The sequence below is a fragment of the Salmo trutta genome, chromosome 24, assembly GCF_901001165.1.
Source record: "Salmo trutta chromosome 24, fSalTru1.1, whole genome shotgun sequence".
NCBI lineage: Eukaryota > Metazoa > Chordata > Actinopteri > Salmoniformes > Salmonidae > Salmo > Salmo trutta.
The window spans coordinates 22483436-22553281 of NC_042980.1; the positions used below are offsets into that span (position 1 = coordinate 22483436).

Below are 69846 nucleotides of genomic sequence, written 5' to 3' on the forward strand. Positions count from 1 at the left end.
TTTGTTTTCCTGAACAATTGAAACTGTCTGCATCATTGTCCTATCGCTCTCTCTCTGACAATATAACATGGAGGCTCCTGCATCCACGCTTACTACACTACAGTATAAATACTATTCTTGCCTTTTGCACTGATGCAATGAACTGCAATCCAACTACCCTAAAAGCTAAATAATTGTGTGTTTGACTGAGGCCCTCTCTATTCCCATAGAGCCGGGGTTCCAAACTGTTTTGCTTCATGACCCACCAACTGAGGTGTCTGATTCGCGACCCACCCTAATGGTTGAGCAGTGAAAAAACATACACAAAGCAAAGAATAAGTAAAACACATTTGCAGGTTCAAAGCTAAACTCCTGCAATTCCACACATCCTGTCATGGAGCTGAAAGAAAATGTTGCAGTTTTAAAGCCAATTTCCTGTAATTATACGCATTTTGCCATAGAACTTGAGAGAAAATATTGCAGATTTGAAGCTAATTTCATCCAATTCTACACATTTTTACATGGCTAATGCTGTGTTCTTATGCTCAAAATCAATGGGGCCTTGACTACAATCAACAAAATAAAAGCTTGACAAATTCTCTAAGACTATAGGCTATTATTGAAAAATATAGAGGTCCATTATCTTTTCTACATATTTTTTACTTGGTTTTAGTCATTTAAGTCTACACTGAAAGCGTTTTTCTATCCCTAAAATTTATTTCTAAAAACATTTGGGCAATGTCACCCCGCGACCCACCTGGACACCTGCCACGATCCCCAAGTGGGCCCCGACCCACAGTTTGGGAACCACTGCCACAGAGGACTGTTGCATTCCAGTTCACCCCCTGGGTCATGAGCACTGTGTATTGCGTGTTCTGATCCAGGCTGAGGCACACCATGATGCAGAGTGCTGTGCTGCACCATAGCCTGGTCTCAGATCTGTTTGTGCTGTCTTGCCAACTCTTATGGTCTTTGTCACAAGAAGTTGGCAAGACAGCACAAACAGAACTGGGACCAGGCTATCCAGATCTGGGACATCCAGCTTCCCAGTAGCTGCTCTCTCTTGTCTTTGAGAACATCTTGCACTCAACTCCAACACCTGACAGAGGACGGGTTAGGAGAGAGATCAATCAGACAAACACACACCTATGGGTCAGATAACACATCTCTCCATTGAGGAGAGAGAAACATGAGCGAGAGAGAAAGATAGAATCTCTGCAACTAAAATCAATCATAGCATCTAGTGTATCCAGAGAGCCAGTGAGTCAGAATGAGCCAGAGCAGGTCACCTCCCTTTGCATGCATGGGGACCCTAGAGTCCAATATTCAGCCCTGATCATAGCATACATATGACTTCATGCACAGCTGGGAGAGGGTCTTGTGTGTGTCTTCTAGAGGGAATAGGCGTCTTCATGGACTTTACACTAGTGAGGTCATATATGTTGATCTTCATTTGTTTCATTAACTGGAAATGGGGTAATGAGTGCTGATATTTCCTGGAAGAAAAGAAGATGAAATGTCCTGCAGTTTTTTGTACTTTTACACTTGGTCTACATTTGCATTCATTGTGAAATAGAAAATGAAGGGGAGGAAAAGAGTGGATGATGGAGGAGAAGAGAAGGGTGGGTATACTGTATTTCAAAATGTATTTTTAATAAGCTGCTTAAAATCTTACATACATTTGTTTTTGTTTTCACAGGACAATAACATCTATACCCCCAAAATACATGATAAGCAGGAACGAGTTTCACTACTGTACACATGCTGACTACCTCATCATCACAGAGTGGGTGGAGAGGACAGAATGCACAGGTCACAGGGAATTAAGGCAACATGTCACAAGGTTTTGAAGGTAAAGAGTATAAAGACAAAACAAAGTGTTCTATCACAGGGTCGATCCACGAAGAGTACCTTTGTCTCCCTTTGATATTTTAAGTAGAAATTGTGCATCAATATTGAATTTTAAAAGCCTGTTATATTAAATGAAATGCCCTTTAACATAGACCACGTGTAGAATTTAAAGTGTAAAGTCTTGATTAAGTGCCAAAATTCAACATATTGACATGTCCCTCCGTCTACCCTCTGTGACTTCTAGGAAGATTTTTAACCCACTTAATCCACACAAGTTCTCACCATCATTGTAAAGCCCTAGTTATTTTGTTGCTTTGACAAAGTGATTCATTCTCGTTCTAAAGTGATTCATTCTCGTTCTTGTCCCTCGTTCTAAAGGTCAACCCTGTTTGGTGAACTGAACTCTCATTGTAACATGGTGAAACTCTTCCTTCTAAATATTGTTTTCAAAAGAAACATTAAACATCTAATAGCCAAATCACAGTGTAAAAGCAGGTGAGATGGTTCTACTCTGAGCGGATTAAACATGTCAACCCTATTACCAATACATAGACATGCTAGAAATATATTTTTTATTTTACCTATTGAGATGGGAAAATGTGTTTTTATGAACTGTACATGTGCTCTGACAGAATGTTAAAATTAGGTGAAATTCCTTTTTTTTTTTTTTTTTTACAGTTCTCAAAAGGCACTGAATTGGTGGAACGACCCAACGAGGCAAAGAGAAAAACCATTACTTTACAAGGTGAGTTAAAAAATTAACAAGGAGAAAGGAAAAGACAAGCGCCACTCAGAACATACAGTTGAAGTCGGAAGTTTACATACACTTAGGTTGGAGTCATTAAAACTTGTTTTTCAACCACTCCACACATTTCTTGTTAACAAACTATAGCTTCGGCAAGTCGGTTAGGACATCTAATTTGTGTGTGACAAGTCATTTTTCCAACAATTGTTTACAGACAGATTATTTCACTTATAATTCACTGTATCACAATTCCAGTGGGTCAGAAGTTTACATACACTAAGTTGACTGTGCATTTAAACAGCTTGGAAAATTCCAGAAAATTATGTCATGGCTTTAGAAGCTTCTGGTAGGCTAATTGACATAATATGAGTCAATTGGAGGTGTACCTGTGGATGTATTCAAGGCCTACCTTCAAACTCAGTGCCTCTTTACATGACATCATGGGAAAATGAAAATAAATGAGCCAAGACCGCAGAAAAAAAACTGGAGACCTCCACAAGTCTGGTTCATCCTTGGGAGCAATTTCCAAATGCCTGAAGGTACCATGTTCATCTGTATAAACAATAGTACGATAGAATAAACACCATGGGACCACATAGCCGTCATACCGCTCAGGAAGGAGACGCGTTCTGTCTCCTAGACATGAACGTACTTTGGTGCGAAAAGTGCAAATCAATCCCAGAACAACAGCAAAGGACCTTATGAAGATGCTGGAGGAAATAGGTACAAAAGTATCTATAACCATGGTAAAATGAGTCCTATATCGACATAACCTGAAAGGTCGCTCAGCAAGGAAGAAGCCACTACTCCAAAACCGCCATAAAAAAGCCAGACTATGGTATCAACTGCACATGGGGACAAAGATCGTACCTTTTGGAGAAATGTCCTCTGGTCTGACGAAACAAAAATAGAACTGTTTGGCCACAATGACCATCATTATGTTAGGAGGAAAAAGGGGAAAGCTTGCAAGCCGAAGAACACCATCCCAACCGTGAAGCACGGGGGTGGCAGCATCATGTTGTGGGGGTGCTTTGCTGCAGGAGGGGCTGGTGCACTTCACAAAATTGATGGCATCATGTGGGAGGAAAATTAGGTGGATATATTGAAGCAACATCTCAAGACATCAGTCAGGAAGTTAAAGCTTGGTCGCAAATGTGCCTTCCAAACGGACAATGACCCCAAGCAAACTTCCAAAGTTGTGGCAAAATGGCTTAAGGACAACAAAGTCAAGGTATTGGAGTGGCCATCACAAAGCCCTGACCTCAATCCCATAGATAATTTGTGGCAGAACTGAAAAGTGTGTGCGAGCAAGGAGGCCTACAAACCTAACTCAGTTACAGCAGCTCTGTCAGGATGAACGGGCCAAAATTCACCCAATTTATTGTGGGAAGCTTGTGGAAGGCTAACCAAAACATTTGACTCAAGTTAAACAATTTAAAGGCAATGCTACCAAATACTAATTGAGTGTATGTAAACTTCTGACCCACTGGGAATGTGATGAAAGAAATAAAAGCTCAAATAAATCATTCTCTCTACTATTATTCTGACATTTCACATTCTTAAAATAAAAAGTGGTGATCCTAACTGACCTAAGACAGGGAATTTTTACTAGGATTAAATGTCAGGAATTGTGAAAAACTGAGTTGAAATATATTTGGTTAAGGTGTATGTAAACTTCCGACTTCAACTGTACATACTATATACAGTATCACCCAGGAAAAACATATGTTCTGTGGTTTGTCTGTGGCACAGCCTAGTAATGGGAGTTGGTGAGTGGTTTTGGGGAGTACCCCCACTTGTGCATGGGCAGGGGGCATGTTGAAAAAATAAGTTCCCAGTTAAAGTCTCTTGTAGATTAGTGTCTTTCAGGACCAGTCACTCCACAATCTGGGCAAAGGTGGTTCTTTCCTGTTCCCCTCTTTTTCATGTTGAACATCAGTTCAATATCTGTGTTATTTCTCTGTGGGAAGGTAAGCATCCTCTCCAAGTTCATCCCTGACCGTCCAGGCAAGGAGGTGCTTACCGAACCACTACCTGCCTCTTGTTGTCAGTGTCCTCAGCACAGCGACTACTGCTGGTGAACGTTGTGCGTTGGATGTAGAGCAGCTTTGTGGCGACTTAATAAGTGACTTAATAGTTTGTGGTTTCCACAGAATCAGCCAGTCTCAGCTGTACTCACATATTTCATTACAGAGTCTTTGTATTTGTCTCTGTGTCTACTGTGTTAGTATTCTGATCCCTCAATAAATACATATCTGTAATAATAATGGACATTTCTGAGAAATATTTCATGTTAAAACCATTTAAAAAAAACATGCCTTTCTCACTGAAACAAGTTTAGTTCAAAATTCAAAAATCTCCTATATAGTATAACAAACTGTAAAACAGCAACAACAAAAAACATTTGACAATTATGAAATGTTCGTCTGCATATTAACCAACTCCAAACCAAAATGGCTGACTCCTGTTGTCAGCTGAAAGGTCAGAATGACACGGGTAAACTGCTACTTCCAACGTCCTTATTCTGAACGGCTCATTAAAACGGATTGTGTGGTAACACAATGAGACCCACGCAGCAGAGCCTCGACACACACAGAGATGAGATTTTAAAGCAGTGACTTTGCATGCCAAGAGAGGCGCTCTCTGGGGCTCATCCAATCATATCCCAAGACACTAGCGTGTACCAGGGTGGTGTCCAATCATAGCCGACGACATAGGCAGGAACCTGCACGGCCTCCAATCAATTCAATCCCATAGGGAGAAAAAATGTCTTGCATAAGTCTTGAGAGAGGGGGTTATAGTAAAAAAGGCGACCATATGTCACTATTAAAATACATGTAATATCACAGGTAATTTACAGAACAGCTTAGTTTGACAGTTTTACCCCCCTGCAATTCATAACCAGCAGTTATGAGTGACACTAAAATGCTATACGGTCCCTTGTTAGCACAGACTGACACGGTGGGGCTTGCTGATTGGCTGCTAGAGCTACTCAGCCAATCAGGCCTCTCTTTTCTCATTAAGATCAGAGGACAACCAGGCCACGGGGAAACCACCTGCCACAGAGTGCATCTTTAGACAACAACAGTCCCTCATCATGCCATGATCAGGTCCCACTGTAGTTTACATTAGAAAAAAAGACAAGACAATGCTGCATCAGAGGACCAACAGGCCAAACCGACACTTATAAAGAGTTAACATTAATGACTAATTGTCTGAGGCCCTTGGCTGGCACTTCTCATTGGCTACAAGGAAATCACAATGAATCACCTCCATATTACACATATACAACTACAGTTATACTTAAAACGTAAAAGAGTGCAAGGTTGCACTTCTGAAATCTATTTTTTCTTCCTCTTCTTCTTTGTGCAGTGTGTTTCAAATGTTCCTGTCTTTGTTCTCCTCTTGTTCCAGTCTTTTTGTGTGTGTCAGACTGAGACAAAGACGTCTAGGTAGAGGCGGTCGTAGGATTCCCTGAAGAAGAGGATGAGGACGAGGCTGAAGGCACAGGAGCCTGTCAAACACCAGTTTAGCCACGACAACTCTGAGGAGAGATGGAAAAGGTTAATTAGATCACTGAAGGTTACTCATTACATCTGTACCTCTATGCTCACTGCAGGCAAGTCATCACCGGTACACTATCGTACATCAGCATCACAATGACCTTTATAACAGACGACAAGAACAACCAATCATATAGTTAAAGTATTGACTTCATGACTGTGTAGAAACCCAACTGACGACATGCAATAGTAGTAGTATAACGTGTTCTAATAGTTTCATGTGTGGAAGTTATTCATGTCCGTTAACTCAAAACAAGCCCTAATCATGCAATGTAAAGCCTAGAGGGTGACATCGTTCAGAAATTGGCTGAACTTTGTGTCATGCATCTAAATAATGTCAGTAATGGCCGGTTTTCCCTTTCAGCACTGAACTAAACTTGAACCCCAATGTTTTTCCTTTTCGCTCCTGTTTTGCTGTTTAAGCTCCAGTGGCCCTAGCTAGCCTGTAATGAAGAGGTAATGGAAAGCCACGTGTAGAGTGGGACTAATTGGTGTGAGCCATGATTCTACCTCAACACACACACACACACACACACACACACACACACACACACACACACACACACACACACACACACACACGTAGAGCAACATATACCTTGACAGACACATTACTTCCTGTTACTGCCCCAGAAAGAAATCGATAGGTCTCCTTTCAGCTGCACAGCACTAGGCATGCCCTCTCAACATGATGCAGAGGTGTGGGTGGGGGGAGAGAGAGAACTAGAAAGAGAGAGGGAGAGAGACGGAATACAGAGAAAAAGAGTCACTAGAGAGAGCGAGGGAGACCAGAGAGTGAGAGAGAGAAACAGAGACAGAAAGAGAGAGAGAGAGCAGAGAGAGAAACAGAGAGACAGAAAGAGAGAGACATCAGAGAGAGAGAGACAGAGAGAGAGACTAAACGAGAGAGAGAGAGAAACTGAGCGGGGTGCCCAGCACCCCTACCACTAAGACAGGAACCACACGGCCTGATAAGGTAGAAGATGACAGCCCTCCAGCAGCTGGCAGGGCCCTGATAAAGAACCAGCAGGACTAAATATAGAGAAATGAGGTCAAAACACACCAAACTGAGTAGAGCATGCATCTTAATTCCCCCTGCAGGGCATTTCAATTTCAGTTGCCCGGTCCTATAATGCAGTTGATCAATTGCCCCTGAAGTGAGCGGCTCAATCGATGGGTGAGAAGTGAGACTCAAGCTAGGTCAGCCGTTTGGCCTATTTGGGTAAATTATATGATTTGGCCCTCTGGCACATCTCAGAGTGAGTCAGCCAGAATAGATCCACAAGGGTGCATTGCACACAGGAGAAGACAAATAGGCCTTTTTGGCTTACTCTTTCACTTATTGTTGCTGCCTATACCTACACAGAAAACATTCATAGTGTCCAGAGGGGAAGGGGACATAAGGAGGAGAGTAAGAGGCTCCTCCTCAGGACAATGTGAAGGAAAATAAGATTTTTTCTTGCTTATCCTTTCATTTGTGTCTCCACTAGGGTACAAAAAGAGCCTCTTCCTGAAGCCAGAAAGAGAGAACATCTGTGGGTCCAGAGCACAGTGGACACACAGGGAGAGAACATCTGTGGATCCAGAGCACAGTGGACACACAGGGAGAGAACATCTGTGGATCCAGAGCACAGTGGACAGAGAGAGAGAACATCTGTGGGTCCAGAGCACAGTAGACACACAGATAGAGAACATCTGTGGATCCAGAGCACAGTGGACAGAGAGATAGAACATCTGTGGATCCAGAACACAGTGGACAGAGAGAGAACATCTGTGGATCCAAAACACAGTGGACAGAGAGAGAACATCTGTGGATCCAGAACACAGTGGACAGAGAGAGAACATCTGTGGATCCAGAACACAGTGGACAGAGAGAGAACATCTGTGGATCCAGAGCACAGTGGACAGAGAGAGAACATCTGTGGATCCAGAACACAGTGGACAGAGAGAGAACATCTGTGGATCCAGAACACAGTGGACAGAGAGAGAACATCTGTGGATCCAGAACACAGTTGAAGACAGAAGAAGTGAAAAGGTGAAGGATGTTCCATTGTGCAGTAGCACAGTCATTAATCAAGTTAGCTCAGTAACCTGTTGGTGTGGCAGTGGTGTGGAGGCCCGTTAACGGAGTTGTGTTTCTCTGACTGTGTTGTCACCACAGCCCGCCTGCCCCTGATTAATCCATTTAGATTGGAGATTAAGGGAGGAGAGATATGTGAACGGGTGTGGAGTCTGAATGAATGCTAATGTGTCTTTGTATGCTTACCAACAGGTATTTGGTGGTAAAGAAGTGGCTTGTGCGGTCATGGTCCCACTGACATCGTCAGTGAGGAGTGGTGGGGCTGTAGTGTGTAGAATGTTGCTTGAACAGCAATACACAGGGGAATAGAAGTGGACTGAATCTATTTCCCTTTCTGTACATTAATAATGAAAGAGCCTCTGGGGAGAGATGCGCTGATGCAGGCTATCATAGCTCCAGTAGCTCAGTGATAATACCCAACTGACAGTTAGAAAGGACAATTGAAATTATGTTTTCACTTCTCCCTCTGGCTATATTTTGACGCCTCACCCTGCGCCCTGGGACATCAGCCAAAGCCGCTTATCATACTGGAATTATTCCTAATTGTGGCCGATAATGCTGCGTTTTAAAATGGATGTAGCTTTTCAGAGCTGTTTTTTAGGGGAATGGAGCTGGCTGACTGGCTGACATTAGCCAGAAATAAATGAAATGAAATCATAAAACGTTCAATGAAACAAAATGAGAATAATTATTTTCAATTACTGTCAGAATGTTCCGACTGGGTGGGTAGACATTAAGACTGTTTAATATGACTGTGTGTTTCTAATAGGGTGTGTTTGATTATACTGTCAGCTGTTCCCACGATGATCATTCAAAAACATCCCAGAAATAAAAGTGCAACTGCAAAACAAAAGGCTTGTTATGGATCAACGTGGAGCTACAGTCTCCGACGCCTCCATAACATTCACAAAAGGTTAGGAATTCCACAACATGATATTAATCTGATAGTTTTGTACTTCAGACAAATACAGCAAAGTTTGACAAAAACTAAGTTTAAAATAAAAAGAAAAGTGGCAATTATTTTCGGTCTGTTTCCCTTGTAGAAGTCTTGGCAACAAACCCAACGATATAGCTGCCTATCCCACACAACCTCTAACTCCTCCACATAGACGAGGAATCTTTGACGCTACACTTCACAATAAGGCTCCCTACTTTGTATTCCACCCACCACTCCATAGCTAAATCACAAACACAGAGACGATGAAATCTAAAGTACCAACAGCTGTAGCTATATGCATTCATATGGCCAATGTTGTCTCCATTCATGTTTTCAGACAGATTCAGTCCTATATTGAGAAAAGGGTGCCATTTGGGAGGCACCCTGAAATACTCTGCTGGAATAGAAGGAAGTTGGGACCCGCTGAGCCGAGACCCTTGCAACCCTTCAATATTAAAACAATACGTATAAAAACATTTTTTTTTAAGAAGTTAAACCATTGATACTTCAGAATTTGTTCTTTTGGCAGTGAGCAGCGAATGGAAATTTTAAATCAACTGTAACCAAAAAATAAATGAACATCTTTGAGGCTGAGATTGCCAATTTAAAATGAAGGATGGAGCGGGGTTGATTTTGAAAAGGCAAAGATTTATATGGAATTCTTCTGCTTTTAATTCCACACCACCGCATATGCCACATCGATTACTGTATAAGGCTGAAATGAATGAAGGATGAATTAGAGGTAAAAAAGAAAATATTGTAGCCCTATCATACAGTGGAGGCTGCTGAGGGGAGGATGGCTCAGAGCAAATGGAATGGCATCAAACCATGTGTTTGATGCATTTGATACCATTCTGCTCAAACCATTACCACAAGCCCATCCTCCCCAATTAAGGTGCGACCAACCTCCTGTGCTATCATACTGTAATTTTCCTTACAAATCTCTGTTTTGTGGTGGTTGAATGTTATCCTCAGTTCATCCACATTAGTTGATAAACAGGACAGAGACAACAGGAACTGGATTTAGTCGTAGTTGTCCCCCACAATGAAATCGAGGAAGGGACTGTGGATACGTCTCCGTCCATTAGTACGTTTGTCCGTTCGTCACACACGATATCTCAGACAGCACTGGCCCGATTTTGACGAAACTTGGGTGAATGATGCATCTTGCCATAGAGAGCCAATATTGACAAAATTGCATAATTCGTGGGGGACAACATGTTTACTGTTACCTTTTAATAAGTTGTCTCAAATACATGTAAACCAATGGTCTAAATTCCTATAGGGACATGTACATGTCATATTAATTGTTCCTAACACTGATCCCTGAGGAACACCAACTGCTCTACTTTTATAGGGCCGAGCTACTGGCAGTCATCAAGAGTGTCCAGTCCTCACAGGAATACCACAAGAGTCTGAACTCGAGATCTCAGACCAGTCTCAGCTGGGTATAGTCTCTGAGCATCACTCCGTGCAGAAGAGATGGAGCGAGAGACCCAGGGGTAACATAAACCACATTACTGTCTGTGACCACAGCAGGGTTATATTTTAAAAGCTAAAGCTTCACCAAAGCACTCTCATCTCAGTTTAATCTCCTGGGTGTCAGAGGGAAAGAGGGTAGGAAGCTGCCAACACTGTTCCCACCAAATGGGCAGCATCCAGCACACATCTGTACACATCCACCAAGATGTCATCAACTACCACCACCAACTAGAAGAGGAAAATGTATACTTTGAGGCCTGTGTCCGTTTGCTGATCCTACAGTACAGACATCTCCATCTGACACAGCCTGGCCATTGATAGTCGACACTGTGTCTACCTCCCAAATAGCACCCTATTACAGTGCACGACTCCAGGGGACCAGCCAGACTGTACACCCCCTGTACTCTGGGGGACCAGCCAGACTGTACACCCCCTGTACTCTGGGGGACCAGCCAGACTGTACACCCCCTGTACTCTGGGGGACCAGCCAGACTGTACACCCCCTGTACTCTGGGGGACCAGCCAGACTGTACACCCCCTGTACTCTGGGGGACCAGCCAGACTGTACACCCCCTGTACTCTGGGGGACCAGCCAGACTGTACACCCCCTGTACTCTGGGGGACCAGCCAGACTGTACACCCCCTGTACTCTGGGGGACCAGCCAGACTGTACACCCCCTGTACTCTGGGGGACCAGCCAGACTGTACACCCCCTGTACTCTGGGGGACCAGCCAGACTGTACTCCCCCTGTACTCTGGGGGACCAGCCAGACTGTACACCCCTTGTACTCTGGGGGACCAGCCAGACTACACCCCTTGTACTCTGGGGGACCAGCCAGACTGTACACCCCCTGTACTCTGGGGGACCAGCCAGACTGTACACCCCCTGTACTCTGGGGGACCAGCCAGACTGTACACCCCCTGTACTCTGGGGGACCCAGTGAATCTCATGAATAGTAATGCAGTTCGCACAAATATGTGTATGTATATATTCTATCTATTTACTCAAAAGGGTTTGAGGGGGGAATGCTGTCAAGTTTTCGAAGCATTATTCATCATTGCACCGAAGTGGCTTTGTGATTAGCCTTTACTGGAAGGTTAGACAATCAGACAAAGAGCTCTGCAAACAGAATGTAGCTCAGCTAACAGAGGAGAGAAACAGAGGTTTCTTCCCAAGTGACACCCTAGTCCCTTCATAGTGCACTACTTTTGACCATGGCCTGGTCAAAAGCAGTACACTATGAAGAAAATTGGGTGCAATTTGGGATGCACCCACAGAGAGGAGGCCTGATACTTCAGGTCCACTGACTTTATATTTCTACAGGCTCCAGACCTGCTCCTGTTCAAACCAGGAAAATGATGGAGAAATAGAGGTAGAGATAGTCTATCCTCTGTAATGTGCTCTGCTTACAAATGATACATGAACCTCCCAGGCTGGGAGAGAGAAAACATTTATTTTTATTTTTTATTATAATCAAAATAAATATTATATCTTAAAAAGTCTGGGAATCTAATTATTATAATACATCTTAAAAAGTCTGGGAATCTAATTCTTATATCTATTTGTTAAGATTGAAAGTTATCCTTAGGGATATGTAGGCACATCTGACCTCTTGACCTGGATGTAAATCTAACCCACTGCTCTAGAGCTCTCTCCTATCCACTTCTTTCTCTTCCGTCTTGTGCTGTAGCTGTACTCTACCCGTCAGTCTTACCTGTGCTGTAGAAGGTGAGGAAGAAGAGGAGGCAACCGGTGACCAGGTTGCCGAGGAAGGTGACCACGCCACAGGTGATGCCCTCTGGCACGGGGTACACGGTCTCGATGAAGAGCTCAAAGAATATGGGCACACTACTGTTGATGAAGATGCCCACCAGGATACAGGAGGTGTACAGGGTGGCTGAGGGGAAGAGGGGAGGGGGGTTAATCAATCAATCAATCATCACATTTTATAAAGCAGAGGACACGGATTCATGGGTTAACCAATCAAATGTGACTTATAAAGCCCTTTTTACATATGGCACTTTAACTAGTATGAGATGACACTAGTCTAGTGTGACCATAAGAACAGTGTCACCATGAGAAGGCTTCCAAGTTCTCATTGTTACATATCAAAGCTTACTCATAATGTCATTCCAGCCAAGACAATGGTGGTTTAACAGTGGGTGGTGGATGGGGGGAAAAACAGGCAAACCACCTGCTGTGCAGCTTGTGTTTTCATGAGATTGACTACAGTTAGTTATTCTCAGGGCACAGGCAAATTGCGTTGGTAAGTGCCATATGCTGCTGGCTGATTCCCCCAGTGTGTGTGTGTGTTTGTATGTGTGTGCGGGTGCCCATGTGTGTGCATCTCATCTAGTGTGCGTGCGCATGTGTGTGTATGTGTCCCCAATTTGTTTGCACGCGTTTGTGTGTGTGTGTGTATGTGTGCGCACAGCGTCTGTGCGTGTGTCCATGCTTGTGTGCCTGTGTGTCTTGGCCACCACTGATCGAGGTCTCAGCTGCTCTGAGGCCGAGCCCCGGGGCCCTGGGCTGGGGGAGGAGATTAAGCCATCACTGTGGAGCAGAGCATTGCTACATCCCAAATGGCACCCTATTCCCTATAAAGGGCACTACTTTTGACCAGAGTACTATGGTAGTGCACTATATAAGGAATAGGGTACCATTTGGGACAGAACATGGCTCAGCCTCCTTCGTCTCCTTTATCACTGCAGATTGGGCCAAATCAACTCCTCATTAGCCAGCACCGCTCTAAATCACACTGCTGCCTCAGAGGACCCAGCCTGCCTGCCGCTGTCACAGAGGAACTGAGGCGATGCCACTGCACCGACGACATAGTCATCAAATGAATATCCCCTCTTCCCTCTCATCATCCCTTTGTTCAACCACCCCCGTCCCGCTCTAAGACAGGCTAGTATCAAACACAGACAACCTCTAGTGTCCCACGGCTGCTCTGTTCCTCCCAATATGCCTCAGTCTCTCCCAGGTTGTAGCTAGTTGATCCCCAGGGGATGGTGCTGCTTCATCGCAACATGTGAGACTTTTCATTAGAGGAAGTATGGTAGTAGGACCATGGAGAATGTGTTCAAGGGAAGACCCCAGGCTGTCAGCGAATACCTTAAAAAAATAAATTTGACCCCCTTTTTTTCCTCCCAATTTTAATTAATCTTTTCTGATCGCTGCAACTCCCCAACGAGCTCGGGAGAGGCGAAGGTGGAGTCATGCGTCCTCTGAAACATGACCCACCTAACTGCGCTCTTTAAACACCCGCCAGCTTAACCCAGAAGCCAGCTGCACCAATGTGTCGGAGGAAACACCGTTCAACTGGCTACCGGGGTCAGCCTGCAGACACCCGGCCCGCCACAAGGAGTCGCTAGGGCGCATTGAGCGAAGTAAAGCCCCCTCTGCCAAACCCTCCCATAACCCGGACGATGCATGTGCGCCGCCATATGGGACTCCCGGCCACGGCCGGTTGTGGCACAGCCCAGGAATGAACCCTGGTCTGTAATAAGTCTCTAGCACTGCGATGCAGTGCCTTAGACTGCCGCGCCATTCGGGAGGCCAGCGAATCACTATTACATGAATGATAATAGACGTCGTTGAAGAACAAAACCAGTGAAGAAGTTGTGTAAAAAACAGACACATTATTATTAATTTAATAAGTGCTCAAGCTGAGGATTTCAAAAAAAGGGATAACAAAGAGAGGTGTGTAATTTGGAAGAGGCTCCTACCAGAGCTACGTATAAAAGCACCCATACACAGTACACCAGGTGGATGGGCAATCCTGGGGTCTGTTAGCTTGGCATTGTCAGCCAGTAGCGCGAGGACTGAAAAGAATACTAATGACAAGCATGAAAATGATGATGGATGAGAATGCTAGAGCTGGTGAATGTGAAGTTCATATGTTTGTTTGTTTCAAGGGAAACTGCTAATGTGCTACTGCATCGCAGTCCATATCTTCCCTGAGATTGGAGGGTTGGGAGTTCCATCCCCCGCCGAGTCATACCAAAAACTGTACAAATGGGATCGATGCTTGGCCCTGAGAAAGACAAGCGTCCTGTCCAGGCGGTGTACTTGTACATCAATCTGCCTCACGCTACAGAAACAGGAGATGTACTTGCTTTTCTAAGTCCATGCGTCCCTTCCTAAATCTAAAGGACAAGTCTGCTATTGAAGTATCCATTGTGCCTCTATAGAAGTATCCATTGTGCCTCTATTGAAGTATCCATTGTGGCTCTATTGAAGTATCCATTGTGCCTCTATTGAAGTATCCATTGTGCCTCTATTGAAGTATCCATTGTGCCTCTATTGAAGTATCCATTGTGCCTCTATTGAAGTATCCATTGTGCCTCTATTGAAGTATCCATTGTGCCTCTATTGAAGTATCCATTGTGCCTCTATTGAAGTATCCATTGTGCCTCTATTGAAGTATCCATTGTGCCTCTATTGAAGTATCCATTGTGCTTCTATTGAAGTATCCATTGTGCCTCTATTGAAGTATCCATTGTGCCTCTATTGAAGTATCCATTGTGCCTCTATTGAAGTATCCATTGTGGCTCTAGGATTCTCTGGAAACCATGCCCTACTATGCCTACCTGCAGTGGAGGGTAGGTGTGTGAGCCTGGTCAGGCAGGTTAATGTGAACCAGGTGGAGGCCAGGGAAGCACCAGCCATCATCAGGACCAGGATGAGCTTCAGCATGCCCCGGATAGAGTCTGCAAACCTGGGGAGAGACAGAGATGGAGGTAATAAACCTGGGGAGAGACAGAGATGGAGGTAGTTAACCTGGGGAGAGACAGAGATGGAGGTAGTAAACCTGGGGAGAGACAGAGATGGAGGTAATAAACCTGGGGAGAGACAGAGATGGAGGTAGTAAACCTGGGGAGAGACAGAGATGGAGGTAGTAAACCTGGGGAGAGACAGAGATGGAGGTAGTAAACCTGGGGAGAGACAGAGATGGAGGTAGTAAACCTGGAGCACACAGATAAAAACAATCCTGTTTCTAAACAACAACTGAAAAGCGTACAACATTGCCTAATTTGGTATGCTTCAAAAATAGCTTAAAGGAAAACTCTACTTAAAAACTATATTTTGGTATTTTCTTCCATTAGTCCACTGTTGATACGGTCCCAAAATGTTTTGCATGTCAGGAGTCAAGTTTTCAAGATATTGGACTTTCAAGAAGCAATGTGTCACCCGCCACATCCTCATGATGATGCAAATTATGACATGCTTCAAACCACAACAAAGAGTGTAAACAAGTCTCAGGGTGACTTATGTGCCTCCATGTCACCATCGATAAAAGGGAAGCAGTCATGGTGTCAGGAGAATGTAGCTGTCCCTGGGTCACAACTGGTGACAGCTTACAGCGATACACCATGATATGAGTTGATGTAATTTAGATAACCAGTGACTGTGAAGCAAGCAGGCAGATATTTGATGTCTGCTACTCCCTATCCATCCAGACACGCTTTCTAAACAAAGCCTTGTGTTTTAGCGTTCAAAATCAAATAACATTTTATTTGTCACATGCACCGAATACAAATGGTAGACCTTACAGTGAAATACTTACTTACAAGCCCTAACCAACAACGCAGTTTAAAAAAATAAAAAATACCCCCCCCCCCAAAAAAAAATAAGAATAACAAATAAAAGAAACAGGTAATTAAAGAGCAGCAGCAGTAAAATAACAATAGCGAGGCTATATACAGGGGGTAGCGGTACAGAGTCAATATGCGGGGGGCACCGGTTAGTCGAGATAATCGAGGTAATACAGTGGATATAAAAAGTCTACACACCCCTGTTAAAATGCCAGGTTTTTGTGATGTAAAAGAATGAGACAAAGATAAATCATGTCAGAACTTTTTCTACTGTTAATGTGACCTATAATGTGAACAATTCAATTGAAAAACAAACTGAAATCTTCGAGGGGGAAAATGAAAAATAAAAACCTTACAATAACCTGGTTGCATAAGTGTGCACACCCTCTTATAACTGGGGATGTGGCTGTGTTCAGAATTAACCAATCACATTCAAACTCATGTTAAATAGAAGTCATTACACACCTGCCATCATTTAAAGTGACTCTGATTAATCACAAATAAAGTTCAGTTGTTCTAGTAGGATTTTCCTGACATTTTCTTAGTTGTATCTCAGAGCAAAAGCCATGGTCCGCAGAGAGCTTCCAAAGCATCAGAGGGATCTCATTGTTGAAAGATATCAGTCAGGAGAAGGGTACAAAAGAATTTCCAAAGCATTACATTTACCATGGAACACAGTGAAGACAGTCATCATCAAGTGGAGAAAATATGGCACCACATTACCAAGAACTGGACGTCCCTTCAAAATGTATGAAAAGACGAGAAGAAAACTGGTCAGGGAGGCTTCAAGAGGCCTACAGCAACATTAAAGGAACTGCAGGGATTTCTGGCAAGTACTGGCTGTGTGCTACATGTGACAACAATCTCCCGTATTCTTCATATGAATGGGCTATGGGGTAGGGTGGCAAGACGGAAGCCTTTTCTTACAATGAAAAACGTCCAAGCCCGGCTGAAGTTTGCAAAAACAAACATCAAGTCCCCCAAAAGCACAAATATTGCCACGTCAAGTTGTGCCATGCTAATAGACTCCTACCCAAAAAGACTGAGTGCTATAATAAATTCAAAAGGTGCTTCAACAAAGTATTAGTTTAAGGGTGTGCACACTTATGCAACCAGGTTATTGTGAGTTTATTTTTTATTTTTCCCCCTCAAAGATTTGTTTGTTTTTCAATTGAATTGTTCACGTTATAGGTCACATTAAAGGTGGAAAAAGTTCTGACATGATTTATCTTTGTCTCATTATTTTACATCTCAAAAACCTGGCATTTTAACAGGGGTGTGTAGACTTTTTATATCCACTGTATGTACATGTATACTACCGTTCAAAAGTTTGGGGTCACTTAGAAATGTCCTTGTTTTTGAAAGAAATGCAGTTTTTTTGTCCATTAAAATAACATCAAATTCATCAGAAATACAGTGTAGACATTGTTAAATGTTGTAAATGACTAGCATCCTGGAGTCGTCTCTTCACTATTGACGTTGAGACTGGTGTTTTGCGGGTACTATTTAATGAAGCTGCCAGTTGAGGTCTTGTGAGGCGTCTGTTTCTCTAACTAGACACTCTAATATACTTGTCTTCTTGCTCAGTTGTGCACCGGGGCCACCCACTCTTTCTATTCTGGTTAGAGCCAGTTTGCGCAGACCTGTGAAGGGCGTTGTACGAGATCTTCAGTTTCTTGGCAATTTCTCGCACGGAATAGCCTTCATTTCTCAGGACAAGAATAGACTGACGAGTTTCAGAAGAAAGTTATTTTATTCTAGCCATTTTGAGCCTGTAATCGAACCCACAAATGCTGATGCTCCATATACTCAACTAGTCTAAAGAAGGCCAGTTTTATTGCTTCTTCAACCAGGACAGTTTTGATCTGTGCTAACATAATTGCAAAAGGGTTTTCTAATGATCAATTAGACTTTTAAAATGATACACTTGAATTAGCTAACACAACGTGCCATTGGAACACAGGAGTGATGGTTGCTGATAATGAACCTCTGTACACCTATGTAGATATTCCATAAAAAAATCTGTAGTTTCCAGCTACAATAGTCATTTACAACATTAACAATGTCTACACTGTATTTCTGATCAATTTGATGTCATTTTAAATGGACCAAAAGGTGCATTTCTTTCAAAAACAAGGACATTTCTAAGTGACCCCAAAGTTTTGAACAGTAGTGTAGGTAGAGTTATTAAAGTGACTATGTATAGATAATAACAGAGAGTAGCAGCAGTGTAAAGGGGAGGAGGGGCAATTAGTCTGGCTAGCCATTTGATTAGATGTTCCTCTCTGACCATGTGTTGAGCTATCCCTCCTGACAAGTAGGCTTGGGCAATATATCGTTTATACCATATACAGGGGTATTTTGAAATATCGATGGTATGATTTTCAATACCGTAAACACATTGTTTTATTGTAAATTGTTTTGGGGTTGAGAGCAACCCCACATCGCGAGGGCTGCGTGCTACGCCACTGATTAACTATAAGTTAAGTATAACTATAAGAAATGTAAGATGTGTCAAATAAATGATATCAAACTCAGGGCTCTAGCTGTGCATTTGGTTTGCTATGGAAGTGGCTAGATGTCAATATCAAGCTTCTTGGTTACAGCAGAGATTTTTAAATCCCCTCTTGGATCAAGATCCCTGTTGACAATATTATTCTTTTTTTAAATAGTGTTAGTAAGTTTTAGAAATAGTGTTTGCCCCGTGTACTGTATGCACTTCTGGTAACACGGTATACCCTGGTATGGTACAGAAATGGTCTGAAAATATGGATACTGCCCAACCCTACTGACAAGGTTTACTCCTGGACTGACAAGGTTTACTCCTAACTGTCCGACATCGCACATATTGAAGCTCGTAGTGGAAAGACACTAATTGCCTTTGTTTTGTTGTGCTCAGACAAGATGCTTCAGAAACATTGTTCAACCCAACAAAGAACTATTTGTGAAAAAACACCCGCAGGAAATGTTGAATTTGTCAAACAGTCTCTCAGAGTTCAATAAAACTGTAGCAGGGGAACATAAGGGAAATCCGTTTTGGACAGCCTCACAAACAACAAAACTATTTCGCTTCAAACCATTTATTTTTGCACTGTCTGTGTGTGGCTAGTAATCATATGTCACTCAGACTGTCTGTGTGTGGCTAGGAATCATATGTCACTCAGACTGTCTGTGTGTGGCTAGGAATCATATGTCACTCAGACTGTCTGATAGTATGACCCCCATAGTGTTCTGTCCGAGTGAAGAAAACATCTAGGATCAACTTTCTATTCATGAATGGACAGAGCAGTCTGCCTAACATACTATTATGTACCTTTTGGAAGAAAACACTACAGGGATGCTGGTCCATGGAAGGAGGTGCTTTGGTAGGGACAGGCAAGCACTGCCCAGCCCAGTCTGCTCTCTCATTAGCCAGCCAAAGCCAGCCTCTGCTCCTACCCATCTGCCACTAGCTCCCCTCAACTCCAACTCTCCCCTGGCTGTGCCAGAGACTACAGCCCTGCACCTACCCAGTCAACCCCTCTCCTCTCTGGGTAGAGGACCACAGCTAAGTCTTCTACCCAACCAGCACCAGTATCATATTCTATACGCCACCTACACCCAGCCAAACCCTTGTCTCACTGGGTAGAGTAGCACAGTTAATGGACCCCTACACCAGTGGTTCCCAAACCTCTCCTCAGGGACCCGCAGTCATTCCATATATTTGAACTATTCCAGAGCTAGCACACTTGATTCAACTTGTCAACTATCATCAAGCCATTGAATAGGTAAGCCAGGTGAGTTAGTTCGGGGATATTACAAAATAGTGAAATGTCTGGAGTCCCCGAGGAGAGGTTTGAGAACCACTACCCTACACCACCACCACCATAATTACTATCACCCCTCTCACATCTAATTTGTTTACTGACACCTGCAATAAATGCAGCATGCATCTAAGTAGTATATTTCAAGACTCCTTTATGCCCTACAATGTCAGCTGACAAGACTGGAGCATACTGTACGCCTGTCTTTCTGTGAGGTAATGTCTAAATTAAAAGCACATCAATAACAGTTGAGTCAGATTTATTGGCTAGAAGATAGTGACGCTTAAATCTCTGGCATCACATTTCATTTTGTGCATTCTCCTCTGGCTAACTGCAGGAATAATTCAATTCTGATTCCATTTGATATTATCATTATTAGGTCTATTTGTCTCCATTCTGTGCCAAGACAAGGGCATGTACTGAATGAACAAACCAGTCTGATTGATGGCCCTAATGATATCACTGACAGACAACGGCCAAAACAAATTCAGTTATTTCCATTTCCCATTTTAAATATGTTGTTTATCCCTCGTTTATCTAAGATAAATACCTGATCTTCTCTCAGGTCTCTAGTGCAGTAAATGTGGTTAAAAACTTCCACCTCCCTCCCTCCCTTCCCCCCTGCCTCCCTCCCTCCCTGACCCCCTCCCTCCCTCCCTCCCTGCCTCCCTCCCTTCCCCCCTGCCTCTCCTCAGGTTGATAATGGGACTTGGCTTATAATGGTGGGGATAATGTTTGACGAATGATAATGGGAGGTGGTTATTATTATTCATTTCCACCAGCTCTGTTCTGTTCCAGGTATGGTCTTAAAGCAGCAGTTTCACCCCGACCACAAGCTGCTGGCCAACAATTAAACGACGCAGGCTCATTTGTCAAGCGTGTCTCTGACGCACGACACACACACACACACACAGACAGACACAGACAGACACACCTCTGAGCACCTGTCGCTAATTGCCCCCACAGTGACAAATACTGCCATCCATCTAGTGGTGGGCGCATCTCAGGGGGAAGAAATATTAGGAAGCATGTGTGTGTGTGTTGGGGAGTGAGTGTTTGTTTGGCAAAGCCCTCCCGGGAAGCAAACCACTTAGTATTTGCAACCATAACACCTGCAGCAAAAGTTCTTGAATTTCTGCTGCCCATGGCAAGCTGCTCTCTGATGTGTGTGTGGCGTAAGGTGAGACAGAGGTGTGTTATAACTTACGTTCAGGCACGAGAGAGTGTGTGTGTGGATGTGTGTGTGCTTTGTACTGTAACTCAGCAGCTCCATCAACACCAAACCATCAGGCAAATGAACCTTAATGATTCCACAAAGGACCCAGTACTATAGAGGTAAACAGGGGCATCTGCTACTGCGCTTCCCAAACACAACACATCACCAATCACAGCAAAACCCAAACAAACACATACATGGAACGCAACCCCACCCGAAGCACCGCTCTGCTCAGATCAGCTCCCCAAGCTAACCGCCAACAGACGCCCAATTAAGTCAGACGTGAGAAGGAAGCCAATCAACTGGTTGACTGAGACGCTTTAATGAGTTACTTTCTGTTTCTCTGCCATGACATCAACATCTACTGAGGTTGCAAACATAAGCAAACCATACCCAACCCTGATTAACCCTGGATCTATACTTAACACACAATAGTTTGTTAGATAGCTCCAGTCCACTCCAGCCTATACCAAGAACAGAACAGTTCCATGAATCAAGGCTAGAGTTATGGCCTAGTTTTCCTAATTACAGCGTTGTGAGACTTTGGCCCTGCCTGGAAGTGCTGATTGGACCGGGCGATGAACATATATATGCCAACTGGACGACGGATCCCTTCCTTTTGCAGAGTCCACAGTTTGGGGCCTACGGTGCATCAGTCTATCCATCAGCTAGAGAGATGTGGCCCATTGCATTAGCATTCACTTACTCACCTCCATCTATCACAACAACCATGGATTTAATACACTAAGAGAGATGGAGGGAAGGAGTGGATGAGGTGAACTAAGGGGTTTGAGACGGCCGGTGCGTCCCAAATTGCACCCTTTTCCCTATGTAGTGGACAACTTTTGACCAGACCTCATAGACATTTTGGACACACCCTGAGACTACCCGCCTACCCCCCTCCAATACCACTAAACACAGTAATGTTTCAAGAAAGTGAGAGAACCAGACTGGAATGCAGCACAAGCAGACAGAGTAATAGACTAATTTATACCTGTGAACATGCTTAGTAATGGGTTTCTAGTTGCTAATCTTGTTGACAGGCCTTGGAGGCAGAGCCAAAGCTATTACGACCAAACATGGGCCGTGTATTTTCATGCATACTTAATCTGAAGATACTAAGTGAGTGTATGGAGTTCACGATAAATGCTTATCCTCCAATTTGACGGCTCACCTGGTCCAAGGAGATGGTTTAGGACTGAAATGATGAGACAGGCTTATTAATAGGAGGATCTCTCCTCACACATCGCTGGACAGAGCTAGCAGTTGGTAGTCAGGCTCAGTCCAAGCCCAGCCTACCTTCAGACTGTACTGGGCCTACTCCAGACAACCTCTAACTAGAAGCCGGACTCACCGTTGATATCAGCACACTCAACTCAGACTTTCACAAAATTCATTCAGTGACGTCAATAGGAGAAAATCTGAGTTAAGCGAACGGATCTCGAGTCAGAAAACTGTCCGGGGCCTTTAAGGACATCAAATATCTGACACCCCATCAGGGGTTATCTGTGGGCACATTCAGGTCAAGTCATGCTACAATGCTAAACCACATGGAAATGGTCTGCTGTTTCTGTTGCTTACCTGGCCATGGCCACTCCAAACACACAGCCGCCCACAATGGACCAGAACCCGATCCAGCCAGCATCCACCTTGAGAGACAGACAGAGAAGGAGAGAGATAGATGGATACAAAAGGAGAGATCGAGAGAGAATGAGGGTATTGACAGAGAACGAGATAGCAAGGAAGAGAGTGTGGAAGCGAGAACGAGAGACAGAAAGAGAGGAGCATTATTCCATGTTCAGCATGCCAAACACGGCTCAGGGGACCGAGGCTAAACAAAGAGCAGGCACTGTGTCTGAAGACTGGGGAAAATGGTCAATCAAGCCCAGGGTAAATTGCAACCCTGTATTCTGATAGTGGTGGGAGTCAATGGCTGGTGGTGTCAATGTGATGATTCATCACAGACAAACGCCTGCTCTGACAGATGGAAAAGAAAAAACAAACATTATGACCAGGGTCTTGTTCTGTAGGGAGAAAACAGAGTAAAGCAGGGAAACACTACCAGTTGGCTCAGTTGGTAGAGCATGGTGTTTGCAACGCCAGCATGGTGTGTGCAACGCCAGGGTTGTGGGTTCGATTCCCACGGGGGGCCAGTACAAAAAAAAATAAAAAATAATAAATGCATGAAATGAAATGTATGCATTCACTACTGTAAGTCGCTCTGGATTAGAGCGTCTGCTAAATGACTAAAAATATAAATGTAAATGTACCACAACTTGCCCAAAAGGAAGAGAGATGTTAGATTTGTGTTGCAAAATGTTTTTCTACAGTGTTCCCTACTGAACTAGACCCAGGGTCTACTGCTGCAGCATCAGCATGAGAGACTGACTGCATCACAGACGGAGGCCAATATGTCATCCACACACAACACACACGCTCTCACACACACGCACACACAAACCTCTCTGGGGAAGCTGAGTGCCAATGAAGGTGTGCTGCGGTTCACATCAATCTACCTTACGCTATAACTCAGGTAGAAAAAAAGAGGAGCCATGTTGAAAGAGGCCAGATGTGAGTATAAACAAGATTAGAGCAGAATGTAAATAAAGCATCATGTACAGAAGAGATCTGTGGTCTAGAGGCCTTTTCTGAAACTTTCTTGAAAAGGTACAAAGGTTGTGAAGCTGAATGCAAATCGTTCTGCATGCTATTTAAGTGTCAGGAAAGAGATCATAGCATTTTGTGTGTGTGTGTGTGTGTGTGTGGTTAATTAACTGCAATATGCTCAGTCCTAGATGCAGCCGTACAGGCCTGATTTGTCCGTGCTCAGCTTAATAATCATGCGCGTTGTTACTACTGTGTCAATAACCAGGAAATGGTTTCCGTGCCGAAGTTATGTATGGTGTGGAAGCCAGGGCTTCAGGCTCCTGGCACATTCACTTATTTGTCTTTCTTTAATTTTCTCTTGTTTCTGAGCCTTTTAAGCCAGTAATCATGGCACTTACCCGTGGGTGTTGCACGACAATTCATTCAGAGGTAACCACGGATAGCATCAAAAGACACCACGGAAGTTAGTTGGTACACTGTCTGCCTGTCTGCCTGCCTGCCTGCCTGTCTGGAGGCATAACCAACCACCACTCTGACTGGGCCCATAGCCACAAAGCATTTAAAAGTAGGAGTGCTAATCTAGGATCAGCTTTCCTCTCTTATACGTTCTTATTCAAAAGTCAAAATCGATCCTAGAGATGCATAAGGGTTACAGTTCACCGTCTGTCTGGAGGCAGCAGAATTAACCACCACAGCTAGATGTAACTCTAGATCAGGAAAAGTACCAGGAGTTCACAACAGTGACTTTCTCAATGCAGAAAGCCTCTCTGTAAACAGAAAGCTGAAGCCACTGCTGTGCTTTCAGGTGAAGTATCAACTTTCAGAGGTTTTTTTTCTCTGCGTAGCGACTTTATGTTTACTCTCCATTAACGGAGCAATTACATATGAGTGATTAACGCAGTGTGGGACCGTGTTCTTAAAGCGATGCTAATTACGTACAGCGACACAAAGCTACGTGCCTCAGGACACTGTCTTGTCTAGCACTGGGCTGGGTGTCTGGAGGGAGGGCTCCTGCAGAGTTCAGACAATAGTCCAGGCTTACCTCAGCTTCATCTGCTCCACCCTTCCCAAGTCACGTTCCAAACTCCAGCCCCTTCAACCATCCCATCCCTTCCACCTGTCCTCAGCATACTACTCTCTCATGACATATCCCCAGCTGCTGCCCCATACTTGTCTCTGTGCAAAATGCTATTATTTATAGGATCACTTCCCTTCCCCGTGGGGAGAGGAGACACAGGTTGTGTCCCAAATAGCACCCTATTCCGTACATAGGCCTCTGGTAAAAAAAAGTAGTGCACTATGGGAATAGGGTGCCATTTGGGATGCACACACTGTGTGGAGAGGGACGCTATGGGATGTCACAGAATGCATTCTGTCAGCAGGAAGAAAGGGTCACCTTAGAGACACTGCAAACGGCCACTACTCATCAGCTAGGCAGCGTGGTGGTTGACACTGTCATTGCCACTGGTGGGTGAACCACCTGAGGTTGGACAGCTCCAAAATGAACAGGAAACCATCTCAGAAGGCTAGGAGGAAGGTGGGGACGGTGGAGGTGAGGGTTTGTGTGTTCTGGGAAAGACAGGATGACGCAGAGAGGTGAAAAACAAAGTAGACACCTTCACAGATTTTTTTTGTATAAAAAAAAATGCTCTGACTGCTTTGTCTGCACACACACACACACACACACACACACACACACACCTCCCCTGTGGGTGGATGTACTACATGGCGGCAGATTGAAACCAGTGTTTGATATCTGCAGAACAGAGCCTGTTAATGGGAATGCAGAAAACAGCACGGCCGCTGCAATGGCTGGAGGGACACGGCAGCAGCAAGATTGGCAAGTGGCATTTGAGTGGAGAAGTGGAGAGCAGCTGGGAGGTGATTGGAAGGCAGTGAAGGGGGACGAGGGGCTAAAGCAGCACCTCTGTATTGATCGCCTCGCTGCAGAGAGAGAGAGAGCTGTGTCTGGGATGACAGTGGGACCTCACAGCGTGTAGTGTAGAGGGAGAGAGAGTGTGTGTGTATCACATCACCCACTTTGTCAGCACTGTTTTCCTCTTGATCCCTGACCTAAATACGTTTAGTATGTGTGTCAGACTGTCACATCTATAGAGATATCATTTCACACCTTATATCTATATCTATTCCTCAATGAATGTTGCTGTTGATAGCATCTTATCAGAATATGGTCATGGTTTGGTGGTGCCAAGGCACCTTGCAGGCTGTACGGGATCGTAAGTTAGGTTGGCTAATGTGTTTTACAGTAGTGTGTGGTTTGCAATGTGAAACTCTAAAATCAAGATCAAACATAAAACATACTGAAAGTCAAACTTACACTCCTTACATTCTGAGAAGTGAATGCTGCCGTAGTGATGTATTGTAACAACTCTGTTTCTAAGTTTTGAGCCTGGGAAAAACTCTGTATAGAGTTTAGGTAAGGCAGCACCTTTGTGACACCATCTTTAGACAGCCAGACAAAGGCAACTTGGATGAGAAAAGTTCCTTAACATTTCCTTTTGACGACAAATGAAACTGTACGACATAAAGAGTATAAAGAATTGATGATACTACCTGTGGGTTCTGACAGAAAGGAAAGATAGCGAAGCGAAAGTGTGTGTGTTATCCCACAGCTTTGTGATTTCTTCTCAAGTACCTGTCTGACGGTAACCTTGAAAAGAAGCCTCTTTTGTCTCCTTTGAGCCACTACGATCGTGTTAAAAGTAGAGGGTGCTCTGCTCTGTATCCCAACATCTCTCCTCTCGTTCTCTCTCATCCTGGATCTCTGATGCTAATCCTGTACCGTTGAAGGGTCTGAGATGCAGCCGGTCTAATTAAGCTAAGAATCTAAAGTGTTAAGTGCCTCGCTTTCTTGACATGCTCCACATTTTCCCATATGCAAATCATGTGCTGTGGATTCCACCCATGTTTTATTAGACCCTTAAAAAGTTAGCTACACTTAGAGAAGAAGATGGTCCGATAGGAGAGAGAAGAGGACGGACCAACCAACCAAACAAGCCTATGCGGAATGGAGGATAGTTTTAAAAACTTGTAATTAGGTATTTTTTGAGGGTGGGTTTTGAAGTTCAAAGTGGTATTCACAAGGGCCTGCTGCTTTTTAATGAGTCCAGGATTGGAAAGTAAAAAGGAATTTGTGAAGAAGATATTTTGAGTTGCCATGCTTGGCTCGAAGTTATGTCAATAATGTATGGCATGGGCCACTGGGGTTAATTATGAGTCAACATCCATTTCCATCTGGGAAATTACAGAGTCTGAATCCAAAATGGCATCTTACTCCCTAGATAGTGCACTACTTTTGACCAAGGTCCATAGTGCACTATGTATGGAATACAGTGTTATTTGGCATGTAAACGTTCACTTCAGCAAGAGAAATTACACTCTGTGTGTTTGCCTCTGCCAAAATGTGCCACATCACATGCCCTTTTAGAATGATGGGGATGTTTTCAGGAAGGCTAGCAGTCCCGTTTTAGTGCTTCAATAAGTGAGCACCAACACTGAACGTTTTTCATTGTGTGTTGTACCAGCGCAGATCATTTGGGGGAAATTGGCAGCAGATGTTAGAAATACTCTGTTGTAATAAATGCCCTTTGAAATGATCAGTTTGAATATGTCTAAATTGTCTTCCAGAACTGCTATTACTGTACTACCATTCAGAGTGAATAAAGTGAGTAATGCTAGAATAATTGGGAATAGACTCCTCAACTTTGCAGACATCCTGTATGTTTGGTATGTTCTAAACCCAGCGGACATGTTGTGGGTGTTGGGTCAGGTGTGTTCCTCACCTGGCTGACTCTGGCAGGGGTGAGGATCATGTCCAGAACTCCTGACCAGCCTGCCACCACCCCTGTAGGCACCGCGTAGGCCAACGCTATCATCAGGAACCGGACGTTACTGGAGGGAAAGAGAGAAACAAAGGCTTTTTAGCAGCAAGTCCTACAGTATCCCTACCTAGCAAACTTCCTTCTCTCTGGTTGACAGTGTCTGGAGACCTGCCACCAGACAGCCTCTTGCTTTCCTATCCTGTCAGCTCACACCACCTCTTATTGTCAGGGAGGATCGATCCCACCTCAGTGTAGTGACAGAGAGATAAACACCTGGTCAGGAACCAGGAAGAGAAGAGCTGCCTGGCAGGCTGGCAGGGCTAGGCCGGAGGTGACACCATGATGAGGTTTGAATACAGGGGAGAACAACAGCTATGAAATGAGATTGAGATGAAGAACCAAGATCCTTTGATGAGGTGACACCAACCACACACAGACGCACTAAACTGATGAATCAGCCGAGGCTCAGAACAATAGGATTAACTGATCTACTTAATCATGTATTTATTCATATTAATGGGTTTGGCAATAGTAGCATGTCCACAAACAAAGTAATTTCACATGACAGACTATTTATTTCCCACATCTGAGATGATGATCCGAGACAATGACTTCCTCTGATTGTTCTGTGAATCAAAAGATCCCTGGAAGGAAGGTCATTCCAAAGTCCAAAACTATTTAGCTCCATCTAATACCCCATCTAACGTCCCCCACAGGCATACTTTCCCAGACCAGATAGTGGCATTATCGCTTTTGCTTTCAAGTAGATTAAGCCAATCCCATTTAAATCAATTCCCCAGCTCTGATTCCTCTCTGTGGGTCTACAAACTACACATTTACCACCTGCTGTAAACAGTTTGTTGATGGTTATGAGAATGTTCTAGGTTTATGCTCTGCCATTGAGACATTGTCAGGGTGTATCGGATAGAACCAAGGCATCGTTCAAACAAGGGAACTAAGTGAGATTACCTACAATATGGAAACAGAGGCTAATTCTGTGTGGTCTCTGGCCAAGTAAAAGTCTGAGATGAGAGACCAGGGGTAAATCTAATAGAAATGGTTGGAGTTGGTCATATCAATGTTGACTCTGGCCAGGTCTGCCAGTCTTTGTAAACACTGACAAACCACTAAGAGGTGGGTTATTCTCAAGCATGAATTTTACAAGATGCTAATCACGATCATGACCACGACGCTGGTTGTTAGTCCAGCAAAGCAGGCCATGGTTAGTAGCCAGGAACAATGTCACACCTGGGGAGTGTGCAAGTGTACACGTCGGGTACTGCTTTGGGAGAATACGAAGTATCATATGACAGACCCTGGGTGGGTGCTCCATGAATCTGTATCTCTACGGAGGTTCTCTTCAAGGAGAAGAAAACTGCAACATTTCTCTCTAAAGTGCCAGAGGAATATATTGATGTCGTTTAGTGCTATGCAGCAACTTGGGACAAGTTTCCTCCTCAACTTAGCTTGAAACAAAACAATAGACTTTCAAGTCTGAGTCTAGATTTTCCTCAGAGTTGCTTTTCATCCCCCCTCCCTCCCTGAGGATGAGGAACGCCTTAAGCATTCACCAGATGTCCCTCCGAGATACATACAGGACGCAGCCGGCATATCAATGGATGTCATGAACAAATGCATGAGTAAACGCCAGCCGTCCATCCTGAACAGAAGCTAGGAAAACAAACAGTCCTGTGAGAGAGAGAGAGAGAGAGAGATTTCCCCTTCTATGACGGCTGCTGTCACTGTCAGACCAGACGGCTAGAGATTTAATGGTGCTGTTAGAGAGGGGTGAAGTGATGGTCCTCAAATTAAATCAGCGACATGGCAGGGACAGGGTTTTGGGGCGGAGGCGGCAGTGATGAGAACAAGGTGTTATGGATGATTGTAATTGGGCAGAGAGTGATTGGAGGGGTGCCAGACAGACAGTGTTAGCAGCTAGTTGAGATGGAGGGTTGGAGGGGGGGCGTAGGGGCGTAGGGGCTCCTCTGTTAGGGGGAGTCTTCTCTGTGTTCAGCTACACACACACACACTCTCTCTCCTGGCTACACAGGCCTGATGATTGGCGAGACACTGGTATAAATGCTAATAAAGCATGATGGGCTGGCACCACTCTTAACTCTCTCAGCTGATTACCTCAGTCTGTGCTGAGATGAAACTGGGATAAACAAACTCTGAGGAGACAGACAGGAAAGCAAGCTAGGGGATGTACTGTATGTATCAACAGTAGGAGTGCTGAGGATCAGGTCACCCCTGTCCATTCATTACATTCAATGAGGTAAAACGGATCCTGGATCGGCACCTCTACTCCTATCCACTGTAAGAGTGTACCCGAGTACCCTGTCCTGTGGTACTTGGCCTTGGAGGAGTCTAGGGGGGAGAGAGAGACAAAGAGAGCGAGAGAGAGAGAGACAGAGAGAGAGAGACAAAGAGAGAGAGAGAGACAAAGAGAGAGACAAAGAGAGAGAGAGAGACAAAGAGAGAGAGAGAGAAAGAGAGAGAGAGACAAAGAGAGAGAGAGAAGAGAGAGAGAGAGAGAGACAAAGAGAGAGAGAGACAAAGAGAGAGAGAGACAAAGAGAGAGAGAGACAAAGAGAGAGAGAGACAAAGAGAGAGAGAGACAAGAGAGAGAGAGAGAGAGAGAGAGAGAGACAAAGAGAGAGAGAGAAAGAGAGAGAGCGTTATAGACTCATAAAAGTGACTTGCCCTCTCTCTCCAGCTACCAGCTGCTACTGTATTATTAACCTTGCTGTGATGGCGGCCGGCGGGAAATCAATATCCTTGCACCTTTTTCCGGCCCACAGCTTATTTAGATTACTGTATAGTAAGGTTTTATCCCAAATGGTACCCTATTCTCTATGCAGTGCACTATAGCCCATAGGGCTCTGGTCAAAAGTGGTGCACTATATAGGGAATAAGGTGCTATTTGGGACTCAGACTAAGTAACCACAGCCGAGGGCAACGCTGCAGAGGGTGAAATATTCCGGGGAGCCACGAAGCCAGGAGCATCATCAGCTAAGTGCCATTTGTCCTTGGCAGGTCTTGGCTGGAGTTCAATGCATCAGAATGAGGAGGATAGAACCTTCCTAGGCAAAATGTCTCATACAACTCACTCAGACAGCCGTGCCAGTTCCTTTCCATAGCATTCAAATCCTCTATATTTATGACATCAACCAACTTCAATTCTGTCTGTTTGTATTTAAATTAAAAAACAAATCTACTCCCTGTTTCTTTTCAAATTACTATTCACATTTAATACTCAGGTCCACCACTACACCACTAGAACTGACACCAATCTCCACACCCCTTTCTCCCGTAGAAGACTAGGCCAATTTTCCATCTCCTACAGAGAGAGGTCCATCTCCTACAGAGAGAGTTCCATCTCCTACAGAGAGAGGTCCATCTCCTACAGAGAGAGGTCCATCTCCTACAGAGGTCCATCTCCTACAGAGAGAGGTCCATCTCCTACAGAGAGAGTTCCATCTCCTACAGAGAGAGTTCCATCTCCTACAGAGAGAGGTCCATCTCCTACAGAGAGAGGTCCATCTCCTACAGAGAGAGTTCCATCTCCTACAGAGAGAGGTCCATCTCCTACAGAGAGAGGTCCATCTCCTACAGAGAGAGTTCCATCTCCTACAGAGAGGGGTCCATTTCCTACAGAGAGAGGTCCATCTCCTACAGAGGTCCATCTCCTACAGAGAGAGGTCCATCTCCTACAGAGAGAGGTCCATCTCCTACAGAGGTCCATCTCCTACAGAGAGAGGTCCATCTCCTACAGAGAGAGGTCCATCTCCTACAGAGAGAGGTCCATCTCCTACAGAGAGAGGTCCATCTCCTACAGAGGTCCAGGTCTCCGCCTATTAGCCTTTCATTTTGATTATGCACTGTTCTTGAAATTTCTTCTTACTTCTTTACCCGCTTATTCATCATCCATTTTGCTACTTATATTTTGTATGGTTTTGTTTTCTAAACATTGAAAGGGAGGATATTATTTTAGTTTTCCTTTTAAACCTTCATCATATTGTTTTGTATTTCCTTGTGTAAATAAATAATTTTTTAATAATTATAGTGGGACCATCATCAATACTAACGCTGCTAGCTAACGTCATTACTATTCTAAGAGTAGTTGTCAGGTAGTACTGCTAACTTTTCTACATGTGTGGAGAGCTGGGCTGTGTCCCAAATGACGAAGGTTAGCATTTATTGTCATGAATGTTGTTCTGTAGGCAGCTCTGCAGTGTGGTCACTAGCTGGCACAGCCACAGTCATAACATCGGATTTTAAACCAAACCATCACCGTAACCACACTGCTAACCCTAAATTAAGACCAAAAAGCTCATTTTGGTTTTCATGAATTTCTACAATTTCTACTTTTGATTTTGCAGCTGCACCATATAGCAGAAATCGCTCAGTTCTGCCTCCAGGGCAAGATTCTTGACAAATCAAAAGACAGCCATCGCGCTCTCCCAGAAGCTTGGCTGGTGCGTAAAACCCAAAATTCATGACAAACGTCAACCTGCCCAAACGGCACTGTATTCCCTATTAGTGTGTTACTTTAGACCCTGATCAAAAGTAGTGCACTATAAAGGGAATTGGGTGCCATTTGGGACACACCCCTGCTATGTGTTGTGATGAGGCTCTGCATCAGACCTGAACAGATGGGATAACCTATCAAGCTCCAGATCATTAACTATGGTTCAAACTCTCTCACCAACAGGATGGAAGAAAGGGCAAAAGTGGTGGCTTAGGATACACCTCAAAACCTAGCTAACTCTGGGAAACACTGGTACTACAGAAGTGGAAAGGCTGGCTTAGAAGGAAGGATACGACTCAAGACCTAGCTAACTTCAGAAAACACAATTTTGCTGCTAACCCAAGTTTATCTTTCTTTGAAGAGTGGAACTTACACACATAAGGCCCAGCTTTTATTTTTTTCCCTTCCATCTACAATCCTCAGCCAGACAGCTACTGATGCTGCTTGAGTGTGAAATAGGTCAGACTGTCCACTGGAAGGCTGCCTATCAGTGGGACTCCAGATGTGTGTATGTGTATGCATGCGTGCATCAGACAGTGTCTTCATTGGGTTTATGTCAGCTTGACTGGTATTATCCCTCTCTTGAAGCTGTGTGCTTTGCAGGGAGTTTGTTATTGCTTATCAGAGAGAGTCGGTGAGAACTAGGGAGAGAGAAAGAGAGAGAGAGAGAAAGTGAGTGAGCAAGTGATAGAAGGAGCGAAAAAGACAGAGCAAGAGAGAGAGAGAGAGAAAAGGAGAAAGAATGAGAGAGCTAGAGAGGAAGAGAGCGAGAGAGAGAGAGAGAGAGCGCGCTCCATCTGGCTGGAGGGGTTGACTGTAGGGAGATCAACCAGCCTGTTCACTGGCGGTCTGTCCACAGCCCAGCGCTTGATCCCCGGCACACAGACAGTGCATTCTGAATGCAGGCTGTATGACCATGTTACATGACCATAGACTCCAGAGGACCATGGACTCCAGAGAACCCTGGCTATGTGAGCATGTTACATGACCATGGACTCCAGAGGACCATGGACTCCAGAGAACCCTGGCTATGTGAGCATGTTACATGACCATGGACTCCAGAGGACCATGGACTCCAGAGAACCCTGGCTATGTGAGCATGTTACATGACCATGGACTCCAGAGGACCATGGACTCCAGAGAACCCTGGCTATGTGAGCATGTTACATGACCATGGACTCCAGAGGACCATGGACTCCAGAGAACCCTGGCTATGTGAGCATGTTACATGACCATGGACTCCAGAGGACCATGGACTCCAGAGAACCCTGGCTATGTGAGCATGTTACATGACCATGGACTCCAGAGGACCATGGACTCCAGAGAACCCTGGCTATGTGAGCATGTTACATGACCATGGACTCCAGAGGACCATGGACTCCAGAGAACCCTGGCTATGTGTGGATGAGGAGAAGAGGATGATGATGATCTATTTATTAAGCAGAGCCAGGGGAATGTCAGTTCCATCTTATGACTGTGTATTTAATCGAGGGGGAGAGAGGATGTCTTTGATGAACATTAACTAGCAGGCCCAACAGATGGCGCGTGGCAGAGCAACAAGACCCCTTCATTTAGTTTCTCCATACAGACTAACAAACAGACCCATTCATTCCTTTCTCATCTCAAAGTTAAAACAGGACAAGGTATGTTGAGAGGTGTCCGAGGACACCCCAGGCCCTTTTGTGACTGTTGTGATGAATCATTTTAAGATCTAATAAAAGAATGACCACTTAATGTGTGTGATGATGGCAAAGGACCCGACAGTACATACCTGAGTAGTCTGCAGATGCTGCTCCTGTAGCTGAGTCTCTGGCTGGCAGCAGCCACACTGGGAGGCATGGGGGGTCGGGAGGGGAAGTAAAGCAGCACCGCAGCAAACAGCATCGCCACCACACCTAACTCTTTATGTCAGGAGGGACACAGAGACACAGGAAAAGACAGATCAGTAGCTTATTAACACAGTCAAATAGAAGGGTTATTATTGGTTTACTACCTACCTGAACTCAGTCAATGTGTCACTAACAAAACCATTCCACCCAGAATCACATGTCTTTGATCCACCCTACTTGAGATAGAACTATGTAGGACTGGCAGAGCACAGAACCTGAGGACATACGGTGCCTTCAGAACCTATTCACACCTCTTAACTATTTACACATTTTATTGTGTTACAGCCTGAATTTAAAATGGATTAAATTGAGATGTTTTGTTACTGGCCTACACACAATACCCAATAAAGTCAAAGTAGAATTATGTTTTTAGAAATGTTAAAAAAATGAAAAGCTGAAATGTCTTGAATCAATAAGAATTCAGCCCCTTTGTTATGGCAAGCCTAAATAAGTTCAATAGTAGAAATGTGCTTAACATGTCACATAATAAGGCTCGCTTCGAGGCAAGTAACACTGAAACATGCATGAGAGCATCAGCTGTTCCAGACGACTATGTGATCACGATCTCCGCAGCCGATGTGAGCAAGACCTTTAAGCAGGTCAACATTCACAAGGCCGCAGGGCCAGACGGATTACCAGGACGTGTACTGCGAGCATGTGCTGACCAACTAGAAAGTGTCTTCACTGACATTTTCAACCTCTTCCTGTCTGAGTCTGTAATACCAACATGTTTCAAGCAGACCATCATAGTCCCTGTGCCCAAGAACACTAAAGTAACCTGCCTAAATGACTAGCACTCAGGTCTGTAGCCATGAAATGCTTTGAAAGGCTGGTAATGGCTAACATCAACACCATTATCCCAGAAACCCTAACACCCTAATTTGCATACCGACCCAACAGATCCACAGATGATGCAATCTCTATTGCACTCCACACTTCCCTTTCCCACCTGGACAAAAGGAACACCTACATGAGAATACTATTCATTGACAGCTCAGCATTCAACACCATAGTGCCCTCAAAACCCATCACTAAGCTAAGGACCCTGGGACTAAACACCTCCCTCTGCAACTGGATCCTAGACTTCCTGACGGGCCACCCCCAGGTGGTAAGGGTAGGTAACAACACAACCGCCACGCTGACCTTCAACACGGGGGCCCCTCAGGGGTGCGTGCTCAGTCCCCTCCTGTACTCCCTGTTCACTCATGTCTGTACGACTCCAACACCATCATTAAGTTTGCTGATGACACAACACTGGTAGGTCTGATCACCGACAACGATGAGACAGCCTATAGGGAGGAGGTCAGATACCTGACTGTGTGGTGCAAGGACAACAACCTCTCCCTCAACGTGATCAAGACAAAGGAGATGAATGTGGACTACAGGAAAAGAAGGACCGAGCACGCCCCCATTCTCATCGACGTGGCTGTAGTGGAGCAGGTTGAGCGCGTCAAGTTCCTTGGCGTCCACATCACCAACAAACTAACATGGTCCAAGCACACCAAGATGGTCGTGAAGAGGGCACGACAAAACCTATTCCCCCTCAGGAGACTGAAAAGATTTGGCATGGGTCCTTAGATCCTCAAAAGGTTTTACAGCTGCACCATCAAGAGCATCCTGACGGGTTGCATCACTGCCTGGTATGGCAACTGCTCGGCCTCCGACTGCAAGGCACTACAGAGGGTAGTGCATACGGCCCAGTACATCACCGGGGCCAAGTTTCCTGCCATCCAGGACCTCCATACCAGGCGGTGTCAGAGGAAGGCCCTAATAATTGTCAAAGACTCCAGCCACCCTAGTCATAGACTGTTCTCTCTGCTACCGCACGGCAAGCCGTACCGGAGCGCCAAGTCTAGGTCCAAGAGGCTTCTCAACAGCTTCTAGCCCCAAGCCATAAGACTCCTGAACATCTAATCAAATGGCTAACCAGGCTATTTGTTATTTTTATCTCTTACTTTTTGGGGTGGGGAATTTTCTTAAAACTGCATTGTTGGTTAAGGGCTTGTAAGTAAGCATTTCACTGTAAAGTCGACACCTGTTGTATTCGGCGTATGTCACAAATACAATTTGATTTGAATAAGTTGCATGGACTCACTGTGTGCCAAAATAGTGTTTAACAATGATTTTTGAATGACTACCTCATCTCTGTACTAGAGGTCGCCCGATTAATCGGAATGGCCGATTTCAAGTTTTCATAACAATCGGTAATCGGTATTTTTGGACGCCGATTTGCCAATTTGTATTTTTTTACACCTTTATTTAACTAGGCAAGTCAGTTAAGAACACATTCTTATTTTCAATGACGACCTAGGAACGCTGGGTTAACTGCCTTGTTCAGGGGCAGAAGACAGATTTTTACCTTGTCAGCTCGGGGATTCAATCTTGCAACCTTACGGTTAACTAGTCCAACGCTCTAACCACCTGCTTTACATTGCACTCCATGAGGAGCCGCCCTGTTACGCGAATGCAGTAAGAAGCCAAGGTAAGTTGCTAGCTAGCATTAAACTTATCTTAAAAAAAACAATCAATCAATCATAATCACTAGTTAACTACACATGGTTGATGATATTACTAGTTTATCTAGCCTGTCCTGCGTTGCATATAATCGATGCGGTGCGCATTCGCGAAAAAGGACTGTCGTTGCTCCAACGTGTACCTAACCATAAACATCAATGTCTTTCTTAAAATCAATACACAAGTATATATTTTTAAATCTGCATATTTAGTTAATATTGCCTGCTAACATGAATTTATTTTAACTAGGGAAAATGTGTCACCTCTTGCAACAGAGTCAGGGTATATGCAGCAGTTTGGGCCGCCTGGCTCGTTGCGAACTGTGAAGACTATTTCTTCCTAACAAAGACAGCCAACTTCACCAAACGGGGATGATTTAACAAAAGCGCAATTGCAAAAAAAAGCACAACTGTTGCACGACTGTACCTAACCATAAACATCAATGCCTTTCTTAAAATCAATACACAGAAGTATATATTTTTAAACCTGCATATTTAGCTAAAAGAAATCCAGGTTAGCAGGCAATATTAACTAGAGAAATTGTGTCACTTCTCTTGCGTTCATTGCACGCAGAGTCAGGGTATATGCGACAGTTTGGGCCGCCTGGCTCGTTGCGAACTATTTTGCCAGAATTCTACGTAATTATGACATAACATCGAAGGTTGTGCAATGTAACAGGAATATTTAGACTTAGGGTTGCCACCCGTTAGATAAAATACGGAACGGTTCCGTATTTCACTGAAAGAAAAAACGTTTTGTTTTCGAGATGATAGTTTCCGGATTCGACCATATTAATGACCTAAGGCTCGTATTTCTGTGTGTTTATTATATTATAATTAAGTCTATGATTTGATAGAGCAGTCTGACTGAGCGGTGGTAGGCAGCAGCAGGCTCGTAAGCATTCATTCAAACAGCACTTTCGTGCATTTTGCCAGCAGCTCTTCGCAATGCTTCAAGCTATACTGTTACACTGGCAATACTAAAGTGCCTATAAGAACATCCAATAGTCAAAGGTATATGAAATACAAATCGTATAGAGAGAAATAGTCCAATAATTCCTATAATAACTACAACCTAAAACCTCTTACTTGGGAATATTGAAGACTCATGTTAAAAGGAACCACCAGCTTTCATATGTTCTCATGTTCTGAGCGAGGCACTTAAACGTTCTTACATGGCACATATTGCACTTTTACTTTCTTCTCCAACATTTTGTTTTTGCATTATTTAAACCAAATTGAACATGTTTCATTATTTATTTGAGGGTAAATTGATTTTATTGATGTATTAAGTTAAAATAAGTGTTCATTCAGTATTGTTGTAATTGTCATTATTACAAAGAAATATATATTTTTTAATTATAAAAAAAAAAAAAAAAAAATCGGCCGGTTAATCGGCATCGGCTTTTTTGGTCCTCCAATAATCGGTATCGGCGTTGAAAAATCATAATCGGTCGACCTCTACTCTGTACCCCACACATACAATTATCTGTAAGGTCCCTCAGTTGAGCAGTGAATTTCAAACACAGATTCAACCACAAAGACCAGGGAGGTTTTCCAATGCCTTGCAAAGAAGGGCACCTATTGGTAGATAGCTAAAAAATAAAAATAAAGCAGATATTGAATATCCCTTTGAGCATGGTGAAGATATTAATTACACTTTGGGTGGCGTATCAATACACCCAGTCACTACAAAGATACAGGAGTCCTTCCTAATTCAGTTTCTGGAAAGGAAGGAAACTGCTTAGGGATTTCACCATGAGGCCAATGGTGACTTTAAAACAGTTAGAGTTGAATGGCTGTGATAGGAGAAAACTGAGGATGGATCAACAACATTGTAGTTACTCCACAATACTAACCTAAATGACAGAGAGAAAAGAAGGAATCCTGTACAGAAGAAAAATATTCTAAAACCTGTATCCTGTTGCAATAAGGCACTAAAGTAAAACTGTGTGTTATGCATGTGGCAAATCCAACACAACATATTACCGAGTACCACTCTCCATATTTTCAAGCACAGTGGTGGCTGCATCATGTCATGGGTATGCTTGTAATCATTAAGGACTGGGGAGTTTTCAGTATAAAAAAAAAGAAACGGAATGGAGCTAAGCACAGGCAAAAACCTGGTTCAGTCTGCTTTCCACGACTGGGAGACAAACTGACCTTTCAGCAGGATAATAACCGAAGAGACAAGGCCAAATCTACACTGGAGTTGCACCAAGAAGACAGTGAATGTGGCCGAGTTACAGATTTGACTTAAATTTACTTAAAAATCTATGGTGATACCTGAAAATGGTTGTCTAGCAATGATCAACAACCAATTTGACAGAGCTTGAAGAATTTTGAAAAGAATAATGGGCAAATGTTGCACAATCCAGATGTGGAAAGCTCTTACAGACTTACCCAGAAAGACTCACAGCTGTAATCGCTGCTGAAGGTACTTCTAAAAAGTATTGACTCAGGGGCGTGAATCCTTATGTAAATGAAATATTTCTGTTTTTCATTTTCAAAAAATTTGCAAACATTTCTAAAAACCTGTTTTCACTTTGTCATTATGGAATATGGTGTGTAGAAAGGTGGGGGGGAAATATATTTGATCAATTTTGAATTCAGGCTGTAACAACAAAATGTGGAATAAATCAAGGGGTATGAACACTTCCTGAAGGCACTGTAGAGTTCCAGGCCTGCTCTATTGCAGATGCCCAGATTAGTCAATTAAGAGACAAGTGGCTTATCAGAGAGCTGGGCCTGGGACTACATCACTCAGCTAGCACAGAGACTGTAGAGGTCTCTGATACTCTCTCTGTCAGCATGCCCTAACAGCCCTGCCTTCCAGACAAGCTCCTAAATCCCCCAACCCCTTTCACTGGGCTTGGCCTGGCATGGGCAACCAAACAGGACCCATTTCTCTTTGAAAGGCCACAGCATTTTTAGTTTGTCCATTTCCCAAAAAGTACCACCAGAATCATAAATCATGCTTTTTCCTATCATAATGTGCAGTTTGATTGGACAGCAGCTGCATTTTTACTCTCTGGCTGGCACAGGACAGGGTCCATGCCAGCTCATACATTGATTTTTCAAACCAAAACACTCGGCACAACTGTTGATTGCTGCTTTTCTGTAGTGCAGGTGTGACTGTGGAAGTGTATAAGTTATTCTCCTCAGAGGAGCAGGAGGAAAACGTCAATGAATTTAATTCCATCTAAATGCTTTCTGACCTCTAAAGATCTCAGTTCAGGAAATGTGTCAGTTTTGTCCTTTGAAATGTAATACTAATAGTTAACACAAAGCCTCAATCTACTATTGTTGGGGATAATGTTTTTTTCTTTCTTTAAATGCTTTAATTTTCTGAATCAGTTAAGCAGAACAGGCTAAGCCTCCATCTTTTATGGCAGCCAGTTCTGTTCTGAATGTTATATTGCTGAGACGTTTGAGTCTGATATTTGCGTGATGAGACTGGCAGTCGGATCACTTTCAGCTAATTGTATTTCTCTCCCAGGACTAGACAGGGCAGACATGATCCAGAGATGATCTGCTATTGATTCCTGTTGGGTAATGATGAATGACTGAGAGGCTGCGGTGCTGTCAGTACCTACCTGCATACATAACATGAGAAGATATTAAGCTACTCTTGGTAGGACAATTGTGCTATAGAGTTTCTGAATATCTTCTCATCTTCAGTATGCTCCAGTGTTTCAAAGTGAGGTAGAGACAGCATTTCTTTTTCTCAGTACCTGGCTGCATACATAACCATTTGGATCTTGTCTCTTATGTATCTGAATAACACTTCACATTATGCCTCCTTATAAAAGCTTTATGAATGCATACATTACAGCTACATAAGATATTATAACATCAGTACCTGCATACAAAACCAGTTGGATTCTGTCTCGTATGTGGTTCATCTGGGTGTCTGTCGAGACGACGGCTCGGTTCACCATGGCACGTGTGGTGTCGTTGGGGGCGGGCACAAGCAGTGGGCCGACAATGAAGGAGCATGCCGCGCCCAGGTAGCTCACCAATGAGGCGACAGCGGTGGCTGTGGCTCGTTGGTCCGGAGCGAACCATGTGGTGGAGAGGAGGGGGCCGGCACTCATTATGGTTGGACCAGCCAAACCATTCAGCAGCTGACCGGCGTGTATTAACCTGCAGAGAGGATAAGGAGGGAAACATGAAACATTAATATCACATTATGCATATAGATAACAGATGCAATGTAGTCAGACAGTGTAACCAGAGAGATGCCATTAACTAGAAAGAATCCATTTCCCTCAGCATGTTTCTATGTGAGAAACTACCTGTAGTTTTCATTCCAGTGTTAACCTATAGGGAAAAGGAGTTAAAAATAATAAGAAATATAATTCTAAAAATATATAAAATATATCTCTATGGGTATATTCCTGTCGGAGTCAGGATTCTCTCATGAAATCTGAGTCCTGCTGGTGCAGTGTGAGATCTGAGTCGTCCCTGGTGCCCTGCCAGCCCTTCCCAAACCAGTGTGTCTGAGTGGCAATAGAAAACATCATCTAAACAGGGGTGGACAAACTCCAGATCTGGCCCGCGAACCCATTCAATCAGAACCGAGGGAGGTTTGACATAATTTATTTTTTTAAATATATATTATTTGGGTTAAAAAAAACACTCCATGCCACTCTTGAACGTCTAAAACTAGATAGAAAGTATGTCGGATTTACAATGGACCTATATATTTTCAGATAACTTCCCTTTGTCTGGCCAAATTGCTTTTGACAACAACAACAAAAAATCCCCCCCCCCCCCCCCAACAACAACAAAAATCAAAAATGCGACCCTCCACAGAATATTGAAGCCCGACGAGGCTCGAGACAAAATTGTCCACCTCTGGTGCAAATCCTTTTAACGATTTTCATTATTAGCATTAATGTGGGTATGATTTAAGATAAAAAAGGTTATCTTTCCAGATAGAAGCTTATATTCACATCAGCTTGGTAAATGTACAATAACTCTTCTAAAAGATTACAAGGCAGGCAACAAAGGTGAGACTAAAAATAACTATTAAGAACCTGTGCATCTTCTTTGCTGAGTCTTATCTCGAGGAAAAGAACACAGCACTAATATTGACAGACATTCTGCTACAGTTCTGGCACTCGTAAACCAGTCGAACACTGCTGTCTGCCTTGAGTTCAAACCAGATAAGCTCATAGCAGAAGACAAAGAGCTGTCAACGCTGGCAAGACAGATCGATGGAAGTGTAGCTATCCCATATCTCCTCCTGAGATCTTCTCAAACGACGGTTAACTCCCCCATCTCCTACAACACTCTCCCTCATGTCTCTCTCTCTCTCCCACTGCTTTCCCTCGATCCCTTTCACCTTCCTCCTGTCTCTCTCCCTCCCCTCACTTTCCACACTCCTTCACCATCTCTCTCTTCCTTCCCCCCAGTCTCTTTCCCTCCTCCACACTCCATCTCGCACCTGTCCCGTCTCTCTCCCTCTCACGCTGTGATCATTCATTCCATTCAAGTCAAACAGAATGATCAAAATAATGAAATGATTTATGGTGCCCGCTTGTCCACAAATCTATCTTCCATCTTGTACACTTGATGACAACACATCCTAAAACTGACCTGCTGATAATTCAAAAGCATTTGGATTACTTTCCCTTTAAGAGGCCTTAGAAGACAAAAAGGATCCATCAAATGCATTTGGTGTGTCATCATACTGGTCTCTGACTTGTGGTCAGACTCACTCAGGTGGAACAAACTCTCTTTTCAATGCTGAATTTAATGTCATTGAGAAAACAGAAAGGTGTCATAATGTATTTTTTTCACGAACATCTTTTCGGAATCCAAAAAGTAATCTAGTTTTTCAATAGTATCTGTAATCTGATTACAATATTTTTGCTGGTAACATAACTGATTGAAGTTAGTTTTTTGTTGTAATCAGAACACATGTAACTGATTACATGTAATCAGTAACTCTCCAACCCTGGGCGTGGAAGAGTGGAGGAAGGAGAGGAAGGAGTGGAAGAGGGGAGGACAGAGGAAGGGCAGTCATTCTGCGAGAGATGATTCACTTAATGTATATTGATGAACCCTGTGAGAGAAAATCTCATTGCTCCGAGACCAAACCAGCCCAGCGTGCGAATCAGTCAGTTAGATATACGATATGCTCATGTCTCTAACCTGGCACAGTGCGACAGAAATGATACCACTGCCACTTCCAGATACCTGATCCAATCTAATGTGTCAGAGGGTGGCACAATCCGAGAGGCCATGGCAGTATCATTGGCACAGTGGCAATGTTTGCAGTTGGTACAGGGACACAACACGTCATGGTTGTGTGTGTGTGTGTGTGTGTGTGTGTGTGTGTGTGTGTGTGTGTGTGTGTGTGTGTGTGTGTGAGAGAGCGTAGCCAATCAACGAGACGTGAAGATATTTCTGAGAGAACCTTTGCATCAGTGTTCTCTGTATTTGCATACATTTGAGCATTGCCTGCTTTAATTCAAGTTATCATATTGGTGCTCTGACCTCTGTCAAATTAGTGACCATTGTAATGGTGTCTTGTCTTTTATCCTCCTCCCCTGCCCTGGCCTCTTTTCAGATATTCTGACTCACACAAAGATCGCCTTCAGGTATGTTTCCTTACTTGAACTACACCAGAGAGCAGCTCTGACAACAGGAAGGTGTTTCAATCTCACAACCCACTCCCTTTGATTCTCATAAATGAGCTCCAAACTGAACAAAGTTTACCCTCCAGAGCATATGGTGAAAAAATATGCCCATCGAACATGAAACGATTGTTCTCCCTCTTTAAAAATATGATCTAGTGCGTGCTGTCAGGGGAGCCATCCTGTTTCTAAATCAATCTTTAGGAGGGGGTGAAAATCAAAGACTCTGTTTGATCGCTGGCTGCTATGCACTTGAACTCACTCAGCTCCTTTCAGATTCTCTCCTTTTCTATCTTCACCTCTTCTTCTCCTCTCAGCACCTGTCCTCCTCTCAGCTGCCTTCCTGTTCTTCTGCTCCTCTCAGCTTCCTTCCTCTTCTTTTCTATCTTCACCTCTTCTTCTACTCTCTTCTCCTCTCAGCTCCTGTCCTCATCTCAGCTTCCTTCTCCTTTTCAAATCTTCACCTCTCTTCTCTCAGCTCCTGTCCTCCTCTCTGCTTCCTTCTTCTCCTTTTCTATCTTCTCCTCTCTTCCTCTCAGCTTCCTTCCTCTCCTTTTCTATCTTCTCCTCTCTTCCTCTCAGCTTCCTTCCTCTCCTTTTCTATCTTCTCCTCTCAGCTTCCTTCCTCTCCTTTTCTATCTTCACCTCTTCTTCTCCTCTCAGCACCTGTCCTCCTCTCAGCTGCCTTCCTCTCCGCTTCTCTCAGCTCCTCTCCTCCTCCTTTCCTTTCATCTCCCATCTCCTATCCACTCCTCTTTCCTTTACTTTCCTGACCTCTCCCCTCTTCTCTTCTACCCTGTCTTCTTCTCTCCCCGTTCATCTCCTCTTATTCCCACTGACCTCTCAACAGATCAGCAGAACCTCTTACCATTGGTCGTATCTAAATCACCATCGTAGCCCCAGCAGCACCCACACTCTTGACGTTTTAAGAGAGATGTAAATGGAATATTTGTGTGTGTGTGAGACAAGTGCATGGCAGCAGCATGGGTAAAAATAACACAAACCCCATGTCTCAGAACTCGAACTGTGCAGCCATAGACCTGTGTGCAGCAGCAGCAAACACAATGCAATGAGTGACACCTGCTGGTGACTTGGGGAACTGTTTCTGAATGGATAGTAGGCTGTTAGATACACAGCTCAATAAGGCTTTACTGTTTAGTGGAAATATTAAGGAATCATATACGCCTGAGTGAAAGTGTTAGAGGTTACCTCAGGTTACCTCTGTTCTGATCTCCAAAGGTCAGAACAATTTTAAGCCCCCTGAGAAACGTCATAAATCTTTATGGTTTAAACGCACAGAATCTGCTTGCTCAGGAACCGCACAACTCACAGAACAGTACGGTTGCCATGGTTATGAGGGAGGTATTCCACTCGCATGGCATAAGGATCTACCTTCCCTCTAGGAGTACATTTTGACATCACTAACACGTTTTCATAAAAGGCACAAAGTTGATCATAGAATTCTCCCTTACTGGCATTACATCTGTTACGTACTCTTAAATACTACAGCTATAAACTGTCCCGTATAGGCTAGATGTATAATGTAATCCCAGGAACTGTGAGAGGAGAGACACACCTCAGGGATAGAGCTTTACATAGATGGGTGTTAAACCTTTACGTATAGGCACTTTATCACCTTGATAGCAATACTTTCTGGGTCTCAGTTGGATGCTGAGATCTTACAATATAAGATCTCACAACAGCACTCCAGAGTATTTTGTCTGCGGAGTGCTGTTGTGTCAGCATCCTTACTGCCTGTAATGTATCGCTCCTCCACGAGAACCGCCTCTCTTGTTTGATGGCGTATGCCTCAGTGTGACCCTGTATTTCTCACATGACAAAGTACAACAGCATATGCCCTCTTCAGCCATGTAGGCATAGTCACTGTAAAAACATCCACACCAACACCATATATATTATGTCATGCTTATGGATGACCCTAGGCCAAGGACATGTACTGTCAAGTCAGCTTTATGCAGGTCTCTAGTCTAGTACGTACACACACACACACACACACACACACACACACCTATTCTGTTGTTCCATACTCAGCTGCCCTCTGAAGCATAGAGGTGACAGGGAGAATGAAGACTTGTGGGGCATGAAGAGGTTGTTGTCAGTTATATGCAGTAAAAGCACATAGCCTTAGCCTGGTCCCAGATCTGTGTTGCACCATAAACAGATTGGGACCAGACTTTACAAAGCCTGGGGCAAACACAATATAAAAGTTTATACTTTCTTCAAACACCTTTAATTAGAGGAATATAATGTTCTACAATGAAGGAATCATTCATGAGTCTCATTTCCTAAGCATCTCTCCTAAAACAAGAGCCAATCTTTCCAATTTATTTTAGACTTTTTAGTCTGCATTAATATTGCAGTAAACTTAACTAAATGGTCTCATTTTACAGAACCAATCAGACTCCAAGAAAATGTGCAGTTAGAATACAATGAGTTTTTACCTAACCTTTGGGAGCAAAATTAACAAACCTAACATCATAAATTCAGTTGGTGAAAGTGCTGTACACCCCATTAAGGGAATACAATTTCCTTCCTCAATTGAAATACCCTTCATGTATCACCTGAAACGAACTCATTGTGGAGCCTAATAAGAAGTACGTGGCAGATTAACAATAGAGCAGGTAGGATAATAAAAGTACCTTTATACCTAAAGTAATCCAGATAACCTTGCCTAGGCCTCCTTTAAACACACATGCTTTTTTAGAAAGAATCGGAAATATTGACTATATTTTTTAAAAGAGCAATGGAAGAAAGGACATGGTTTCCTTCTGGGGGGTTTTCAGCTGGTGGAAATAAGGATGACAGAAATGACAGTGTGAATGAAAGCAGTAGTCAATAAGAGCAACAAAAAAGAAGCATCCACACAATTCAACTATTAAAATAGAATTCAAATTTTTAGGAGAAAACGGTGCGCCTCAATCCCATTACAGGTCTCTGCTATTGTGAGGCATTCAAAATGAGCAGGAACTATTTCAATGGGACAGTTCAATATGAGTGGAAAACAAGCGATTCATGAATTCTTTCATCCATCAAAACTATGTTCAACTAGGTCCTTTCTTTCCTCCCTAAAGCTGCAATTTAAAAGCAGAAACCAGCAAATTACCATAGCTATTCAAATGATTTGTAATTGTAATAAATATACAATTCTGTGTAGCCTACTTTTGATCTGAGTTTTCTAGAGAAATAATCTCACAACATTATGGGACATGATCTTGTATCGAAAGTCATGCCAGAGTACAGTGCATTCGGGAAAGTATTCAGACCTCTTGACTTTTTCCACATTGTTACATATTGTTATTTTAGAGCCTTATTCTAAAATGGATTAAATAAATAAAACATCTTCAATCTACACACAATACCACATAATGACAAAGCAAAAACAGGTTTTTCGAATCCATTGCAAATTTATTACAAATAAAAAAAACAGAAATACCTTATTTACATAAGTATTCAGACCCTTTGCAATGAGACTCGAAATTGAGCTTAGGTGCACCCTGTTTCCATTGATCATCCTTAAGATGTTTCTACAACTTGATTGGAGTCCAACTGTGGTAAATTCAATTGATTGGACATGATTTGGAAAGGCACATACCTGTCACAGTTGACAGTGCATGTCAGAGCAAAAACCAAGCCATGAGGTCGAAGGAATTGTCCCTAGAGCTCCGAGACAGGATTGTGTCGAGACACAGATCTGGGGAAGGTCTCCAAAAACACATTGGCCTCCATCATTCTTAAATGGAAGAAGTTTGGAACCACCAAGACTCTTCCTAGAGCTGGCCACCCGGCCAAACTCAGCAATCGGGAGAGAAGGGCTTTGGTCAGGGATGTGACCAAGAACATGATGGTCACTCTGACAGAGCTCCAGAGTTCCTCTGTGAAGATGGGAGAACCTTCCACAAGGACAACCATCTCTGCAGCACTCCACCAATCAGGCCTTTATGGTAAACTGGCCAAACGGAAGTCACTCCTAAGTAAAAGGCATATGACAGCCCGCTTGGAGTTTGCCAAAAGGCACCTAAAGGACTCTCAGACCATGAGAAACAAGATTCTCTGGTCTGATGAAATCAAGATTGAACTCTTTGGCCTGAATACCAAGCGTCACGTCTGGAAGAAACCTGGCACAATCCCTACAGTGAAGCTTGGTGGTGGCAGGGACTGTGAGACTAGTCAGGATCGAGGGAAAGATGAACAGAGCAAAATACTGAGAGATCCTTGATGAAAACATGCTCCAGTGAGCTCAGGACCTCAGACTGGGGCGAAGGTTCACCTAACAGGACAACTAACCTAAGCACACAGCCAAGACAACGCAGGAGTAGCTTCGGGACAAGTCTCAATGTCCTTGAGTGGCCCAGCCAGAGCCCGGACTTGAACCCGATCGATCTCTGAAAATAGCTGTGCAGTGACACTCCCCATCCAACATGACAGAGCTTGAGAGGATCTGCAGAGAATAATGGGAGAAACTCCCCAAATACAGGTATGCCAAGCTTGTGGCGTCATACCCAAGAAGACTCAAGGCTGTAACTGCGCCCAAAGGTGCTTCAACAAATGTACTGAGTAAAGGGTCTGAATACTTATGTAAATGTGATATTTCAGTGTTTTATTTTTAATACATTTGCAACAATGTGTAAAAACCTGTTTTTGCTTTGTCCGTATGGGGTATTGATGAGGATTGATGAGGAGAAAAAACAATTTAATATATTTTGGAATAAGGCTGTAACGTAACAAAATATGGAAAAAGTCAAGAGGTCTGAATACTTTCCGAATGCACTGTAGACCAGGTTTGAGCAGAATCATACAGCATGGAGCAAAAAGTCAGGTTCAAAATTATTGGCACCTTTGATAAAAATGAGAAAAAAAGACTGGATAAATTATTCTAATACTGAGCTATATTGTATGCTGAAAGAAGTTTGATAATTATTTTATACTAATATAATTGCTCAGAAAAAGATTTTGTTTAACAAGCAATATAATTATTATTTAAAAAAAATCTATATTAAATCTGCATTAACATTCTACTTTATTTCAGTGAATCTCTTTTTAAGAAACTGTACTGTGGCCTTCCATGGCTTTCAGTTTCATTGGGGTATAACAATTTGTTAACAAGCATGTAAAATCCCTTCGTCATCCATCGCCAATGGTTGCAATTGGTACAAATATATAGCAAAACAAATGAAATATACCACTTACCACTGTTAGGGCAACAATTAAGAAGTTTAAACTACTGGAACAGTGGTAAACTTTCCTGGTATTGGACACAGGTGTACTGTATCTTGTTAAGGTCAATGGAATTATGAACTTTAGCAAGTACTAGGACATTTTAGCCAAAGACCTGGTTGCCTCTGCCAGGAACCTGAAACTTGGCCACAAGTGGATCTTCCAGCAAGACAATAATCCCAAGCACACATCAAAATCCACAAAAAAAAATTTCATAAACAACAAAACCTACATTTTGCAATGGCCAACTCAGTCTCCGGACTTTGAAGAGGCCAGTGAGGATATAAAGGCTCTGTAAAGATTCTGTATGGAGGAAAGGTCTAAGATCCCAATGTGTTCTCTAATCTCATGAAACATTTTTGAAAAAGGCTGTTAAAAAAGTGCAGTTATCCTCACAAGGGGAGGGTGCTGGAGAATTGAAAACAGGGGTGCCAATAATTTTGACACCTATCTTTTTTAGATTTGTTTGTATTACTAAAATGTATTTTCTGAGCAATTGCATAAAATAATATACATTTCCTTTTTGTTGCATACAATAACTCAGTATTTTAATTACAAATTTCAAAGTATTTTTATGTCATCTTTATCATTGCCAATCATTTTGGACCTGACTGTATCACTATATACAGCAAGGGTGGGCAATAATTCTGTCTCGAGGGTCAACTCGGGATTTCAAAATTCAACAGAGGGCAACACAGATCATTTTTCGGATTGGCCAGTAAAAGGGCAGTTATTTGAAAATATATATAGGTCCATTATAATTTCTATACACAACAATTGTTTTACTCAAACCTCCCGGGGTCAGTTTGAATGGACTCGGGCCGTAATTTGCCCACCCGTGATACAGTTGAAGTCGGAAGTTTACATACACCTTAGCCAAATACATTTAAACTCAGTTTTTCACAATTCCTGACATTTAATCCTAGTAAAAATTCCCTGTCTTAGGTCAGTTAGGATCACCATTTTATTTTAAGAATGTGAAATGTCAGAATACTAGTTGAGAGAATGATTTATTTCAGCTTTTATTTCTTCATATTCCCAGTAGGTCAGAAGTTTACATACACTCAATTAGTATTTGGTAGCATTGCCTTTAAATTGTTTAACTTGGGTCAAACGTTTCGGGTGGCCTTCTCATAATAAGTTGGGTGAATTTTGCCACATTCCTCCTGACAGGCCTCCTTGCCCGCACACACTTTTTCAATTCTGCCCACAAATTTTCTATAGGGTTGAGGTCAGGGCTTTGTGATGGCCACTCCAATACCTTGACTTTGCTGTCCTTAAGCCATTTTGCCACAACTTTGGAAGAATGCTTGGGGTCATTGTCCATTTGGAAGACCCATTTGCGCCCAAGCTTTAACTTCCTGACTGATGTCATGAGATGTTGCTTCAATTTTTCCACATAATATTCCTCCCTCATTATGCCATCAATTTTGTGAAGTGCACCAGTCCCTCCTGCAGCAAAGCACCCCCACAACATGATGCTGCCATCCCCATGCTTCACGGTTGGGATGATGTTCTTCGGCTTACAAGCCTCCCCCTTTTTCCTCCAAACATAACGACGGTCATTATGGCCAAACAGTTCTATTTTTGTTTCATCAGAACAGAGGAAAGTTCTCCAAAAAGTATGTTCATTGTCCCCATGTGCAGTTGCAAACCATAGTCTGGCTTTTTATGACGGTTTTGGAGCAGTGGTTTCTTCCTTGCTGAGCAGCTTTTCAGGTTATGTCGATATAGGACTCGTTTTACTGTGGATATATATACTTTTGTACCCGTTTCCTCCAGCATCTTCACAAGGTCCTTTGCTGTTGTTCTGGGATTGATTTGCACTTTTCGCACCAAAGTAAGTTAATCTCTCAGAGACAGAATGCATCTCCTTCCTGAGCAGTATGACTGCTGTGTGGTCCCATGGTGTTTATACTTGCGTACTATTGCTTGTATAGATGAACGTGGTACCTTCAGGCGTTTGGAAATTGCTCCCAAGGATGAACCACACTTGTGGAGGTCTACAATTTGTTTTCTGAGGTCTTGGCTCATTTCTTTTGATTTTCCCATGATGTCATGTAAAGAGGCACTGAGTTTGAAGGAAGGCCTTGAAATACATCCACCTCCAATTGACTCAAATGATGTCAATTAGCCTATCAGAAGCTTCTAAAGCCATGACATCATTTTCTGGAATTTTCCAAGCTGTTTAAAGGCACAGTCAACTTAGCATATGTAAACTTCTTACCCACTGGAATTGTGATACAGTGAATTATAAGTGAAATAATCTGTCTGTAAACAATTGTTGGAACAATTACTTGTGTCTTGCACAAAGTAGAAGTCCTAACCGAACAAACTATAGTTTGTTAACAATACATTTGTGGAGTGGTTGAAAAATGAGTTTGAATGACTCCAGCCTAAGTGTATGTAAACTTCCGACTTCAACTGTATATACAGTATGGACCGGGTTGATCATGAGCCACCAGTAACTCACTGGCCACCTATGAGTAGCTCACCAAACAATTCTGAAAGTAAATGAAATGTTCACGTGTTCTACCTCACAAGTATCAGACACCGCAACCTCCCAGCAACAAAACATTTACATTATTTCACCCCTGGTTAGCCAGTATTGGCTTTAAAAGCCAAACCCGTAGCACACGCTCCAGCAGGTATATTTCACTGGTCACCCCCAAAGCCAATTCCTCCTTTGGCCACCTTTCCTTCCAGTTCTCTGCTACCAATGACTGAAACGAACTGAAAAAAAATCACTGAAGCTGGAGACTCATATCTCTCTCACTGACTTTAAGCACCAGCTGTCAGAGCAGCTCACAGATCACTGCACCTGTACACAGGGCATCTGTAAATAGCCCATCCAACTACCTCATCCCCATACTGTATTTATTTAGTAATTTATCTATCTATCTTACTCCTTTGCACAACAGTATCTCTACTTTCACATTCATCTTCTGCACATCTATCACTCGTGTTTAGTTGCTATATTGTAATTACTTCGGCACCATGTCCTATTTATTGCATTACCTCCCTTATCTTACTTCATTTGCACACACTGTATATCGACCAAAAAAGTATTTATTTTTCTACTGTATTATTGATTGTATGTTTGTTTATTCCATGTGTAACTCTGTGTTGTTTGTGTCGAACTGCTTTGCTTTACCTTGGCCAGGTTGCAGTTGTAAATGAGAACTTGTTCTCAACTAGCTTACCTGGTTAAATAAAGGTGAAATTAAAAAAAATTATAAAAAACTAACACGTTATCTGCCAATTATTTTCCAGCAATATTGCCCATCGGTCTGTGTGGTGCGCGTGTTTGTCTATCACTCTGTGTGTAAACAGTTGATGTGATAACCGCCTTGTGGGTTGACAGAAATACTTTCACCAAAACCTTCTCAATTAAATGTTAACTGCAAAGTTGGCTTACCTGGCAGACGTACAGTACCAGTCAAAGGTTCAGACACCTACTCATTCAAGGCTTTTACTTTATTTGTACTATTTTCTACATTGTAGAATAATAGTGAAGATATGAAAACTATGAAATAACACATATGGAATCCTGTAGTAACCAAAAAAGAGTTAAACATATCAAAATATATTTTATATTTGAGATTCTTCAAAGTAGCCTTCCTTTGCCTTGATGACAACTTTTCACGCTCTTGGCATTCTCTCAACCAGCATCATGAGGTAGTCACCTGAAATACATTTCAAATAACAGGTGTGCCTTGTTAAAAAAGTTAATTTGTGGAATGTCTTTCCTTCTTAATGCGTTTGAGCCAATCAGTTGTGTTGTGACAAGGTAGGGGTGGTATACAGAAGATTTGGTAAAAGATCATGTCCATATTATGGCAAGAACAGCTCATATAAGCAAAGAGAAATTACAGTCCATCAATACTTTAAGACATGAAGGTCAGTCAATGCAGAACATTTCAAGAACTTTGAAAGTTTCTTCAAGTGCAGTCGCAAAAAACATCAAACGCTATGATGAAACTGTCTATCATGAGGACCACCACAGGAAAGGAAGACCCAGAGTTACCTCTGCTGCACAGGATAAGTTCATTAGAGTTACCAGCCTCAGAAATTGCAGCCCAAATAAATGCTTCACAGAATTCAAGTAACAGACACATCTCAACATCAACTGTTCAGAGGAGACTGTGTGAATCAGGCCTTCATGGTCGCATTTCTGCAAAGAAACCACTACTAAAGGACACCAATAATAAGAAGAGACTTGTTTGGGGCAAGAAACAAGAAACACAAGCAATGGACATTAGACCGGTGTAAATCTGTCCTTTGGTCTGATGAGTCCAAATTAGAGATTTTTGGTTCCAACTGCTGTGTCTTTGTGAGAAGCAGAGTAGGTGAACGGATGATCTCCGCATTTGGGGTTCCCACCGTGAAGCATGGAGGTGGTGGTGTGATGGTGCTTTGCTGGTGACACTGTCTGTGATTTATTTAGAATTCAAGGCACACTTAACCAGCATGGCTACCATGCAGCAATACGCCATCCCATCTGGTTTGTGCTTGGTGGGACTATCATTTGTTTTTCAACAGGACAATGACCCAACACACATCCAAGTTGTGTAAGGGCTATTTTACCAAGGAGAGTGATGGAGTGCTGCATCAGATTACCTGGCCTCCACAATCACCTGACCTCAACCCAATTGAGATGGTTTGGGATGAGTTGGCTGCTTTTCTTTCACTCTGCGGTCCAACAAGTGCTCAGCATATGTGGGAACTCCTTCAAGACTGTTGGAAAATCATTCCAGGTGAAGCTGGTTGAGAGAATGCCAAGAGTGTGCAAAGCTGCCATCAAGGCAAAGGGTGGCTACTTTGAAGAATTTAAAATCTAAAATATATTTTGATTAGTTAAACACTTTTTTGGATACTACATGATTTCATATGTGTTATTTCATAGTTGTGATGTATTCACTATTATTTACAATGTATAAAATAGTAAAAAAAAAAGTATAATTGAATGAGTAGGTGTGTCCAAACTTTTGACTGGTACTGTATATCATGAGGAAGTATACAGTATCATTTGTATCTAATATTTGTTATTTGCAAACTAAGCCATGAAATGAGCAGCAGCAGGACAGAACCATCACTAGACAGGCACATTCGACGGCACAATCCTCACAAAAATAATAATCTACTTGTTAGTTTTCTTCCAGACCCCCCCAAGAAATTGTCTTCTGTTGTAATTTAAGCATTTACATGAACATCCAATTTCACTGTTTCTCTATAAACAATTGTAATGTTGAGGGTGAAAAACAAAACAAAATGTAAAACCAGGAAAAATACAACTGAGAAAACATAATTTGGGAAAATATCAAACATAATTTGGAGAAAAAAAAATCACAGATTTTATAGGGCCATCCTTAAGAGTTATTTATTTAACATTATTTTTACCAAGTATATTGACAGAAAACGTTATTGTGTACAGTAAGGACCAGTGGAAGACTTGTAGGTGAGAGGAAAAGAGAAGAGTTTGAAAAGAAATGAGTAGCGCTCATGCTAGAAAAGGTTGGAGACCCCTGGTATGGACTATATATAAAGTTTATAGCATAGCTCTGGGAGTGAGGGTTGTTACCATCGCCTTAGATGTTGTTCTGGTACAGGGACACTTCGCAGCGCTGCCCCAATCACCATGAAGAAGGCTGACAGTAGAAGAGACACCCGCAGACCTGCAGCACAAGAGGGGAGAGATGTAGCAAGAAAGGGGCGAGGTGGAGAAAGAGGGGAGAGATGGAGAGAGAGTAAAGAGAAGAGGGGAGACAGCGATGGGAGAGGTGGGGTTGAAGTAGGTTAGGTTGGGGAGTAGAGAGAGAAAAATGGGAGGTTATTCTGTATAATTTTTCCAAATGTTACACTACTACTACACAATGCATTCAAAAAGTATTCAGACCCCTTTACTTTTTCCACTTTGTTACGTTACAGCCTTATTCTAAAATGGTTTCAATTATTTTTTTCTCCCATCAATCTACACACAATACCCCGAAATGACTAAGTGAAAACAGGTTTTTAGAAATGTTTGCTAATTTCTTAAAAATTTTAAACAGAAATACCTTATTTACATAAGTATTCAGACACTTTGCTATGAGACTCGAAATTGAGCTCAGGTGCATCCTGTTTCCATTGATCATCCTTGAGATGTTTCAACAACTTGATTGGAGTCCACCTGTCGTAAATTCAATTGATTGGACATGATTTGGAAAGGCACACACCTGTCTATATAAGGTCCCACAGTTGACAGTGCATGTCAGAGCAAAAACCAAGCCACGAGGTCGAAGGAATTGTCCGTAGAGCTCCGAGACAGGATTGTGTCAAGGCACAGATCTGGTCCCCAACAACACAGTGGCCTCCATCATTATTTTTTTACATTTTCTTTTTCTTCTTTTCTTTTTTTTATACCCCGTTTTTCTCCCCAATTTTGTGGTATCCAATTGGTAGTAGTTACAGTCTTGTCTCATCGCTGCAACTCCTGTACGGACTCGGGAGAGGCGAAGGTCGAGAGCCATGCGTCCTCCGAAACACAACCCAACCTAGCTGCACTGCTTCTTGACACAATGCACATCCAACCCAGAAGCCAGCCGCACCAATGTGTCGGAGGAAACACTGTACACCTGGCGACCTGGTCAGCGTGCACTGCGCCCGGCCCGCCACAGGAGTCGCTAGTGCGCGATGAGACAAGGATATCCCTGCCGGCCAAACCCTCCCTAACCCGGACGAAGCTGGGCCAATTGTGCGTCACCCCATGGGCCTCCCGGTCGCAGCCGGCTGCGACAGAGCCTGGGCTTGAACCCAGAATCTCTGGTGGCACAGCTAGCACTGCACTGCAGTGCCTTAGACCACTGCAGTGCAGTGGTCTAAGGCACCTAAAGACTAAGGCACTAAGGCACCTAAAGACTCTCAGACCATGAGAAACAAGATTCTCTGGTCTGGTGAATCCAAGATTGAACTCTTTGGCCTGAATGCCAAGTGTCATTTCTGGAGGAAACCTGGAATCATCCCTTCGGTGAAGCATGGTGTTGGCAGCATCATGCTGTGGGCATGTTTTTCAGCAGGGACTGAGAGATTACTCTGGATCGAGGGAAAGATGAACGGAGCAAAGAACGATCCTTGATGAAAACCTGCTCCAGAGCGCTCAGGACCTCAGACTGGGTGAAGGTTCACCTTCCAACAGGACAACAACCCTAAGCACACAGCCAAGACAATGCAGGAGTGGCTTCGGGACAAGTCTCTGAATGCCCTTGAAATGGCCCAGCCAGAACCCGGACTTGAACCCGATCGAAGATCTCTGGACTGGAGAGACCTGAAAATAGCTGTGCAGTGACGCTCCCCATCCAACCTGACAGAGCTTGAGAGGATCTGCAGAGAAGAATGGGAGAAACTCCCCAAATACAGGTGTGCCAAGTTTGTGGCATCTTACCCAAGAAGACTCAAGGCTGTAATCGATGCCAAAGGTGGTTCAACAAAGTACTGAGTAAAGGGTCTGAATATTTATGTAAATCTGATATTTCTGTTTTTCATTTTTAATCTATTAGCAGAAATGTCCCAAAAAACTGTTTTTGCTTTGTCATTATGGGGTATTGTGTGTAGAATGAGGGGAAAAAACAATTTAATCAATTTTAGAATAAGGCTCTAACAAAACGTGGAAAAAGTCAAAGGGTCTGAATAATTTCCGAATGCATTGTATATACAAAAGTATGTGGACACCCCTTCAAATTAGTAGACTCTGCTATTTCAGCCACACCCGTTGCTGACAGGTGTATAAAATCGAGCAAACAGCCATGCAATTTCCATAGACAAACATTGGCAGTAGAATGGCCTTCCTGAATAGCTCAGTGACTTTCAACATGGAACCATCATAGGATGCCACCTTCCCAACAAGTCAGTTCGTCAAATTTCTGCCCTGCTAAAGCTGCCCCAGTCAACTGCAAGTGCTGTTATTGTGAATTGGAAACATATAGGAGCAACAACAGCTCAGCCGCGAAGTGGTAGGCCACACAAGCTCACAGAACGGGACCGTCAAGTGCTGAAGCGTGAATAAATAGTCTGTCGGTTGCAACACTCACTACTGAGTTCCAAACTGCCTCTGGAAGCAACGTCAGGACAAGAACTGTCGTCGGGAGCTTCATTAAATTAATTTCCATGGCCGAGTAGCCGCACACATGCCTATGATCACCATGCGCAATGCCAAGCGTCGGCTGGAGTGGCCATTGGACTCTGTGTCAACGCATTCTCTGGAGTGATGAGTCACTTCACCATCTGTTAGTCCGACGGACGAATTTGGGTTTGGCGAATGCCAGGCGAACGCTACCTGCCCGAATGCATAGTGCCAACTGTAAAGTTTGGTGGAGGAGGAATAATGGTATGGGGCTGTTCGGGCTAAGCCCGTAAGTTCCAATGAAGGCAAATCTTAATGCTACATCATACAATGACATTCTAGACAATTCTGTGCTTCCAACTTTGCGGCAACAGTTTGAGGAAGGCCCTTTCTTGTTCCAGGACAATAATGCCCCCGTGCAAAGCGAGGTCCATACAGAAATGGTTTGTCATAATCGGTGTGGAAGAACTTGACTGGCCTATACAGAGCCCTGACTGCAACCCCATTGATCACCTTTGGGACGACTGCGAGCCAGGCCTAATCGCCCAACATCAGTGCCCGACCTCACTAATGCTCTTGTGGCTGAATGGAAGCAAGTCACCGCAGCAATGTTCCAACAAGCCTTCCCAGAAGAGTGGAGGCTGTTATCGCAGCAAAGGGAGACCAAGTCCATGTTAATGCCCATGATTTTGGAATGAGAGATGTTCGACGAGCAGGTGTCCACATACCTTTGGTCACGTAGTGTACTTTGTATAATTGTTGAGATCAATCTAAACATTATCCCAAATATGAATCACTAGTCCCCAGTCAACACCCCCCAAACCACAACATCCCAGTTCTCTTCCTCATATACACACCCAGAGAAATGCAGCTTCCTTTCTGTCTTAAGTCTACATTTTCAGTTTCCACCACATGACCATCATTTAAGAGAACTTCTGTAACCCTACAGTCATTATCTGTTCCCCAATTTCATTAAAAAAAAATGTTTTACATTTAAGTCATTTAGCAGACGCTCTTATCCAGAGCGACTTACAAATTGGTGCATTCACCTTATGATATCCAGTGGAACAACCACTTTACAATAGTGCATCTAAATCTAGTGACTCTCACCTAGTGAGATTCACTAGCTGAGAAAGTACACAATTGGTGACAAATTGATAGTAGAAATAGGCCTAATCCTATCATTAGATAAAGTAAATCTGATTTTGATCACTGCCTAGTTAAATAAAGGTTTAATAAATACAAATAAAATAAAGAAATGTTGGGGAAACCTAAATTCTGTATCTCCGAATGTTTCTGCGGGTTCCCTTTAGGAACTCTCTGTTTCTGTCTGTCAGATCTCCATGTACTAAAGATGGCACAACTAAACAATGGCAGATGCTGGTATTTGGATCCTGTGTACAAAATACATTTCATTCTAATCTCTACCAGACAGTCATTGGAGCTACATTTCATCAGGCTTACATACTACAGTAGCAAAAAATCTGAAGCTTCAAACTTTGATATAAGAGTGTACTAGGGGGAAATAGGAGAAGTGTGACTTATGCCTGATTATAACTCGATTACAACATCATCTCCTTTATTTGACAGTCAGGCAAACCATCTTTGGAGAAACAGCAACATGGAACTAACAACCCCTGCCTGCATTTCAGAGAGTCTCTCAAAATCAATGTCTGATTTTAGTGCTTTAAAATGTTGAAATCAGATGGACCGCTGCACAGCTCTAACACAAACTGATACGGAGTGATCTCCGTTTATGTATTTCTCCAACTCTAGAAACCCCTGACTCAGAGGGGAAACTTTACAAACACTTTCCTCTTTAGGGCCATATTTAACAGTCAGGTTTGGGATACTGCAGCCATGATATCACTGACATTCTAAATGTTGTATTACTCTGTATGACCTGTTTTGATTATGTAACACCCATAGCACCGTCATCATTTTGTTTTAGAGTGACAGTCATGTCCCTAGATGACTAACTAACCACATGACAAACTTATGACAAATGCCCTTTGCTTTAATATGCTATTTGCTTTTATGTTACCTGGGGGATCAATGAACTGTTTTTGTCACCTGACAGTGTGTTCTGGGTGTTAGCTAACGGTGTCAATCAAGTGATGTGGAGGAACTGGTTTGGTGGTTAGCTAGCCTGTATGGGAGCACTTGTCGAGACACTTATACATGGCTCATTCTAAGTGTTACTTGAACTGCCTGTAAATTACACTTGACTGGACTGTGTTGTTTGAGAGCTTGGTGAAAGAGATTTCAGAGACTAACACATAAGTGGGTCCGAGCAAAAATTCCACAGAGGCAGAAAGTCAGTCACCATTTCTTACAGGAACATGTTCTTCTATGGAGGCTGGATTGTAATGGTTACTAAAAAGACTTGGTGAAGAGAACATACTGAAAAGACAGAAGCATTATGTTATTTATGGCCGTCTGGTGCCAGGACAACAACCTCTCCCTCAATGTGATCAAGACAAAGGAGATGATTGTGGACTACAGGAAAAGGAGGACCGAGCACGCCCCCATTCCCATCAACTGGGCTGCAGTGGAGCAGGTTAAGAGCTTCAAGATCCTTGATGTCCACATCACCAACAAACTAACATGGTCCAAGCACACCAAGACAGTGGTGAAGAGGGCACGACAAAACCTATTCCCTCCCCTCTTTTACACCGCTGCTACTCTCTGTAGTTATCATCTATGCATAGTCACTTTAATAACTCTACCTACATGTACATGTTACCTCAACTAACCGGTGCTCCCACACACTGACTCTGTACCGGTACCCCCTGTTTATAGTCTCGCTATTGTTATTTTACTGCTGCTCTTTAATTACTTGTTACTTTTATTTCTTATCCGTATTTTTTTTTTACTGCATTGTTGGTTAGGGGCTCCTAAGTAAGCATTTCACTGTAAGGTGAAATGCTTGTATTCGGCGCATGTGACTAATACAATTTGATTTGAACAACAACATTGAAACTAGGTCAGTCTGAGGGAAAATGTTTAAATGTTTCTTTGTTTACTTTCTTGTGGTTGATTTGGTTTGGGGTGGGTGGGGGGGTAGCTTAGCTGATCGACTTTGATCTATGATTTCTCAGCAATATCTTATCTTGAAAGTTTTATAGGGATTTATGTGTCAACTTCATGCACTGCAATAAAACTATAGAATTTTGGAATGGAGACAAACAATTAAAACATTTTACATAAAGGAAAGTACATTGTGTTCCAGTACAGTATTGTCAACTGCCATTTAGAACAAATCAACTCACCCTTTTTGTCCATTAGCCATATAAATAGCAGCCAAGGCGCGAACCCCACTGGACCCCAAAGAACCAGCACGGCGATGTCAGATTTGGTGAAATCGTACGCATGCATGGCAGAGTTCTGAATTGGGCCCCAGGTGTTCCATACTATCCCTTGCATGAACGCTAACAAGGAAAACAGAGTCAGAACCAGCCATCTTCTCCCGTAGACTTGGCTGTAAACTGGCTGAATGCTCGTCTCGCGGTCAGGAGGAACAAGAAGAGGTTCCCTTTCACCCTCTGTGCTCGATGCAGCACCCATCGCATTTGATACAATGTGGCGTTCGTTCAGCAGCGATTTAGTCCGAGCGCTATGTCCAATATTCGATTACACAACGGCAACAAATGTACCGGTAACTTCAATATCAGTTGCCCAGAGAAACAATAACAATCGATGTCATTGCTACTTCACTGCGCATGCCTGGACGTTCACGGAAATGGTCACAATTTTGAAACCGAAACCTGGGATGTTGGCATTACTATTAGTTGGATTCCGTTGCAAAACGTTTGGTCTGTTGCAAAACGTTTTGCAACGACAAATTAATGTAGGTCTCGCCCCGTTTGGATCCTTTAGCTGGTGTTGCTTCCGTTTGGTTCCGAAAGTAAACGGTAAACGATTTCCGTTGCAAAACATTTAGCAATAGATGAAACATTTTCCAGCGGAATCCGACTAAACGTGATTAGCATATGTTATTGAGGGTGTAGCGAAATGCCTGTGCTTCTAGCTCCGACAGCGCAGTAATATCTAACAAGTAATATTTAACAATTTACACGACATATACCCAATATACACAAATCTAAGTAGGAATGAATTAAGACTATATACATATGGATGAGCGATGTCAGAGCGGAACTGACTAAGATACAGTAGAATAGTATAGAATACAGTATATACATATGAGATGAGTAATGCACGATATGTAAACATTATTAAGTGAATGAGATACCGTAGAATAGTATAGAACACATATGATATGAGTAATGCCAGAGATTTAAACATTAAGTGAGTAAGATACCGTAGAATAGTATAGAATACAGTATATACATATGAGATGAGTAATGCCAGATATGTAAACATGATTAAAGTGACTAGTGTTCCATTCCTTAAAGTGGCCAGTGATTTCTAGTCTATGCCTATAGGCAGCAGCCTCTAATGTGCTAGTGATTGCTGTTTAACAGTCTGATTGCCTTAAGATAGAAGCAGTTTTTCAGTCTCTCTGCCCCAGCTTTGATGCACTTGTACTGACCTCGCCTTCTGGATGATAGCGGGGTGAACAGGCAGTGACTCGGGTTGTTGATGTCCTTGATGATCTTTTTGGCCTTCCTGTGACATTGGGTGGTGTAGGTGTCCTCGAGGGCAGGTAGTTTGCCCCCGGTAATGCGTTGGGCGGACCGCACCACCATCTGGAGAGCCTTGCCGTTGCGGGCGGTGCAGTTGCCGTACCAGGCGGTGATACAACCTGACAGGATGTTTTCAAATGTGTACCTGTAAAAGTTTGTGAGGGTTTTAGGTGACAAGCCCAAAAAATGTAGCCTCCTGAAGTTGAAGAGGCTCCGTTGTGCCTTCTTCACCACACTGTCTGTGTGGGTATTCCATTTCAGTTTGTCAGTGATGTGTACGCCAAGGAACTTGAAGCTTTCCACCTTCTCCACTGCGGCCCTGTCGATGCAGATAGGGGGGGTGCACCCTCTGCTGTTTCCTGAAGTCCACGATCATCTCCTTTGTTTTGTTGATGTTGAGTGAGAGGTTGTTTTCCAGGCACCACACTCCCAGAGCCCTCACCTCCTCCCTGTAGGTTGTCTCATCATTGTTGGTAATCAAGCCTACTACTGTTGTGTCATCTGCAAACTTGATGATTGAGTTGGAGGCGTGCTTGGCCATGCAGTCATGGGTGAACAGGGAGTACAGGAGGGGGCTGAGCTCTCACCCTTGTGGGGCCCCAGTGTCTGAGGATCAGTGGAGTGGAGGTGATGTTTCCTACCTTCACCACCTGTGGGTGGCCCGTCAGAAAGTCCAGGACTTAGGGCGGGGTTCAGACCCAGGGCCTCGAGCTTAATGATGAACTTGGAGTGTACTATGGTGTTGAATGCTGAGCTATAGTCAATAAACAGCATTCTTACATAGTTATTCCTCTTGTCCAGAGGGGATAGGGCAGTGTGCAGAGTGATGACGATTGCGTCGTCTGTGGATCTATTGGGGCAGTAAGCAAATTGAAGTGGGCCTAGGGTAGCAGGTAAGGTAGAGGTGATATGATCCTTGACTAGTCTCTCAAATCACTTCATGATGACAGAGGTGAGTGCTACAAGGCAATAGTCATTAAGTTCATTTACCTTTTCCTTCTTGGGTACAGGAACAATGGTGGCCATCTTGAAGCATGTGGGGACAGCAGACCGGGATAGGGAGAGATTGAATATGCCCGTTAGCACACCATCCAGCTGGTCTGCGCATGCTCTTAGGACGTGGCTAGAGATGCCGTCTGGGCTGGCAGCCTTGCGAGGGTTAACACGTTTAAATGTTTTACTCACGTCGGCCACGGAGAACGAGAGCCCACAGTCCTTGGTAGCGGGCCACGTCGTTGGCACTGTGTTATCCTCAAAGCGTGCAAAGAATGTGTTTATCCTGTCCGGAAGCAAGACGTCAGTCTCTGCGACGTGGCTGGTTTTCCTTTTGTAGTCTATGATTGTCTGTAGTCCCTGCCACATACTCTCGTGTCTGAGCCGTTGAATTGCGACTCCACTTTATCTCTATACTGATGTTTAGCTTGTTTGATTGCTTTGCGGAGTGAATAACTACACTGTTTGTATTCTGCCATATTACCAGTCACCTTGCCATGGTTAAATGCGGTGGTTCATGGTTTCAGTTTTGCGCGAATGTTACCATCTATCCATGGTTTCTGGTTAGGGTGTTTTAATAGTCACTGTGGGTACTGCATCTCCTAAACACTTCCTTATAAACTCAGTCACCGTATCCATGTACGCGTCTCGATTATTTTCGCAAGCTACCCGGGAACATATCCCAGTCCACGTGATCAAAACAATCCTGAAGCATAGATTCCGATTGGTCAGACCAGCGTTGAATAGTTTGAAGCACGGGTACTTCCTGTTTGAGTTTCTGCCTATATCTAAACACGTCGATATACTGATTGTTTAGACTGATATCAGTGGTTGGAACCTATATTATTTTCCAATCGTTTCTTTCTGAACAGAACAATTCTTTTTTCCCGTTCTGTTTTACTGTTCCGACCAGCAAAATAAAGTTCTGAACTGGTTCGAACCAAAATAATCATGGTTTATATTGTTCCTTTCTTAACTCTCTGAATTTTTTTTTTTTTTTTTACATTTAGCTCGAAATCCAATTACTTCACCATTGGATACAGAAGCTTGCTATGGCTCAAGAAAGCTATGCATTGGACATACAGGTGTAATGTAGGGTGCGACATGTGCCTGAAATTTTGCGGGTGAGGAGAGCGTGCTGGGCATCTTGCTGTTATGACATGCATTATCTGAATTAGCTAGGCCCACAGAATTATCCCTACGGAGGAGCGGCTTCTATGAAGGAACTTTGAATGTCTTTGAACTTCAGAGAGTTGGCTTAACTAACGTTGGACCAGAGCTAGCCCTTGATCATGACTCTCAGTTTCATTACATTGCACATACTGCCGCCTAGAGCTTGAGAGCTAGACCAGAGCTAGATAACATGCTAGCTAGCTAACAAGCTTGTGTGTGCAGAGCGGCTCCAGAATTAAAATAAAAACACGTCTTACCTTTTTGTAGTTAATACATCAAATGTGAAATGTGATAACTATAGTATCCTTAACTAGCATTGAAAAAGTTAATCCATTGTTCTCTAATTAAAATTCTAATATCTGAATCACGCCTGTAACGTGCATGCTTCTGAGAGGGTAGCCTACACACACACTGGCAAAGATTTTCAGCTGGCAGGCAGGCAGACACTGGAATAAGTTCCTGAATGACAGTCAGGGCTTTGCATACGTGCTTTGTGTAAAATAACATGCTTTTAAAAGAACGGTTCTGTTCCAGAACAGCATAGATCACTTTCGTTCTCAGTTCTGGTTCTGTTCCTCGAAAAATGTCATTATTTTCTGGTTTTTGGCTCTGTTCCCTGAACCAGTTTCAACCCCTCATACAAATAGGATATGTTTCTTCATTTCTAGCATTATGTGTCGATTTCCATCTATCCATGTTGCAGAGTTCAGCACAGCAGCGCTGCCGTCTTTTGATTCGGTTTAACAAAAAATATGACACAAAAGCGTTGAAAATAGGGACAAAGTACTATTGTTTAGACTGATTTGCCCCATGATTTGGCAACTCATGCACAATTAATCTGTGCGTTGCTGCTCCTTTTGCAGGCCTTAAAGAGTTGCCAATCGGCATAAATGCAGTACATTCTTCATATTGGACGCCGACTGAGTTCGTAAACTCAGTCCAAGGGCCTTCAAAGCCTGTGGGCTGCCAGTTGCCCATCCATGATCTAGCTAATTAGATGGGTATGTCAGTCTGTAAAGCCTTGTTCACACTGCAGGTTAATGCTCAAATCAGTTTTGTTTTTCAAATCCGTTTGGGAATATTCACTGTCCAAACAGCAAGTTAAAAGTGACCAAATCAGAAATGTGTGTGTTCAGATAGCAGTCATTTGCTGGCATTGCTACGCTAGTGATCATAGTACGGACAGATGTGTGTGCAGTGGTATTTATTTATTTATTTTAATTTTATTTAACTAGGCAAGTCAGTTAAGAACAACTTCTTATTTACAATGACAGCCTACCAAAAAGAAAAAGGCCTCCTGCGTGGACGGGGGCTGGGATAATTAAAAAAAAAAAAAAAAAAAAAATATAGGACAAAACACACATCACAAAGGATGATTGGTGGTGGGGCTCGTGCTTCCTATCACTCAGAAGTTACGTAGCCAGCTAAAGTGACAACAATGCCTGCCATGGATGTTTCCCAGTTGCTTTGAACGTTCAAAATCATAATAAAGGAACACTTTCAAAACAAGTCCTTTTTGGCTAGCCACAGAATCCAATTAGCTAGCTAGGTAACTATTTAGCTTTATAGCACATTCACTAATTTGTATGTAAACAATTAACAAGCTAGTTGGCTACCACATGTTCTTGTTAAATTGTCAACAAAGTAGCTAGCAAGCAATAAGATATGCCAAATAACAGTCTAAAAACCACTTGAGAGCAAATAAATCAGATTTGATCGTTCAGACACATTGCATGGCCAAGAATAAGATTTGTATGTGGCTTGAAATATTCGAATCCATTTGCTTTTGGCTGTTCAGACTACAGGAAAAATAACAGATTCGAGTTGGATATGCAAAAAAAATAAAGAATTTGATTTGAGTCACTTCAAACTGCCAAAGTGCTTCATCAAATGCCAAACCAGATTTCCATTAGTTTGCATCTCAATAAGGTTGGTCGTTACGCACAATTTTGTTGATGGTTGGAATTACGCACCATAATGCCAGTCAGAAACACGTTAAAGTCTTGTGTGGAAACAGCGTTTCATTTATAATTGGAAACAACCCAAAAGTAGCTGAGCTAAAAAGTATAAAGACATTTTTGTCTTTATGTGAAATAAAACAAACAGCATTTATCAAATAGAGTAAACTCTGAACTAGGCTATATAATACATATATATATTTTTTTACCTTTATTTAATTAAGCAAGTCAGTTAAGAACAAATTCTTATTTACAATGACAGCCTACCCCGGCCAAACCCTAACCCGGACGACTCTGGGCCAATTGTGTGCTGCCCTATGGGACTCCCAATCACGGCTGGTTGTGATACAGCCTGGAATCGAACCAGGGTCTGTAGTGACACCTCTAGCACTGAGATGCAGTGCCTTAGACCGCTGCGCCACTCGGGAGCCCATACGTAGGCCTACACCAATCACCCATACCCACCCGACTATCTTATCCCTTCCTAGTCCTTGCAGGTATCTAACAGTAGAATGGACCCCTCTTTTACTGTGACACAATGTAAAATATATCGATAATTGTGCCGATTTTACGTAATTCTTGCCCTAATTATTCATTTACAAATTATACAGAACAGGACTCTTATTCTGAAGGATTCCAAAAATCCATGACCCAGAAGTACTTAATTATTTTTGCCTGATTCACAGCGGAAAAAAAGCCACTTGAGCTTTGTTTAATTCCTCTCTGATTTGTTCGTGCAAGTGTAAAGAAAGTTGAGACCCAAATGATTGTTGTTCTGGCAAAACTACCTACTCTAGATTTCTCTTCGTGAAGTAAGAGTTTAAAGTTGTGTCCTTATTATTTTACTGTCAATAGTCTTTTATGCAGTTGTCAGCACGATTGATGTAACGGGTGTCGTAATGATCAGCCCAAAACACAGTGGGAATATGTATACTCATCTTCTTTTTATTGTTGAAGAAGGAAAACAAACCAATCACGTATACAAAAACGCCACTAAACAGTCTTGTCAGGTGTACAGACACAAAACAGGAGACAACTACCCACAAATCCCATAGGAAAAACACCCCTCTTAAATAAGACCTTCAATTAGAAGCAACGAGGAGCAGCTGCTTCCAATTGAAGGTCAACCCCCATTAACTAACATAGAAAGACTAGAACTAACATAGAAATAAACTAACAAGAACATAGCCCAAAAACCCCGGAACACTCTAAACAAACACCCCTCTTACATAATAACATAACCCAACAAACCCCGAACCACATAAAACAAACACCCCCTGCCACGTCCTGACCAAACTACAATAACAAATAACCCCTTTACTGGTCAGAACGTGACAATTGAGGTGTACTGTGTGTGTGTTTGTTTGACTGTCTGTTTCTGTGATTGCCTATTAAAACATTTGATCTGATGATGTAGATGACAAACAATCAAAACTGACATCATGTTGGCTTTCATTAATACTCTACAGATACACACACTACATATGCAGGTGTGTTAAAAAAAAATCTAATAATTGTCACATGTGCCGAATACAACATGTGTAGACCTTACCATGAAATGCTTACTTACAAGCCCTTAACAAATAATGGAGTTCAAGAAATAGAGTTAATAAAATATTTACTAAATAAACTAAAGTTTAAAAAAAGTAACACAAGAAAATTACATTACAATAACGAGGCTATATACAGGGTGTACCAGTATCGAGTCAATGTGCGGGGGTACAGGTTAGTCAAGGTCATTTGTAAAGTGACTATGCATAGATAATAAACAGCGAGTAGCAGCAGTGTAAAAACAGAGGGGGAGAGGGTCAATGTAAATAGTCCAGGTGGCCATTTGATTAGTTGTTCAGCAGTCTTATGGTTTAGGAGTAGAAGCTGTTAAGGGGCCTTTTGGTCCTAGACTTGGCGCTCCGGTAGCAGAGAGAACAGTCTATGACTTGGGTGACTGGAGTTTTTGACAATTTTTTGGGCCTTCCTCTGAGACCGCCTAGTATATAGATCTTGGACGTCAGGAAGCTTGGCCCCGGTGACGTACTGGGCCATACGCACTACCCTCTGTAGTGCCTTACGGTCAGATGCCAAGCAATTGCCATACTAGGCGGTGATGAGGATGCTCAGGATGCTCTCAAGTCAGGATGCTCTCGAAGGTGCAGCTGTAGAACTTTTTGAGGATCTGGGGATCCATGCCAAATCTTTTCAGTCTCCTGAGGGGGAAAAGGTGTTGTCGTGCCCTCTTCACAACTGTCTTGGTGTGTTTGGACCATGATAGTTCGTTGGTGATGTGGACACCAAGGAACTTGAAACTCTCGACCCGCTCCACTTCAGCCCCGTCGATGTTAATGGGGGCCTGTTCAGCCCTCCTTTTCCTATAGTCCACAATCAGATCCGTTGTTTTGCTCACATTGAGGGAGAGGTTATTGTCCTGGCACCACACTGAAAGTTCTCTGACCTACTCCCTACAGGCTGCCTCATCGTTGTCGGTGATCAGGCCTACCACTGTTGTGTCGTCAGCAACTTAATGATGGTGTAGGAGTCGTGCTTGGCCACGCAGTTGTGGGTGAACAGGGAGTACAGGAGGGGACTAATCACGCACCCCTGAGTGACCTCAGTGTTGAGGATCAGCGTGGCAGATGTGTTGTTACCTACTCTTACCACCTGAGGACAGCCCGTCAGGAAGTCTAGTATCCAGTTTCAGAGGAAGGTGTTTAATCCCAGGGTCCTTAGCTTAGTGATGCACTTTGTGGGCACTATGGTGTTGAACGATGAGCTGTAGTCAATGAACAGCATTCTCACATAGGTGTTCCTTTTGTCCAGGTGGTAAAGGGCAGTGTGAAGGGCAATTGAGATTTCTTTATCTGTGGATCTGTTGGGACGGTATGTGAATTGGAGTGGGTCTAGGGTTTCCGACATGATGGTGTTGATGTGAGTCATGTCCAACACCGGCATTATGGTGTTGATGTGAGTCATGTCCAGCCTAAAGCACTTCATGGCTACCGACGTGAGTGCTACAGGGCGGTAATCATTTAGGCAGGTTACCTTTGCTTTCTTGGGCACAGGGACTATGGTGGTCTGTTTGAAACATGAAGGTATTACAGACTCAGTCAGGGAGAGGTTGAAAATGTCAGTGAAGACACTTGCCAGTTGATCCACGCATGCTTTGTGTACACGCCTTTGTAATCCGTCTGGCCCCGCGGCTTTGTGAATATTGATCTTTTGACAGGTCTTCCTCACATCGGCTACGGAGAGCGTGATCACACAGTCGTCTGGAACAGCTGGTGCTCTCATGCACGCTTCAGTGTTGCTTACCTCAAAGCGACCATAAAATACATTTAGCTTGTCTCGTAGGCTCGTGTCACTGGGCAGCTCGAGGCTGGGTTTCCCTTTGTAGTCCGTAATGTTTTTCAAGCCCTGCCACATCTAACGAGCATCAGAGACAGTGTAGTAGGATTCAATCTTAGTCCTGTATTGACGCTTTGCCTGTTTGATGGTTTTTCTGAGGGCATAGCGGGATTTCTTATAAGCGTCTGGATTAGTGTCCCACTCCTTGAAAGCGGCAGCTCTAGCCTTTAGCTCAGTGCGGATGTTGCCTTTAATCCATGGCTTCTGGTTGGGAAATGTACATACGGTCACTGTAGGGACGACCTCATCAAAGCACTATTGATGAAGCCGGTGACTGAGCTGGTATACTCCTCAATGCCATTGGATGAATCTCAGAACATATTCCAGTCTGTGCTAGCAAAACAGTCCTGTAGCATAGCATCCATTATGTACAAAATTAGTTACAAACAATGCAAAAAAACTAACAAAATAGCGCAGTTGGTTAGGAGCCCGTGAAACTGCAACCATCCCCTCCGGGGCCATTCATTTTTAGGGGCGGTACATCCTATATAAATACAAACTCACTTCTTTGACAACTTCCTTCACAATAGCTCTGCTCTGCTAAGCGCAAGAAGTATGTAAGCCCTGACGTCTGCGGAGGCTGGCGTCAAATTGACCATGCAGAGCCTTTTCTACACACACACTACACACACATACTTTTACACTGATCATTTGCTGCTACTCTGTTCTTTATTTTACTGTTATTATTATCTGTCCTGATGCCTAGTCACTATACCCTACCGTCATGTTCATAGCTACATCAAATACCTCGTACCTCTGCACATTGATCTGGTACTGGTACTCCCAGTATATGCATGTCGTTTTGTCATGAACCCGACGTCAGTTCAATTATTAGAATTTAATTTAATAAAGAAAATTATGTAAGCTCGATATGCAGTTTCTGTAGAGACAAATCAGATCAAGTCTGAACTGTGTGATGTAGTAGGGGGTTGTAGTTTCCAATAGACCAATATTCTACATAGCGCAGAAAACGTTGTAATTAACTACAATAACCATAATCCATGCCTGGTGTCAGAGTATTTCATATTATTCTGAATGTAAATCCAAGACATTCCTTTTAG

At 43.1% G+C, this 69846-nt stretch overlaps 1 protein-coding gene across 1 annotated transcript; it reads right to left on the minus strand.

Moving 5' to 3' along the window:
• Nucleotides 1-4842: 4842 nt before the first annotated feature.
• On the minus strand, nt 4843-60327 carry LOC115160946 (solute carrier family 49 member 4). Its single transcript, XM_029711510.1, has 9 exons — nt 59889-60327; nt 54100-54193; nt 40499-40782; nt 34006-34135; nt 27665-27773; nt 22836-22903; nt 15231-15358; nt 12353-12535; nt 4843-6119 (listed from the first exon to the last, which is right to left on the minus strand). The coding sequence occupies exons 1-9, from the start codon at nt 60181-60183 to the stop codon at nt 6004-6006; spliced, it is 1407 nt and encodes a 468-aa protein (XP_029567370.1). The 5' UTR covers nt 60184-60327; the 3' UTR covers nt 4843-6003.
• Between the last annotated feature and the right edge of the window lie 9519 nt (nt 60328-69846).

Excerpts from the sequence above, each read along its gene's own strand:
- LOC115160946 (XM_029711510.1), bottom strand. The coding sequence starts at position 60,183 with ATGGGTGCTGCATCGAGCACAGAGGGTGAAAGGGAACCTCTTCTTGTT. Across the intron at positions 40,783-54,099 it reads GAACAACATCTAAGGCGATG|GTTAATACACGCCGGTCAGC; the intron begins GTAACAACCCTC and ends TCCTCTCTGCAG. Across the intron at positions 12,536-15,230 it reads ACACCTACCCTCCACTGCAG|CCACCCTGTACACCTCCTGT; the intron begins GTAGGCATAGTA and ends TCTTCCCCTCAG.